The 72089-nt window shown below is 38.3% G+C and overlaps 2 protein-coding genes, 1 long non-coding RNA gene and 2 pseudogenes across 3 annotated transcripts in view; 3 read left to right on the top strand and 2 right to left on the bottom strand.

Moving 5' to 3' along the window:
- Window positions 1–3373, top strand: part of LOC114309491 (cytochrome P450 71D10-like) — a 5045-nt gene extending 1672 nt beyond the window's left edge. The window contains exon 2 of the mRNA XM_082884486.1: window positions 2672–3373. Coding sequence (XP_082740612.1) covers window positions 2672–3298 — 627 coding nt within the window. The 3' untranslated portion in view covers window positions 3299–3373. The remainder of the gene's footprint in view (window positions 1–2671) is intronic.
- A 15299-nt stretch (window positions 3374–18672) lies between these two features.
- On the bottom strand, window positions 18673–33946 carry LOC145797406 (uncharacterized). Its single transcript, XR_014338929.1, has 2 exons — window positions 33818–33946; window positions 18673–18969 (listed from the first exon to the last, which is right to left on the bottom strand). It is a non-coding gene; the product is annotated as an uncharacterized LOC145797406 (long non-coding RNA).
- LOC145797405 (cytochrome P450 71D10-like) lies at window positions 33595–55112 on the top strand (annotated as a pseudogene).
- On the bottom strand, window positions 42271–52478 carry LOC145797456 (uncharacterized). The gene is made up of 10 exons (XM_082884601.1): window positions 52347–52478; window positions 47655–47892; window positions 47528–47557; window positions 47364–47438; window positions 47188–47271; window positions 46901–47107; window positions 46732–46821; window positions 46550–46636; window positions 46113–46454; window positions 42271–42285 (listed from the first exon to the last, which is right to left on the bottom strand). The coding sequence occupies exons 2-10, from the start codon at window positions 47667–47669 to the stop codon at window positions 42271–42273; spliced, it is 945 nt and encodes a 314-aa protein (XP_082740727.1). The 5' UTR covers window positions 47670–47892; window positions 52347–52478.
- A 14032-nt stretch (window positions 55113–69144) lies between the features above and the next one.
- Window positions 69145–72089, top strand: part of LOC114289279 (cytochrome P450 71D9-like) — a 7068-nt pseudogene continuing 4123 nt past the window's right edge.

Raw genomic sequence — 72089 nt, 5'->3', positions numbered from 1 at the left:
GCTTCGACCTTGTCGCCAAGGTTGAATTCAAACCAAGGTTTTCAACCTTGGTTTCTCTATTGATCTTATTTGGCTCCAACCTGAGTTTGGTTTTCAGCCTCGCATCGGCGAGCCGTTTCTCTTTTCTTGTTCCGACGCCTTTGTTCCCGGCATGTCCTCCTCGGCCCTAGCATACTTTTCAATTCTGGCCAACTTTAGTCTGATCTTGTGCGTTTCCTTTTTATCTTCTGGGATCTGGGATCTGCTCATTGTGCTCTTCTCTTCTCGGACTCAGGTACCGAGATCTTATCTTCTGGAATCTTGGATCTGCTCACTCAGGTTGAGCTCTTCTTTTCTCGGACCTACTCATCTAGGCTGAGATCATGTCTTCTGGGATCTAGGATCTGGGATTTGTTCACTCAGGTTGAGCTCTTCTATACTTGAATGTTATCTCCTTGGGAGCGCTCATGCCCCCTGTCTTTCATCCCTTCTGTAAGGGTTTTCGTTCCTCCGCAGGTATCTATCCTTCCTTACCTGGAGGTCATCTTCTTTGTAGTATCCGCTTCGATCTGTTGTCTTTGGTGCGTTACCTTCCTGGCCGACGTCTTTCACTCCGTGACTCTGGTTACGAGTTTCTGTGTTGCGGTCGTCCCCTTCAACGTCGAGGTTGATAGATCTCTCATTCCCAGCAGGAGCGTTGTCTCCAGTCTGATCATTCTGTCCGTCATTGGCCATCTATTCTTCTTTCTTTCCCACAGACGGCGCCAAATTGTGTGAGTGATTTTCTGATCACACTGCCCGCCTAGTAATCAACTGGAAAAGCACTGGCAAAATAGATGGCCTCTAGCTAACCTGCAACAGAAAGAGAAGTCTCCGGCGGTGGTTCAACCACCCGGGGGCACTCCGACGATCAAGTCAGTATATCTCTCAAAGATAAATCAAGTGCTAAACTCACAAGCTTAAGCATAAAAAGCATACCTTAGACCCATGGGGGTGCCTCTCTTTTATAGCCAACATAAACCTAGTCCCAATAGAAGCCTAACTTCTATGGACTCAGGATTACTGCTAATCTTGGACTCCCAGTAAGATTAGGATAAACTCTCTAAGAGTCTTATCTTAATACAAACTGAAGTCTTCTCCCATTCTAGGACTCTTGTCCTTTATCCGCTTATCTTGGATTCCGATATCTTCGGAGATAACCTCGGCCTTGCCGAGATCACCTCGGCGTCACGACCAGGACACGTGGCACCTCGGCTGACACGTCGGCGTCACCTTCCCACGTGTTGGTACTCAGAAAATATATCCCCACACTAACAATTGAATAATTTGAATTAACGAAATAAATACTAGGCAAACTCTTAACATCTTGAATTGCAACCTCAAGTCTAATTTACGAAATGGAGGGAGTCTTGTTCCTTCTGAAATTTGAGGAAAAATTTATTGTTCTGTTCATGAACCCAAAAATAAAAAATAAAATAAAATAAAGATAACTTTGATCTAGTCCTTAGATGGTTCAGTTCGGACAAATGGGTGTATCACAGGCACCAATGATCTGATATGTTAGTTTTAAAACCTCGTAGATGATTCAAGAAATAAATCAATAAAATATAATAATTATAAGTACATAGTTTAAATTATTTTAAAAAATAAAAATATATATATATTTTTTAAATTATATTTATCTATTTTTTTATACTATAAGTGTGACAAAATCATATAACTATAATTATCGACTCAATTTTTTTTTTTATAAATAATTTACATACAATAAAAAGATTAAATTATTGAATTATCAAAATAAGAACTATGGCATCCACGGGCCAAGACTAGATCGGTCGTTGGAAGAGTTTTTTGCGTTAGCAAAGGGCTAATCGGGACAAGTCTCATGGGTTCGTTAATTTCATGACTTTTTCTAGAAAGCCCATGAGATCTTGCTGATTTTTATTCTCGGTAGTTTATTTTTATTTATTTGCTTATTTTTTAAAATTTTTTTTTTATCGGCCTTATTTTTCTAAACTTGCACAAACTCTGGCAACATCAAGAGTGTTAGATCTCATGATTTTTATTGTTGATAGTTCAATTCATCTTTTTTTTAACTTCTCAAACAAGATTCTCAGTTTGATTTGTCATTCTTTTACTTGCTTAGCAATTCTACCAACTTGAATAGAATTGTTCAGCTGATGCAATATATTTTTGATAGAATTTGTAATTTTAGAATACGCTTGTTGAGAAAATTTTTAGTTTATGCACTAAGAAATTACTCTCTTTTTTTTTTATTTACAAAATTTCTAAACTTATGCATTGACAATTCTAAAACGGATAAATTCTACTGTTTCTACACTAAAATTTAAGTTTTTTTTTATTTATTAAATTTGATATTGAATATAAATTTTGTTTGATAGATCTCCTTTAATAAGTTTAAAAAATATAAAAATTTCAATAATTTTCAATTAAAGCTTTTGATTGCACATATCATTTCAATACAGCTAGATGTCGCATGCATTCTATTTCGGGACATTTATAAAAGATTTGAGATCAACATTAATGATGTTCGATGTGTTGATTCATTTGTCTTTCATTCACATCGCTATGCAGAGCTTCAAAAGATTTATAGGCATGAAGATGGATAACTACTTTAAGAATTATTGACAGTAATAGGAACCTATTATAAATACCATCAACCCCATTTCAGGATATTTTCAGTGCTGGAAGCGAGACATCATCAGGAGTTGTAGAGTGGGCAATGTCAGAAATGCAAAAAAACCCAGAAGTGATGAAAAGGGCACAAGCCAAGGTAAGGCATGTCTTTGATGGGAAAAAAAATGTTGATGAAACTTGCATTCATGAATTGAAATACTTAAACTCAGTAATTAAAGAAACATTGAGACTACATCCTTTTGCTCCTCTGTTACTTCCAAGACAATCCAACGAGCAATGCACGATTAATGGATACGAAATACCTATCAAGACCAAAGTCATCGTTAATGCGTGGGCAATTGGTAGAGATCCAAGATACTGGAATAACGCAGAGAAATTTGAACCAGAGAGATTTTTAAATAGTTCAATTGATTTCAAGGGGACATGTTTTGAATATATACTGGTCGGAGCTGGAAGAAGGATATGTCCAGGCATAGCATTTGCTATTCCTAATATTGAGCTTCCACTCGCGCAATTGTTGTACCATTTCGATTGGAAACTCCCTGGTGGAATGAAGCGAGAAGAGCTAGACATGACTGAGGTGTTTGCTTTGACTGTAAGAAGAAAAAATGATCTTCACTTGATTCCCATTCCTTATCAATTATCATCCTTCTCCTGTTAAATAGTGAAACCATAAGGACGATATGTTAGATGCTAGTTTCTATATTTTCCAATGATACTGTAAATTTTGCAATCACTTTAAGTCTGTAATAGATTGTCAAGGAGAGAGTTTGAGTTCATGTTCATGGTACAAAAAGTAGGTAAGAGATTCAAAACCAATAACTCATACTTTGGTGATGACTTCTCGTTTTGATGATGCTAAGGCACTGGTCCCAATTGTTTGGCAGCTAAAAAATTCACCAAGTCTTTGTCATGAGCTAAAAAAACCAAATATCACATCATCGTTTTTTACTCACAAATTTTTTTTTTTTTTTAGCAACTTTTCAAATACATTAATTGAAAAAATTGAAAAAGCCAACCCGAAGCACCCACTATATTAGTGCAATTTTGCAGACAATATACAACACATGACATGACACATGCTCAGTGGAGAAAATTTTTTCTATACATCAATTAAACTATGAGAATTTTTGTCGCTGGAAATATCATACAAGTCATAAATGGCAGCTACACAGTCTAGAAAGATGGTCCCTCTAATGTTGTACCTAACTTCAACCCCCAAGTCCATAGGGGCATTATTGGTCCAAGATGTAGATGGAGTAGAACGCCCGATGTATTATATCAGCCGGAAGATTCGAGGAGCAGAAATCCGATATACTCCGGTGGAGAGACATTGTTTAGCTTTGGTATTCACTGCCCAAAAGCTCAGACATTACTTCTTAGCACATCAGATTCAGATTGTTACTAGAAGTGATCCAATCCGATACCTCCTCAGCAAGCCTGCTCTAACCGGGAAGGTGGCAAGATGGTTGTTAGCACTGGGTGAAATCGAAATCACATGTGTAGCTCCCAAGGCAATCAAAAGCCAAGCCTTAGCTGATCTCCTTGCTCAATTTCCAAGTGGTGACTATGAACCAGTGAATGAAGAATTAAGAGGAGAGGTGTATGCAGCTATGGCTTCCGAGGAAAGCTTTTGGACATTGAGCTTTGACGGAGCAGCAGCCGGAGGAAAAGGAGGAACCGAGATAGTCCTTACAAGAAAAAGTGGGCAAAAGTTTTATTTGTCTTATAAACTGGATTTCCATTGTTCGAATAACGAAGCCGAGTATGAGGCTCTTATGTTAGGCTTGATAGCAGCTGAGAAGCACAGTATCAAGAAGATTCAGATTCGGGGGGACTCAAAGTTGATAGTGAAGCAAGTTTCAGGACAGTTCGTCTTAAAGGAGCCTGCCTTGGCCACATATCGAACAACAGTCCAAAGGCTTCTTGACAAATTTCAGAAGGTCGAAATAGAGCATATGCCTCGTTCCGACAACAAGTTTTCAGATGCCCTCACTACATTAGGGGCAGGAGTTGATATCCCAGAGGAGGAGGCGACAATTATTATTTATAGTGAGTCCTCAATTTTATCTATAGATTTTATCAAGGCCAAATATTCTCGAAGACATAATGTGAAGCATGGCTGACAAGGTGAAATTATGCATGTTCGAGAAAATTACAATTTCTCATACATGCAAGGGGCAAATGTAAGAGGGGTTAATTTGAGCCCATTAAATTAATTAAGCCCAATAGTCCAAGATTGGTGGGCCCGAATTTATCACCATCAAACGGGCTAAATGGCTCTAAGCCTCGAAAGGGTTCGGATCCACGAACCTAGAGACTTACTCGGGTCCGGACTCGAAAGGGTATTAAGCAAGCCTAGAGATCCAAGGTACTCGGACTCGAAAGGGTTCGGATCCACGAACCTAGAGACTTACTCGGGTCCGGACTCGAAAGGGTATTAAGCAAGCCTAGAGATCCGGGGCACTCGGACTAGAAAGGGTTCGGATCCATGAACCTAGAGGTCCGAAACACTTGGCTTTGAACGGATTCAGACGCAATCTAGAAGTGGCTTCGTTAATGAGTCCCAGAACACTTGCGAGCTTGGAGCTTTCCGGGATCTACGCACCAGAACCATGGGCGTAATGGAGTTCGAACAAAGGATCCGATCCTGAGGACGGTGAGTGGAGACAAATTCACTCTTCGGTTAAACTAGCCTATACCCGGGTCGAGGTGGCACGACCCCGGGGGGTCCATGAGACTCGGCAATACTTTGCGGCAGGATGTCCTCTGGGACTACCCCTGACCCTTTGGGATGATTGGGGATCATTGGTTAGGTGTGGCTAAGAAGAAGGGTTCGCCGAGGGGTTGATCTCCTCTTCGGGGTTTTCCTCATCCTCGGAGAGGTCACCTCCTCGGACAAGGTGGTTAGAGAGAATATTTCCCATGTAATGGGCTCCATCCTACATCATGAGGTGCCTATAAATAGCACCCACCCATAGCTTTACAAGGGATGGATTTTGGAGATTTAACTCTTTGGAAAGAACTAATTTCCCTTCTCCATTATCAATCTTGAGAGTGAAAGTGGGAGATCCATGGGAGAGCCTTGCCATTATTCTCTCTCTAGCCATTTTGCCTTCTTCTTCACCCAATCTATTATCTCCATCATCTCCTTTGTTTTTGTGTTCCTAAGTTGAGAATATTGAAGAATCTAAGCCTCTCATCATATTCTAGAGAATTCGAAATTGTTTTTCAAGGATCTTTGAAGATCTTCGAATTTTCCAACTCCTTTCTTGAACCCTCTCCTACACACAGACTTGTCTCAAACTAAATCAAGGATAAAACAACAATATTAGGCATATGAGAAGAAAAAAAAAATTACTCAAAAAAAAAAAAATCAAAACTGGAAATGTACGAAAATCCTCTACACACTTATTTATCTCAGTAAATATTTTCTCTCAGTACACACTTATTAATTTGACCTGTTTGGTAACCATTCCGTTTTTAGTTTTCAGTTTATATTTATAAAAATTTTAAAAACTGTTATAAAAATTTATTTGACAATTTTTTTTGGTTTATAAATGGTTATCTCAGTTTATAAATTTGAGAAAAAAAACGTAAACTCAAAAAATGAGCTTACGTTTTCAATTTTTTTTTTTCAATTAATTTTTTTTCAAATAATTTTTTTTCAATTATTTTTTTTCAAATATTTTTTTTTCTCAATTAATCTTTTTTTTCAATTAATTTTTTTTTTCAAATAAATTTTTTCCAAATATTTTTTTCCCAATTAATTTTTTTTTTTCAATTATTTTTTTAATTAATTTTTTTCATTTTTTTTTTCAATTATTTTTTTCAATTATTTTTTTTCAATTATAATGTGTGTGATCCCATTGTCATAAATAATAAAAATAAATATAAATATTTTAGGCCTGAACAAACATATTTTTTAGTTTATGTTTTTAAATTTTTTTAAATATTTTGTTCAAACCAAACGCGTTTATAATTTATGTTTTTCTAAAAATAAATAAAAACCAGTTTATAAAATTTTTGTAAACATAAACAAAAAACGTAAACGTTGCCAAACGCTACCTTATTAATTAATTTTCTCAATCTACACACTTAAGGTTACAATTATATATTTCTCTCATAATCATTGTACACACACCACTCAACCCTTCTTTTCCCACTTTTTTTTGTTTTTGTTTTTTTTTATGTTTTTCGGTTTGGAGATTTTAGCACTAGTTTTTCGAAATTATACATTTAATTCAAAACTTAACTTCCAAATAAAAGTGATTAGTTCGACAAATTTGTTTCGAAAAAAAATAAAAAAAACTTTCAGTAGTTTATGTCTAAATATAATGAAATAATTCAGCATTTGTTGTTCGATTGAAAACAACAAAAAGAAAATAAAAGAAAAAGTTTTGCACGAAAAAACTAATATTTTGATCACTAATAAAGTATAAATTTAGATATTAAAACTTCATGAGAGTTGTTATGAGAATATTGATTTGCAAGCAGTAGAGAAGTATAAAGTGTGTAGTAAGCAAAGTAACAATAATGGAAAAATTAAGATTTAGTTTTTTTTTACTCAAAAGATGTACATTAATTTTTTTTTTTTTTAAATGTGTACGGAGAATATTTTCATATAATATTATGAATGTTAGTAGATATGTACATTATGGTCATTTTAATTTAAGGCATAATGACTATTAAAATAATATTTCATTAAGTATTTGTACTGAGGTAATTAGGTATGTAAAAATAGAAATTTCCAAAAATATATCATTCTAAGTGGATGCATGGCCCCGCTTGTTTTAAGGTATAGAGGGAAGGATGACATTAAGATAGGGGTGGAACATTTAATGTTGTGTTTGTTTGTAAATTTGGGAAAGAGATTGAGATGGAGGAGGGGATTAGGTTGGGCTTTGGAAGGAGGATTGAGATAGAGGAGATAGAGGTGGTATTAGAAAAAATAACCCGCCAGACTAGAAATTTTTTATTTATTTTTTTATTTTTTACATGTTGGGATTTTTTTTTTTGAACATCAATGTTTAATTTTTTGAATTTTTTGTTAAATAAAAATATTTGTTTTTTTTTTTTGGAAATTTTTTTATTTTTTTTTTATTTTTTACATGTTGGATATTTTTTTAAAACATTAATGTTTAATGTTTTTATATTTTTTATTTATTTTATTATTTTATATTTATTTTATATAAAAATAATTTAACAATCACTACACTAACAGCTATTATCAAAATAAATACAATTTTATTTAATCCCTTCACTATTAATCTACTCACTAATATTCTTCTCACTATTAATCCATTCACTATAAACCTCCTTCATTTTATCTCTAAAATAAACAGGGCCATGTGTATTTTCAAGGGCGGGGCTACATGGTTCACTACAGGAAATGCCACTTTGGCGACCAAAATATTGGTCGCCAAAAGCCCCATTTTTGGTCGCCGAAACAATTAGCGACTAAAATATTTTGTCGCCAAACTAGTCGCCTATACCCTGTCGGCGATAGTATTGGCGACTAAACTATTTTTGGTCGCTGAAAGTGAACGTTTTGGCTACTAAACTCTGGTTAGTAGGCAAAGGTTATATTTTGGCGACTAAAATATTAGTCGCCAAAAGTGAACATTCGGTTACCAAACTCTGAGTAGTCGGGAAAGGGTATATTTTGGCGACTAAATATTTAGTCGCCAAAAGTGTTCAAATAAAATAAATTAAATTTTCAGCGACTAAAACTTTTTGTCGGGAATAAGTTTTAGTCACAACATTACTACATTTAGGGACTAAAGAATTTAGTCGCCAAAAATAGTATTGGCGACTAAACTATTTTTGGTCGCTGAAAGTGAACGTTTTGGCTACTAAACTCTGGTTAGTAGGCAAAGGTTATATTTTGGCGACTAAAATATTAGTCGCCAAAAGTGAACATTCGGTTACCAAACTCTGAGTAGTCGGGAAAGGGTATATTTTGGCGACTAAATATTTAGTCGCCAAAAGTGTTCAAATAAAATAAATTAAATTTTCAGCGACTAAAACTTTTTGTCGGGAATAAGTTTTAGTCACAACATTACTACATTTAGGGACTAAAGAATTTAGTCGCCAAAAATATTATTTTTCATTTTATTAAACTTTTGGCTACTAACCATTTGGTAGCCGAAAGTCTTCATTTATTTTTATCTACTAAATTTTTAGTCACCAAAAATCTTTGGATTCTTTATGGCTACCAAATATTTAGTCACTAAAAATAGTGATTTCCTTTTTAGCTACCAATTGGTTAGTCACTAATAAATTCACCTTTTTTTTTTTTCACTACTAAACATTTAATTTCCAAAAACTTTATTTAGTGTTTTTTTTATTATAATAAATTTATTCACAACCTGTATTTATTTCGTGCAACCTGCACCCTGTATTTAAACAAAATAATACATATATCTATTTCTATTTCGTTTCAACAGTACAAAAATTTGATCTTTTAACATCAAATTCTATACAAATCAAATACAATCCAACCCAAAATAATAATTCCATACAAACACAAAATCATACAAAAAAGATGTCCTCTGTACAAAAAATTCTACATCAAATGTCATTTACAGAATATTTTGAAGGTGTAAAAAATGCGGATTATAAGCAGCAGGGCCTAGGCATCATATAGTTCTCAACAGCAAGGTCTTGAGACATTTTCCACTGCATCTCCGCAGCTGAAATGCATCCAAAGTGTGAAACAGAATGATGTCAGCATCATGAAGGCTAACAAAGCTAATTAACTGAGACAGATATATATATTCCCCAAATCCCAACAAACTAACTCTGAGAGATGTCTCAAGGGATATACAACAAAACAACAAATATACCATTCAAAGGCAACCGGGGTTTCTTCTTTTTCTTCTTCTTTCTTGACAAAGCCAAAATCTACAATGGTAGTGTTCACCCCGTACAAGGTACCAGTCGAGTTCAAATTTGTTACCAAATTCATTGTTGGTCCGATGAGTCTCTCATCACAATGATAGAAAACATGAGAACTGGTGCATAACCCCAACTCTGAAAAGAATAACACAAAAGGTATAGAATTAAAAATTATTCAAAGTACCAAGAAAAAGTGCAAATGATAATCAATTCAACAATTGCTCACCAATGCAAGAAGTTAAGTTTAAAAAGGATAGGCCAAACTCTAGTCAAGTAAAAGTGCAATATACATTAACAGAGCTAAACAAAAGCATACCCGTTATCTCCCTGCCCAGCCTCATTTACAACAACATTCAAAGCATTAGATGATAATGAATTGGCCACTGTTAAAATGTGAGTAACATTCAAGTTTTTCAATGCAAACAATTAACTATATCTCCAATTCGATTCATTGCTACTAAGGAAACTTTACAAATACATCTTCTTTTGAAACTTGTTGGATCAATTTCATCAATTCAAGTTCTACAATAGAAAAATACTTGTTCATCCATAAAGAACATCATTCTAAAGTTGTAACAAGCATAAAAGCATTTGAGCCTAGAATAATTACCAACAAGATACTAATGCATAATAAAAATAAATTCTAAAACAGCTTTGTCGCACTTAGTTCATCATTTACGGAATACCAAAATTATAATTTTGCAGTTTGATAGAAGTATATTAACCTTGATCAAATTGAAATGAAAGAATTGAATCAGTAAAGGAACAAAAACATAAAAAATAAAAATCATGGAATTCAATAACTCAAAAAATTATTTCCTTCAATCAATACATCTTTCACAAAAGAGTCAAACAAACTACTAAGCTTATGTGGGCCATCAAAACCACAATATAGCTGCAAAGGACTATTGCCACGCCTATATCTAGATTTTAACAACTCTCTTCTAATAATGTACCAGTCTCAACTCAACCTAACTTTGACTCATGAATATGATGTAGCCAAATGTGGATATATTACAAAACATAAAAGAAAAAAAAAATCCTAATATATATGTATACATGTACATCACATTCTGATATAGTATAAGCAGTAATATGAATCAATTGTTGTCCAAAGAGTTGTCATAAAACAGTAACGAGAATTTGTTGACAAAGAATTCATCATTTAGCTTGATGAATTCAGAACACACAAGTTAAACCTCAACCATAGAAAACAGAAATGATGTCATGTACACCAACCTATAAGCTCCATCTAAGAAGAACCTTCAATTATTCAAGATATTACTCACTTCCTTCCAGAACATTAATCTACTCAAGAAATCCAGAACATTAACTTCCTTCCAGGTCCAAGTGACTATCGAAGTCCAATCTAATTAATTTTTTATATGGATAATCTACTCAAGAAATCCTACAAGTTAAATGGTTTGGATTACCAACATGGGCTCACTCACATCCACGGCAACTAGACATTCAATATTGTAGTTCAACTAGCCTAACAATACACATGGTCAGAAACATACAAACCCAAATCATTTGCAATAACAGAATGTAAAAGAGAATGTAATCAAAACAGACTTACTGCAATAACAATCAACAGTGATAACCAAATTGCTCTAACATATTGCCTGACCATGTTTACACATACATACCTCAGATTTGCACTCAATGCACAAATTAATGCCAAGAGTTAACCTTCTTGTTGGTTCCCTAAAACACAAAAGAGGTCAAATAGATTAATTTTCAAGTACCAATGGAACTGCAAGGATGAAAAAAATAGCCCACTTAAAGCCCATCATTAGCCAATAAAGGAGCTCTTGCATAGAAAGTCATGTTTGTTAGAAATTTTAATTTTTAGGAGTTTCTACTTTGGTTAGAATTTCCCTAAATTTTAAGTAAAGCTAGGAGTCCTTTATAGGGCTACTGTCTAGCCTGTTATTAGTTTATAAAATTTATATTGCAAGAAATGCTATTGGTTAAATGTATAAGAGAGTTTGATAAAAGTAGGATATGTCTATACTTTTGACAATCATGTTAAACCAGTCAATCAATTTCAATCTCCCCTTCAACTATATGCAAGACTTTGTAATGAATGAGATAAAAATCAATAAAAAGGGACTACCACCTCCAGCAATCCTTGGTCTTCTTCTCCAGTTCATAATGAATGAGACTTTTGACAATCATGTTAAACCAATCAATCATTGGTCTTCTCGTCCACCACCTCCAGCAATCCTTAGCCATTGAAGTGTTTGCTATCTTCCCAGAGGTCCACAACCGACCACCATATATACCTAATACCTAATAGTCAACCTATTCCTAATTGTGCTTGTTCAACATATTGAGAGTTTAGAAAGCAACAGGAACAAAAATACAACCTGTTTTGGATAAATTAAGACATGCACACTACATGCTTTTAATATAAGTTAGTATTATAGTTTTAGGCCCACAAACAAGGTCTATAATATAACTCACCACTCCCATTTCCCAACCACCTTTACAAAGTACCTCATTTGAAGTTAAAACAATAACACATGTTCTCAGGAAACAAACACAACCAAATGAGGGGGAAAAAAAGAGTAGATGAAAATGAAAATGGATGAAAACTTAATGGATGAAAATGAAAACTTACCATCATATACATATACACATCAGTTACGATAATTTCAGAGTAAAACCAAATGTTAATGACTGAGGAACAACCAACAAGGATCAGAACACATTAATAATTAAGAGGAAGCCACAAGGGCATATGCGCTTCTGTGTTTTGTTGAACTTACCTATGATTAATAAACCTTGCAACATTTCCATAATGTGTTGCATCTAAACAAAGAGCCTCTTCATCCTTTAAGACTCCTTCTGAACCCCAATCATCTCTAATTTTTTCTCAAATCCCCTCCAAAATCCTATATCTATATACATCAAAAAAAGAAAAACATATATAGTCAATAGATATATGTATGATGATATATCCCATGGTAGGACAGCTTTACAGATGGACACCGTAAATTATCTCTAATTCCAAAATCCTATATCTATAAAATAATCCTATATCTGTATCTAATTCCATGTTTGGCACTTCCCTAACTTTGCCTATTAATAACTTGTCTCAGCTTACCAAAGAGTTGGGACACATTAAATATGGTGGTGGCCCACACACAGCTTAGAGTTTGGATAATACGAATGAAAAAATTATAATTATTAATATTTATATAATTTATCATTAATTTACCATTAGTTTTTGAATGTTACATTCATATTTTTTCATTTGAGATCTGACTTAATCAGTGACCAACTCAAGCTTAAATACAATTTAAATATCTTCAAGTTTTTCAAATCAAATTTCAACAATCCATTACTAAATCGACTTGAACAGTAAACAAGTAAAGCTTAAATACATTTTCAGCATCCTCAAAATTTTCAAATCAAATTTGAACAATGTATTCTCAACTCAAACACTATATACTATTTCTCTAAAATGGATCTGGCTCGAGCGGTTACGAAAGCGAGAAAGATTAAGAATGATTTTGTTTGAATTACCTTAGGAGAAGGAGAGAGAGGAGGATTAGAGTCGCTGAAGAGGTAGTGAAAGAAGGCTTCGAGATGGAGACCTTTGCGATGGAAGATATTGAGGTGTTTGAGTTCATTGAGAGACTCCATGATCGACTCTGACTCCAGGCAACTTTGTTTAACTAAAAGTACCTACAGAGCCAATCCCCAGTTGTTGAGTGCCTAGAAAAAAAATTATTTATCATGAAGTTGCCACCAATATTTTAAACATAAACATATTCACAAATTCTCAAGCAAATCATCCAAGAGTTAATGATAGAAAAATGGCAGTAGAAGATAACACTAGAATAGAAGAAAAGGACGAAACTGTGATGAGCAAGATTTTAGGGTTCCAATTTTAAATGGAATAAAAATATTTAATTTCACAGTTCTAAAAATACTTGCCTGGGGACTGTTCCAATTGAGTTGGACAGCTTTTTCATAGTTTTTCGTTGCCTGCAAATTGGAAGAATAATATTACACTTTAGCCACTCCTGTGCCATTATTTTTCAATGACGAATAGCTGTTAGTTTTAATTCAAAAGAGGATTGCATCCATTGTAGACTAGAACAGCATAAGACAAACAATTTTGCAGAAGGTGCCATTAGATCTTTTCAATGTCACAACGGCACCTAGTGAACTTTATAATAATACTTAATATTATGAAGCAATATAGTCTCATAAACACAACATTTAGTAGTTCCAAATGCTAAATTTTATATCAATCAACATATAATATGTTGATATGACAAAAGCAGAGCAAAACTAGTTAAATACATGGAAATCAAATAAATGAATTTGATCTTTTTATGTTTTCCACATATGCCACGTTTTGTATGCTACTAATTTATCATTATTATGCAGATTGCAGAAAGTAGAACTCAACCAATATTAATATTTTTGAAATTTAAAAACTAGAAAATTAAAAATGATGAAATCTCATTTTTTAGTTTATTGTATTTATTCTTCTACAAATCTTAAAAGTGACATTTTCTTCAATGATAATCTCCTTGAGCATTTCCAGTAGTCTATTGTGATAGGAAGCTCTATGCTATAGGCCATCTCCAAACCCATCAAAAACAAGAAAAGAGAATAAAAACAACCAAATCTTGAAAGTGCAAGCAAATCATGTGGTTAGAAAATTAGGTTTGGGATGAAAAACCCTAAGATGTGAATCACTTACCTGTGATAGAAGAGGGGCCAATCCACCTGATTGTGCCACAGCAACCTAAAAAACGTTAATCAAAATCACACCAAACCCATAACATACAGCAGCTAAATCAAAAAAGGGAAAAAACAGAGGAGAATGAGAAGGCAGCGACCTAGTTAGAGAAGAGGAGAAAAACAATAGAGGGAAACAAAGAGAAAAAAAGAAAAGAAAAAAGGGCAGCGCCACTGCCAGTGCAGTTGGCACTGTGAGAGAGGGAGAGCGAGACGGAGGGAGAGAAAAGAAGAGAAGAGAAGAAGAACAGAGGAGAGGGAAACAAAGGGGCAGCACGAATGCTAGTGTAGTCGGCGCTGCGAGAGAGTGAGAACGAGAGGAAGAAAAAGACAAGAAGAAGAGAGGAGACGACATACCTGTGCCGTTCGAGGCCACGAGAGTGAGGGAATGAGAATGGAGTTTTCAAGTGTTTAACAAATTCTAAGCCAAAAAAACATTAGGGCACATACAGAGGCAGATTGCCACCGACTCACCAGAGGCAGATCACCCAAAAAAAAAAAAAAAAAATTCAAAAACAATCCAAAACAATTTTTAGATTTGTTTTTTAAAAAAAAAATTAAAATTAATTTGAGAGTAATAAAAATCAAAAATATATTTTTAAAATTTTAAAAATTATTTATGACTTAAAAGATAAAATTATAGAAAAATAATATGTATTTTTTTATTTTTTCACCCAATTTTTTTTTTTAGTTTTTTTTGAAAAAAAATTGAAACTAGATTCTGAAAATAAAACCAAACATATTGAAATTGATAATCTAACCACATTCTTTGAAAAAGTTCAATTTAATGAAAAAAAAATATTATTATTTTTTATTTTGTAGAAGTAGGGGTAATATATATTTTAATGAAAAATATTTTTCACTAAAATAAAAGTTAATTTTCTGTAGTCAATGAAAAATATTTTTCTGCGGCCTTTTTTTTTATTACTAAATATCATGAACTAATTTTTTGTGGTAGAGGAAAAGGAGCGGCAGCAGTAGTGAAGGTGGTGGATAAGAGATGATGGTGGTGGTGGTGGTGGTGGTGATGGTGATGGCGAAAGAGATTAGTGGTGAAGCTATGGTAGTGGTAGTGTAAATGGAGTGGCAGGGGTGAAAGAGAGGTAATGGTAGTAGTAGTAGCAGTAGTAGTAGTGGTGGTGGTGGAGTGGTGGCGATAGTAGTAGTAATGGTAGTCGTAGAGGTGAAGTGGCGACAGTAGAAGTAATAGTGGTGGTGGAATGGTGTTTGTAGTAGTGGTGAAGGTGGTAGAGGAGATGGGTGGTGAGAGAGAGTGATAGACAGAAAAGAAACATAGAGAGAAGAGAGCTGGACGAGAGAGACAGAGAAAGATAGAGAGAAGAGAGATGAGCAAGAGAGACATAAAGAGAAGAGATATGAACGAGAGAGACAGAGAGAAAGATAGAGAGAAGAGAGATGAGCGAGAGAGATAAAGAGAAGAGAGATGAACGAAAGAGACAGAGAGAGAAAAGAGATGAGAAAAGAGATGAAAGAAAAGATAGATGAGTGAGAGACACAGAGAGACACAGAGATTAGTGAGAGAGTGAGCAATGTGAACACAATGGGGGAGAGAGATAAACAGATAGATAGACACATAGAAAGAAAGAGAGAGAGAGAGAGAGAAGAGTGAGAGACAGACAAACAGACACAGAGAGAGAAGAGTGAGAGAAGATTGATAAGTGAGAAAGAGATAAAGAGATATAGAGAGAGAGAGACAGAGAGACAGAGAGAGAAAGAGATAGGGAGAGACATATAGAAAAATAGAGAGAAACAAGAGATGAGAGAGATATATAGAAAGAGAGCGAAAAGAGATGAACGAGAGAGAGAATAGAAAAATAGAGAGATAGAGAGAACAGAGATGAATGAGAGAGACAGAGAGAGAAAAGAGATGAGTGAGATAGAGAGAAGAGAGATGAGCGAGAGAGACATAGAAAGAAGACAAATGAGAGAGATAGAGAGAAGAAAGATGAACGAAAGACACACAGACAGATAGACAAACAAACAGAGAAAGAAGAGTGATGAGTAAAAGAGAGAAAGAGAAGAGTGGTGGTAGTTGAATGGCATTTGCAGTAGTGGTAAATGTGGTAGAGAAGATGGGTAGTGAGAGAGAGAGATGAGTGAGAGACGAATAGAGAAAAGAGATAGAGAGACAGAGAAAGAGACAGAGTAATGAGCGACAAAGTGTGCCGTCGCAAATAGTTCCGTCTCATATACCCACTTTTCTTGTAGTGAGGAATGAGAAGGAGTTGTGTGTGAGAGTGAGATGAGAAACAGAGAAGGGTTAGGGCAAAATTTTTGGGGGAATCCCCAATTTGAAAGGGAATTTCAAATTAAGATAAAATTTTGTGAAAATATTTGCTGCTAATTTTTTTTAGAGATGTGAAAAATAGATCAGGCTTGTTAAATTAATATTTTTTAATTTTGTTTATTGTTTATACTTTTTACTTTATTGGAGTTTTATGACTCAGTTTGAGAAAAAAAAATTACAAAATTTAGAAATATTTAGAAAGTATAAATTTAAAAATAAGTCTTACAAATCAGATTTATTTACTCATAAGTCATGAGTGAATTTTTTTTTACACACTTAGCCTTCGTTTTGATAATGAATTTTTTTTTGAAACTTTTTAAATATATGTTTTGTGTCTGTAAAATGATTATTTCATTAGTACTGGTAATAATATTGAAAAATTTATTAAAATGATAAATAATTGGGATATTTTGTCTTTTATTTGTGAATTTTGATTTATTCTTAATTTTTGGCGACTAAAAGGAATTTTGTCGCCGAAAGTTAACATTTGGCGACCACAATTTTGGTCGGCAAAGATTAAAAATTAATTTTTTTATTTTCATTCGGCTACCAAAAAATGTAGTAGCCAAAAGTAGGTCTTTGGCGACTACAAGGAATTTTGTCGCCGAAAGTTAACATTTGGCGACCAAAATCTTGGTCGGCAAAGATTGAAAATTAATTTTTTTTTATTTTCATTCGGCTACCAAATAGTTTAGTAGCCAAAGGTAGGTCTTTGGCGACTACAAGGAATTTTTTCACCGAAAGTTAGCATTTGGCGACCAAAATTTTGGTCGGCAAATATTAAAAATTAATTTTTTTATTTTCATTCGGCTACCAAATAATTTAGTAGCTAAAGGTAGGTCTTTGGCGACTAAAAGCAATTTTGTCGCCGAAAGTTAACATTTGGCGACCAAAATTTTGGTCGGCAAAGATTAAAAATTAATTTTTTTTATTTTCATTCGGCTACCAAACAATTTAGTAGCTAAAGGTACCTCTACGGCTACTAAATTTTTATTTAGTCGTCAATTGTCATATGTTTAGCTACTAAAAATTGTTTTAGTCGCCAATTGTAATATCTTTAGCTACTAAATTTTTTTTAGTAGCCAATAATCAACATTCCCCTACTAAAAAAAATTGGTAGCTAAAAAGTTGACTTTTGCCGACTAATATTATTTTTGGTAGCCAATTCCGTGACTTTTGGCGACTAAATTAGTTTTGGTAGCTAAAAGTGATCGGCAAAAATGTTTTTTCTTGCAGTGGTTGTGAATGTGAGTGGTGTACATGGGCTTGGGCACTACTGGCCATGGGACATGTGCTATACACGTGAACCGTGATAGATTGAAAAAAAATCCTTTAAAAATAATGACAGTTTAGACAATCAAAAATAAAATTACAAAAAATTGTTGAGAGTGGATATTACGCAAGATGAATTACATTGTGGGGGCAGCCATCATCAAGTCTAGCTCAAAGTTTGTTGTAAAATACCTTTCGTATCATACAAGCCTAATTTAACAAATAAAAAAAAACGCAAAACAATGGCTATGTTTGACATAAATTTTTTGGGTTGAATTAATTATAAAAAAACAAAATAAACTAAAAAATTAATAAGATAAAATATTACATCTAAATCAAAATTATTTTATTTTTTCTCTTATAAAAGTTAAAAAAGTCAAAAAATCCATCCCAAATAAGACTTTTTAGCCCCAGACTAAAATAGTCAAAAAGTTAAAAAAAGTAATCGACATCCCAAACAAAGCCATAATGTGGGTTTCATTTTCAAGAACAAGAAATAAATAATTTGGGATGATTAAAAAAAAATTTAAGTTGGAACCTTATAACAAAATAAATTCTGAATTTTTATTAAGTCAAATTAAACCCTAATCTTTTGATTTATTTTTAATATAAACCATTCGCATGTTTTTGTGTCACGATCCAAATGCACCCCTGTAGGTTTAGCATTGTAACTGGGCAGTAATCCGTAATTACCAAAGGCCTGTTTAACAATAATAACGATAATACAATATAAAGAAGCTGGGAGAAGCCAGTCAATAATAACATATATCGTCTAATGAATTGTGGGGACTTGAATGGAAATAAACTTTCATATACATAATTATATCTACAAACACTTATATTCATAAAACACACATATATATATAAGACAAAATACAAGTTAGAAAATTAAATCCCATTATCAAAAACAGTATTAACAAAAGTCATAAAACATTCTTTTCACTTAGTAATAGCAAAAAGGTGAATTTGAGCCACCCAAAAAGCCTTGACACAAGCTGGTTCGGAACCTCGCGATGAGGCATAATGACTGGCTCGACAAAACAAGAGTTCGGGTCGTTGCCACTAGCTTTGATTTAGTGCTCGATCACCTATATATATATAGTAAACAGTGAGTTAGAACCCAGTAAATAACAACTGTGTAAAGAGGTTAAAAATGATGTGCTTACAGTATTTGAAACAATCGATTATCAATGGAACCTTTTCAATCAATACCTTTTTGTCAATCAATCGTTCAATTCAATCAATTATATTTGTATAGGTCATACATGGTACATCCAATAGCAACAATACAATAGATCTTAAAGACCGAACAATCAATTGATGGCCATCAAACAATAGACAATAGTTCTAAGAACTGGAACTAACAGAGATCTCTGTAACAATAGCGATAACAATATCAATAACAATAACAATGTGCTATGGATGCCACAAATATAGTTTAAAAGAGGATTATCATTCAATCAATAAAAAGTGACAGTTCAGAAACAATATAATTTATTATTCAAAAAATAAATACAATTGAACATATCTTTTTAACAATGTTACTCACAGTGGGCTTCTCGATACACGTATTAATGAGTCGGCATCTGACCTAAACAAATAAAGTCAAGCATAACACAATTACAATCACATTCTTACAATACTACTAAATTCGATTGTTCGATCTCTTTTCGTTTTCTCTTGTTCAGTTCTCATTCTATTCTTTATTTTGTTTCGTGTCTATAAAATGCACATGAATGTAATGCGTATGGAAAAACATTTTAAAACGATACAAATGGAGGTCCGGAAGGTAAAAAAGAGGAGCGGAAACAAAACTGGGTCTGCCCAAAGGGCCGCACATGCAGGGGTCTTGGTCACACGTGCTGGACCTCCACGTCACTTGCTCCCCGCACGTGCAATTATTTCAGATTGCAACTCAAAATTGCCTTGTTTCCGCACATGCAGGGCTCTAGGCTGCACGTGCGGTGCTGCTTCAAAACAGTCCGAAAATTGCTCTTCATTTTGACATGCATCCTTTCGGAAAACCAACCTCATTTTCATCCATTTCAAGCTCCAAAAACTTTCAAGAACACATTGAATTTAACATAGTAAGCTTAAACAAAATTCGTAACTTTAATTTGAAACTCAACTTCATGCAAAAGTTCAAACTCTTGAAATTTAATACAAAATCATAACCTATGCAATTTGAGCTCCAATCTTTGAATTTTCATGGAGTTTACCTCTTCAATGTTCAAAACTCATGCAAGAAGCTCAATGTATGATCATGAAGTTCAAGAATTATGCCATGCATGGTGGAATTAATAGTTAATTCATTCTTTACTTCTCTAAATATACTTGTACGTCTTAACTCTTAGTAATATGAGCAAAACCTCTAATTGATCATCCATTCATCCTAATTTAATCTTAAATCTTAGAAGATGATGAATGTGCAAGTCTCAATTTCAAGAAAATAGAGAAAAAATGCTTACCTTACCTGTTGCTTTGTGAGAATTCAAGACAATCCTCTACCTTCTTCCTAAGTTCTTCTCCTCTCCTTTTCTTTCTTATTGAATTCTCTCTCTAGTGCACTCTCTCTCTCTCTCTCTACACGTGTAATGCTCACCAAGGCCACCAACTCTCTCTTAGATTCCTTTTGTTTGTATCCAACTTGAGAAGTAAAAAGTAGACTTATAGGTGGTGTTTGGGAACCTAGGTTCCAAATTTTTTTCTCATTTTTTCCACTAAAAGACAAACTTTTTACAAAATCAAAAAAAAAACACATCCAAACAAAATATCACATCCAACCCCATAATCATTTCACTTTTTCTCTCACAAATATCACATCCAACCACATAAAAACCCAACTATCTTCCCAAACACCAAAAATTTTTTATCCAATAAAAACCGACAACTAAAAAAAGCTACATAAAAACTCACTTCCCAAACACCATCATAATAACTTTGCGCTAATTATACGTGTAGTACTAATTAAGTTAAATTAAACTACAATATTTTCACTCAAATTAAATTAAATCCCATCATCTTTCTTAATTACACTAAATTAAATTATACTAAGGTGAATTAGGCTCTAATTCCTATCCAATTTCTTAATTCTAACTTGTTAAAATTAACGAATCAGACAGATGTAATTCACACCTATACGTATCTGTTTAAAATAATACATGGCACAAATCAATATGATGCATATAATACATGGCACATAATTCACAATTAACACGTAATCACATGATCAACATTAATCACATAATTAACTTAATTAAGGAGGCGGTTATCACATTTTGTTAAATAAAATTGATAGAAAAATAATATTTTAGTTATTAAATTTAATGTAAATATATATAAAATATATAAAATATTCTTTTTTTATTGAGTTTAATAACTAAAAAATCATTTTTTTCAGTTGATTTTTTACTTAGACAAATGATTTAGATTAAAACAAATCAAAAATTTATGATTTAAATTGATAAAATAAAAAACTCATAATTTAATTTGTGATAAAGGTCAAACCTTAGGATTTTGTGTGTGTGTAATACATTGTCTTCGTTTGGAATGTGGTTTGACATTTTGACTATTTTAGCTTGAGGTTAAAAAATCTCGTTTGAGATGAATTTTTTGGCTTTTTTGATTTTTGTGAGAGAAAAAATGAAATGATTATGGTTTGGATGTGACATTTTATTTTATTGGCTTTTTAGCCTATTTTGTCTTTTTGTGACTTTTTATCTTATTCAGTGTGTTTGGTTTGAGTTTTCTGAATTAAGTTTTTTGAAAACTAACTTTTTTGGTTTTCGTGTTTTTTTGTTTTTAGTGAATATTTTTAAAATTTTAAACATTTTTTTTACTTTTTTAGATGCACCTTACTTAGATGTATCTAAAAAGTAAAAAATTTGTGAAAAAATATTTTAAAAAATTAATAAATATATAAAAATACAAAAAATATACTGAATTCTTGTATTTTTTTATATTTTTGGTTTTTAGTGAATTTTTAAAAAAAAAATTTACTTTTTAGGTGTATTTATGTTAGGTGTGTCTAAAAAGTAAAAAAATTGCTTAAATTATTAAAAAAATTCAGTAAAAACAAAAAAATACAAAAACTAGAAAGTAGAATTTTCTGAAAAGTGTTTTTTGAAAAGTGGAAACAAGCAAGGTGATTGATTTTTTTTTTGGCTATTTTAGCCACAAAAAGACAAAATATGCTAAAAAACTAATGAGACAAAATATCACATCTTTTTTTTTTTAATCAAGACAAAATATCACATCTAAATCATAATTAATTCATTTTTTCTCTTACAAAGTCAAAAAAAATCAAAAAAATTATCCCAAACGAAACTTTTTAACCCCGGACTAAAATAGCCAAAAAAACCAACTCATATTCCAAACAACGGCTTAGGGTTGAGCTTATTTCATGTTAAAATTTGAATTTTACTATGATGTTTAAATTTGTGGGATTTACTATGAGTTTATTTCTATGATTCGAGTGTGTTTATCATCTACAAAAGGAATTAGATCAATATGATAATAATTACATTTTTATTTTATCATATCTGCTTCTAAGAAAATAGATGACAAGTAGGGGTGGGTGTGGGTCGGTTGCAGCCACGAAACCTTCAATCCACCATCCGTCCGCCAGATTGACGGATTGGAGAAAATCAATCCGCATCCGTCCGTCAATCCGTCAGATATAGATTGAATGGATTGGCGGATGGATGCGAATCGGTTTGGCGGTTTAAAATTTTATAAATTTTCAATATAATTCAACTTGTTCATTTCCTAAAAAAAAAAAAAAAGTATTACTGTCAGTGACTTAAAAAGTATTATAATCACTGCATGCCTTATCCAAAGAAACAAAGTTTGAAACTTTAGAATATTACAATCACTACATGCCTCATCCACATATTACAATCACAGCATGCCTCATCTACATAAAGTATTACAATCTGTGGTTCTTAAAATATAAAAACAATTCAAACCACCAAAATCATGAACAGAACAGTAGTAGATATTGTATGCATTTGTATTGTTACATCTATATCTATTTTTGAAAACAAAAACCAACCAGCATATATCATCTTTTTTATTTATTATTTTTAGAGTTAGATTTAAAACCAAAAAATATAAATAAATAATACATTTATTTTTTTCAATTCAAAAAATATATTCAAGTTGAAAACTCTTTTTCAACATAATATTTAAACTCTTTTTCAATTGAAAATACAAATAGAATATCTAAACAAATTGAAAACACAAAATCTTATAAATTACTAAGAGTGTTCGCGGTTTGGCGGTTTAGTTGTGGCCAAAGTAACCTCAAATCCGCCATCCGTTCAAAACTAGACGGATTGAAAAAAATAAATCCGTAACCGTCCGCTCGTCATCACGCATCCGTTCAAAATGCGGTGGATCGGATCGGTTCGGTTGGTTTAGACGAATCGGTATATCCACTGCTCACCCTTAATGACAAGTATGTTTTTAAAAATAAATTATTTTTTTTATAGATAAAAATCATAAAATGAAAATATTACAATTATTGAATTGATCTAATTGTTTTCATATATGATATACACGAATGAACTTATAAAATAAAATATTTAAATTATCAATACAAGACCCATAGTAGGACGAGCTCGAACATGACGATCAAATCTATATATTATATGAGGAAAAGAGGGTTTTTAACGCACAAACCTTGTGGGAGCTCTAATATTCCAATGTTAATTTTCTTATTTGTCTATTTCAAAAAAAAAAAAAAAAAAAAACAGCATTTATTGATTTCTTTCAACCCACAAGCCTTTTTGACTTCTCTCATATCTACTACCGCACCATTTTCAACTTCTTTTATACACTATGGTTAGTGATGAGATTGTTAAATTATTTTTATAAAAAAATCTAAAAATAATAATTTTTATATTAAAAAAATATCTAAAACAAATATAAATTCTTATTAAAAAAATAACATGTTGCAATTGCGAAAAGAAAAAGAGAAAAAAATTACACTATAAAAATAATTTGCATATTAAAAAAATATCTAAAACAAATATAAATTTTTATTAAAAAATAACAGTTTGCAATTGTGGGGAAAAAAAATTTACACTGTGCATTTCATTAAAATCTAAAAAAAAAATAAATTAATTTGCATATTAAAAAAAATACCTAAAACAAATATAAATTCTTATTAAAAAAATAACATATTACAATTGTGAGAAAAAGGGAGGGAAAAAAAAATTACATTGTGCATTTCATTAAAATCTAAAAAAATAATTTATATATTAAAATAATATTTAAAACAAATATAAATTCTTATTAAAAAATAATAGGTTACAATTGCAGAGAGAGAGGAGAGAGAGAGAGAGAGAGAGAGAGAAATTACACTGTAAAAAATAATTTGTATATTAAAAAAATATGTAAAACAACTATAAATTCTTATTAAAAAATAATAGGTTGCAAATGCAAAAAAAAAAAAAAAAAATAGAGAGAGAAAAAAAAATTATACTATGCATTTCATTAACATTTTATTTTTAAAAATTAATTAATAAATAAATAAATCATTTTATATTTCAAACAATTTCATTTTTGTTTTTATTTTTTATTTTTCCTTAAAATAGTTTTAGTTTTGGGCAATCACTTATTCTATACATTGTAATTTTTTGCATTTTAAGTGTATAATGGTTTCACTAATACACTCGGAGATGCACTATAAAGGAATTATCATGCGAAAATCAAGAAAGAAGAAGGAAAATAAAAAAAAAACAATACGATGTATGTGAAGCAAAGATCAAAGATCAAAACTCACAAAGCAAGCAATCAAGCAAACAAATAAATAAATAGAATAAAATGTTTAACAATAGACATTTAAAAATTTGCAACAAAATTTTATAACTTTTCTTTTTGCTAAAAAATTCTATTTGGTACTAGCTATATAAAATGCTTTTAAAATTGTTTTCTTTTCTTTTTAATTTGAAATTAAAACTGATGATACAGTTACTACACAACGGGTCCTAGATGGAATGGGTCGGACTGATCCACGCTTCTTCAACTGGTAACTGGGTGCTCAAGCCCACCAGAGAACCTACACACAAGTTCAACAGGGGAACGAGGAGTCCCCCAGCGAACCCTCCGACGAGCAAGTTAGAGAGAGAGAGAGAGAGAAGTGTAATGTAGAGATATGAACTAGAGATAAAAAAACTTAACCTTCTTCTTGTCTTCAATGTTTGCTTATATCCTTTGGTCATCATTTCGCTGTCCCTTCCGACCTGCCATCTTGGCCGAAAGTCTATGCTGTAGCTTACCTTGTTCAAGGTAAGGGGGTGCTGTTCCGACGGAGAGGTGTTGCCGTAATAAATGCTGTGATGGGCTGCATTAATGGTGATGTGAAGTGGCAATAACTTTGCAGATCTTTGTCTGCTGATGTGGCTTGTCCTTTACCTGCCGTATGTCTGAATGTCATTGGCTCTTTATGCCATGTTGGGTTCCAGTTGTTCTGGACTTCACCAGCTAGGTTACGTATTGGGCTCCAAGTGATGGGCTTGGGTTGTTCATAGTGGGCAATGGCCTTTATGGGCTTACCCACGTCAGTAGTGCCCCATTCCCGAGTGCAGCTTTAGTCCAATGAAGGGAATACTAAAGAAGAGAATAAGGGTGTTAGAGATTGGCATGATGGAGGTCGACAGGCAAGGGTGACCGAGTGGGTGGACCGACCGCGAAAGGTAAGGTGGGGGGGTGCGGGGCTCAAGATGCGGCATGTCACGTGGTGATTTGAAGTGGAAAAGACAGGGTAAGGGGAGGAGACAGTGGATCGTGGTCGTACACGTGGTAACATCTCGTGGGGAGGAGATTAGGCGTTGGATCAGAAATGAAACGATAGGTCATTATGGGTGTTGAAAAGACAGTTTTGGCGGATGTTTTGAAAAGTTTTCAAACTGGCGCAAATTAATTACGACCCTTGGAATACAGGCAAGCCTTGGGCTTTTGGCATTATTCGATTTACCTACTTCTTTGCAAAAAATCAAAACATCCCAAGTGTTAACTCCTTTGTTGCTGACGATACACCTCTGCAACATTTTTTCATTTTCCTTGCACCTGCATCCGAAGCAATTCGCAAACATACCATAAAAATGGCCAAAGGAGAAGCTGTGAATGTCAGAGTGGATCCGCTTGGTGATGACGACACAGTGGAGCTAGCAGAGCAGTATAGGACGGAGAGACAAATGGAGAGGGTGGGGAAACCAGTGGTACGATCTTATGCTTCCACCATGATAGCAGCTCCGAAGCCAATCAACCAGGCGGAACCAGATCACTGGCATACGATGGCTGACAAATCAACGGTTACCGCGGTGGAGTTGAAAGCTATTCGCGAAAAATACCAGGTGGCTGCTGAAATAGAATTATTGTTGCCGATGTCAATGGAAAGGCCATCCGATGCAAGGCCATGGGAGTTTGCCCTTTACGAGGAAGCATAGAAGGGAGGACTGAGGCTGCCATTGCCGCAAGTGGTGGTAGATGTCCTGAACTGTTTGGAGGCGACACCAGGCCAACTAATGCCCGACGCGTGGAAGATTGTACTGGCCTGTGCAAACGCGTGGCCGAAGGCGAATGAAGGGGCGGCCATGACAGTAGACGAATTCTTCGCATGTTATAAGGCCTCAGGACAACAAGAGATTTGGGTGACGTTGCAGGCGGCGACAGGGAGGGGTCTGGTGGCGAGGCTTCCATCATCAATTAAAGGTTGGAGGTCGCGGTGGTTCTATGTGTCGGCGAATGGAGGGGCTGGGGTGTGCATGGTGTGGAGAGTGCCCACCAAATCTGTAGAGCCAAAACTGGGAACAGTGGCAGGGGAGAGAATAAAAAAAGGTGAAGGCATGGCGGGAGAAGGAGGGGGTCAAGTGGGACGAATTCGTTCAACCCTCAGCCTTGTTTGGAGCGGGGTTGGGTCCTCAGCCAAACGGTGGAGATCTGGGGCGAGCTGAATTTGAGGCGAGGAGGAAAGCGTAAGAGGCTGAAGATATGGCCATCCTCGCCAAAGCCAGTAAGTTCAAAGAGGCCCAGGAAGACCGACTACCAAAGCCGATTGCGACGGAGAGGATCCGACCTCGCCCCAAACCCTTGGGAGAAAAAGACTTAGGTAGATTTGTGCCCCGACCGCTCCTAGTAGATCCTTTGAAGGAGAGGGCTTTGAAGGAGATGGAGGTGGAGGGTGTGGTAAAGAAGAAGAGGAGAGTGAGGAGGAGTGAAGAAGAGTCTGCCGTGAAGAGGAGGAGGGAAGTGATGGCAGAAGAGACCAGCATGGCCAAGGAGGCAGAGAAGGGGGGAATTGAGGAGACCCCAGGAGGGGCGGTCGTCCTAGAAGTGGTGGAGGTCGCCTTGGAGAGAGTGGAGGTCGTCCCAATAATGGTGGAGATCGCCTCAGAGGTGGCGAGGGTCGCCCCCGAAGTGCAAATAGAAGGTGGGGCAACTGGCCCTGAGCCAAGGGGAGGAGAACAGCCCAGGGGGGTCCTGCGCCCCAATGAGGGGGTGTCAGGTTGACGACCGGGATCTACCACGCTCGTGCAGTGGCTGGGCGGCTGGAGGGAGATGAAGGCCTAGCCAGGGCAGGTGTAGATCGCCTTGTGGGGATCGTGGATGAGGCAGTCGTGCGCTCAGTAGCCAGATTCAATGAAGCTGAGTTGCTGAGGGGGTTACGCTCTGCTGAGAAAGGCAGCGGCTGCAAAGATGAGGGTAGATGAGGCCAAGGCTCAACTTGCAAGTTTGAAGGCGGAGCGTGCAGGCTGGGAGAGTGCCCATGCTGAGCTGCGAGCGGTCAAGTTGGAGTTGGAGAACGAGCGCCGCCAGGTTGTGTCGCTCGAGTTCCAACTGGCAGGCGAGCAGAAGAAGCTGGGGGATGCTCAAAAAGACTGCGCGGTCGCCATTGAACGATTTGAAGAAGCTATGACCAACAATGAAAATCTGTGTGCCCAGCAGATCAAGAAAAAAAAAAGACGCAGACCTGGAGATTGCTGGGCTGCAGAAGGAGCTGGAAGATAAGCGTGTTAAGGCAATGGAGGGGAGGGAGGCCCTGCAGAATGAGTTGCAGGAAGAGAGGGGCAAGGCGACTGCTGAAAGGGCAGCCCTGCAGAAGGAGTTGGAGGATGAGAGGGCCAGGGCAGCCTCTGAAAGGGCGGCATACCCCGATCTGTGTGTTGCAACAGTGGATCAGTTCAAGGGGTCTGCTGAATTTCAGATGGCAGTTGACGCCGCAGTCGCCAGCAGCTTGGCGAGAGAGGAGTCTGGGGGGGCGGGCCCGTCGAGGACGACCGTTGAAGGCAGGACTGAGGCAGAAATTATTGAGAGCTTCCAGCGGTCCGACTTCTATAAGCACGAAATGGCTGAGTTCTGGGACAGTGGTTGGAAGATGTTCAAGCGTAAAGCTGAGGAGCTGTTCCCAGACTTAGACCTGAGTAGTGTAAAAATTGACGACGACGATGTGGCCCAGACCGCCTTGGATCAGGGTATTGAGGAAGAAGACCTCGTGTCTAGTGAGGAGGAGTAATTGAAGAAGAAGAAGACCATGCACTTAGAGTTGTTTTTGTGTGTTTGTTTTTGTTTTTGAATTACTGTAATGAACTTACGTACAAATTTGTGAATAAATAAAATTTTATTTGTGTTTTCATTCGATTGTCTGTGCTTGTGCATCTGAAAAGTGGAGGTACAGTTGTAATAAAAACTAAATTTAAGAACTCCTCAATGTAGAGTGGAAGTGAATCTGTAATAAAAACTCAATGCAGAGTAAAGTTAAAGGCTCCTCAATGCAGAGTGAAATTGAACTTGTAATAAAAACTCAGTGCAGAGTAAAGTTAAGAACTCCTTAATGCAGAGTGGAATTGAATATGTAATAAAAACTCAATGCAGGGTAAAGTTAAGAACTCCTTAATGCAAAGTAGAATTTAAAATGTGATAAAATTATGAGTTTGTGTTTGCCACACTGCTAAAGTGGATGAGAATGGTTTATTGGAGTTAGGCTTGACTAGTAAGGAAAGAGGTTGACTTGTAAAAGTTGATGGAGAAGGAAATAATCTGACTAGTAAAGGAAACATGTAAGAACATCGTTGGAATTTGACTAAGTGAAAAGTGGTGTAAAAACTTGGACTTGGAATTGTGACTAAGTGTGTCTACTAACGCCACAAGTATGTGTGCTCAATTGGGGCTAAGCTGTGGTTTACTGACGTTGCAAGTAACTCAGTTTTGGACCTGGAATTGTGGCGCTCAGTTTGGCTGAGACTTGTTATGCTTGGTCTGGCTGAGGCTTGGTCTGGCCGAGTACTTCATGCTCAGTCTGACTGAGGCTTTTAAAGCTCAGGCTGGCTGAGGCTTTTGGTGCTCGGTCTGGCTGAGGCTTTTGGCGCTCTGTCTGGCTGAGGCTTTTTGTGCTCAGTCTGGCTGAGACTTTTGGTGCTCTGAGGCTTTTTGTGCGCCAACTGATGATACAGTTACTACACAACGGGTCCTAGATGGAATGGGTCGGACTAATCCATGCTTCTTCAACCGGTAACTGGGTGTTCAAGCCCACTAGAGAACCTGCACACAAGTTCAACAGGGGAACGGGGAGTCCCCCAGCGAACCCTCGACGAGCAAGTTAGAGAGAGAGAGAGAGAGAGAAGTGTAATGTAGAGATGTGAACTGGAGATAGAAAAACTTAACCTTCTTCTTGTCTTTAACGTTTGCTTATATCCTTTGGTCATCATTTCGCTGTCCCTTCCGACCTGCCATCTTGGCCGAAAGTCTGTGCTGTAGCTTACCTTGTTCAGGGTAAGGAGGTGCTGTTCCGACGGAGAGGTGTTGTCGTAATAAATGCTGTGATGGGCTGCATTAATGGTGATGTGCAGTGGCAATAACTTTGCAGATCTTTGTCTGCTGATGTGACTTGTGCTTTACCTGCTGTATGTCTGAATGTCATTGGCTCTTTATGCCACGTTGGGTTCCAACTGTTCTGGACTTCACCAGTTGGGTTATGTATTGGGCTCCAAGTGATAGGCTTGGGTTGTTCATAGTGGGCTATGGCCTTTATGGGCTTACCCACGTCAAAAACTATAGTAAATTTATGTAAGTATAATTGCTAAGCACATTTTTTTACTTAATGTATAATATTTATATTGACTACTTTTTTCAGGTTTACTTTTTTAAATATTTATATAGAAGTAAAAAAATGTCGTTAGGAATAAAATTTTCCTTAATTTAGTTATAAATTTTGCCGGTACATTATTTTTAAATTTTGAATAAAAAAAATATAAAATAATTGATTGACGATATACTGTATTTGTTATATTTCTTTTTCTGTATAGAAAAAAAAGAAAAAAAAATATTTAAAAATCACAATTCATATATATACAAATAATTATAAATACAACTCGTAAATAACACCGGTGGAATACTAGTTCATATTTAACCAAACAAGGCTGATGGTTTTTACGTGAATGGTAGTTGAGAAGACAACATGCTGGAAAAGAAAAAATGTGTATTTTTTTTTTGAATGTAAGAAAAAATATGTAGAACTTTAATTTTCGGTCAAACCAAACAACCAAATAAAAAACAAAAATACTAGAAATCTCAAAAGTTCTACTAAAATTTTTACTAAATATTTTAAATGGGTGTAGAACTCACATGAGACTCACATGATGTGAGTCACATATTCATGTAAGACATTTGGTAGAACTTTTAGAATCTCTAACATTACTCAATAAAAAAAGACTAATAATTTTTAGGGGTACTTACGTATAGGTCCTAATAAGTGAATTTATTATTTAATAGGTCCTATGAAAAAAATTTGTCATAAAAAAAGTCACTAATTATAAATTTTAGCGATAATTTATAAAAATCATAACAAAAAAAAGTCACTAATTGTCAATTTTTAGCGATATATATAAAAAATTGTCACAAAAAAATTATTTTTAGCGACAATTTTACCAAAACTTATTTTCAATAGGACTTGATGGGAATTAAGTCCAACTATTAAGACCTATTGGTAATTTAATCTAATTTTTTTTAACATGAATGGTCATTAAACATATATTCAATGTCATTAATACATTGTTCACCTAAATTATGACACATAAGTGATACTACATGTACTAATTAGTATACTAACTAGTATACCAACTAGTGTTATGCTATTATACAAATTACAAATACTTAAAACCTCTAAATTATGCCACATCATCTGTTACTATACTAATTGATACATATAACATTATTCATGACACATAGGTAATCGTATACCAGTAGTTTATTTATTTAAATTTATTTATTTATTATTTATTATTTTTAAGTACTTTAAAATAAGTGATTCTTGGATACTTCAGAACTACAGTCACATGATAGCATACTCTATGATATTATAATTGTGGAGAAAGTGAAAATATTAAGATTTTGTTTTGAGTGATTGAGAAATATAAAAGGCATAGTAAATGATGATTGATGAAATAATATTCTAAAACAATATTAGAATATTAAAATAAGAACACAAAATTAATAAACTTAATATTTACACAAACAACTATTAAATTAGAGTACCTCATTAGGGGTGTAAATTTAATCCGGCCACCCAGGCTTGGGTTCGGGCCGGTCCACTGGTCAAAAAATTAGATTTAAACCCAAATTCAGGGGATATTTAGGCCTTGGATAGGTTGGAGGGCCGAACCTCAGCTTGGGCTCGAGCTTGGGCCAAGACTGGATGGGCTTGAACATTTTTTTTAATTTTTTTTTCTATTTTTTTAACTAAAATTTTATTCTTTTCCACAAAAAATGACACTGGGCCTTTGGCGGGCCGGTCCTCAAGCCGGGTTTTGAGTAGGTTTGGAATGAACGGATGGGTTGCGCCGTAGGACGGGCTTAGGGGTCGGACCGGGTTTCAAAATGATAGCTCAAGGTCTCGAGTTGGGCCCGAAACCGGGCCTAATCGGGCTAGGCCCACCCACGCCGGCCGCGTGTCATTTTTACACCCCTACACCTCATATACTTGCTTCACGTGAAAAATTATACTATAGTCTCGAAGTACCACATGACCATACTTTCTCACATATCACCATTCATTATATCTTCTTATGTACCTCAATCACCTAACACAAATAATCTATACTCCACCTTCTCCATTAATCGTTTTATCATAGAGCACCATAACTCCCAAACTATTAAATAATCACCTGTTTCACGTGGATTGAATATTTGCTCTCTCTGGTTGCCCAAATTTTTTGAATTCCTCAATGCAAAAGACTTTGATATTTATTTATTTACCCATTAATTATCAACCATTTCTGGTCACTAGTTTCAACCTGCAATTTTGCCTTAGTTATCATAGATTGTATAATAATATATATATATACTACGTTTGGATGGCAGAAATAAAAACAGAGATTAAGAATTTAAATTTCTAATTAGAGAAGTAACAAATGCTTCCATGCTTATTATTAATATAACAATTCGTGGTTTTTGGTGTTGTTTCAAAATGCATAAAAGTTTATGACCAATATGATAAACTTTAAGCTATTTTCTGATAAAATGTTTTTCGGAAAATAAAAGGAAAAATCATAAGAAACTCCTTTGCCGGGTAAAAGTCTTAAATATTTTTTAATATACTTTTTTTTTTTTAACATCGAACCAAACAGTCAATGAATGCAATAATATGCCCAACCATTTTGATAAGAATAAAGTTATATATACCCATTATACTAATTAGTAATATAACTTTAAAAATTTTAAATTTTTATAATTTATATAATGAATACGATTCATAATGTTAATTAATTAATATGTATAACAGTACTGTTTTGATAACGATATTGACTGCACATTGTGTGATGATAACGACACAGACACAGTCTAAGATAAAATAAATAAATAAAAAAAAAAATCTCACAAATATAAATAATAATAAAAAATTCAAAACCGGAAATGTATCATTCTAGGTGGGGGCATGTGTATTTTGAAGGGCGGGGCTGCATGGATGTGAATGTGAGTGGTGTACATCATGGTTTTAAAAATCGGATCGAATTGACCGGTTCGACCGGTTGAACCGTCGACCGGTCGGGATTTCGGTCCGAATATATCTTCTGGGGACATGTGTATCTTTCTTTCTTATTATATATATATATATATATATATAAAAACTTTAATTGAAAACTCTTTTTCAATGGTCTCCTCTTGTGAGGAATCCCATTAAGAGTTTGAAATTATTGTAAAAGTCTCTATTTATTTATAAGAAAAAAAATCTTTCAAAAAAACTCAAAAAATTCATGTGGGATTCAATCAAATTTATTGGAGGGGGAATTGAAATTTTGATATCCCTCCAAAATTTTAGTTCTTCTTTCAATTAAATTATTTGAATTAAAACATATGGAGGGAATATTGAATATTTGATTTTCTCTTCCATAATTAAAATTATTAATATTTTAAAATATATTATTATATTTTTTAGTAAAAAAAATATTAGGAAAAATATTTAAGATAATTTAATAATTTATTTTTTTAATTTTTAATTTTATTACTTATATTTTTATTTAAATATAAATTTAATATATTTATTACGTCACGGTTCGATTCTGGTTCAACCCAACTGTTAAACCAGTGATACATTCATCCGATCACTTTTTCAGTTCGACCACCGGTCCGATTTTTAAGACATTGGTGTACATGGGCGTGGGCACTACTGGCCATGGGACATGTGGTAGAGCGCTAATAGACAGCATTGTGCATTGTCATGGGACAAACTCGGCTTTCATTCGGTTGACGTGTGCACTTGGACTTTTGTGATTATAATACAATATTTTCATGCTTTGTACTTACTAGTAATTTGACCAATTTAAATCACTTATGTCCAAGTTATTAGGAATATTTAATAATATTACGCTAACAGATTCTGTAAAACAAATGTGTAATTCTGATAATAAAATGCACGTTTCCTAGTAAGATGCTAACCTCTCTGCAATATCACCTCAATGGAGCTTCAGTTTCCATCACCACCTCTCCTCTTGGCCTTCCTGCTCTTCATTTTCATGGTACTCAAAATCTTGATTAACACAACCAAACCCAATAGCTCAACTTCAAAGCTCCCTCCAGGGCCATGGCAACTACCTCTCATAGGTAACGTACACCAGCTTGCTGTCTCATCACTACCCCGCCACACCTTGACAAACTTAGCCACAAAACATGGACCTTTGATGCATCTCCTCCTCGGCGAAGTCTCTACCATCGTTGTCTCCTCCCTGAAATTGCCGAACAGGTCATGAAAACCCATCACCTCGTCTTCGCTCAAAGGCCATACCTTCTCGCTTCTCAGATTCTCTCTTACGGTTCCACAAACATTGGGTTTTCCCCATACGGTGAATACCGGCGACAACTCCGAAAGATTTGCACAACGGAGCTTCTGAGCTCGAAGCGCGTCGAAACGTTCCGGGGAATTAGGGAAGAGGAGGTGATGAATTTTGTGAGAGATATTTCGTCGAACACAGGGTCGGCAATCAATCTGAGCAAGAGAATTTTCTCACATACCTATGGGGTTACTGGTAGAGCTGCTTTTGGGAAGAAAAACAGAGATCAAGAAGAGTTCATGGAAGCTATGGACGAACTTGTAGCGTTGTTTGGAGGGTTCAGTGTTGCTGATATGTACCCATCGGTGAAATTGCTTCAGGTGATGAGCGGAATGAGAAGAAAGCTTGAGAAATTGCATAAGAGAGTCGATCAGATACTTGAAAACATTGTTAACGAGCACAGAGAGAAGAAGACAGAGAGAAAGAGTGGGAGAGGAGAAGCAGAGGACCTGGTTGATGTTCTTCTGAGAGTTCAGAAAGATGGAGAGCTTGAATTTCCATTGACAGACGACAACATCAAAGCTGTCATCTTGGTTAGTATACAGCCTGACTCTAGCTTCATTAGAGACTGGTTTAAATTTCGGGATCCATTATTATTTATTTATTTATTCAGTATGGTGCCACATTTCAGGGTGTGTAAATCAATCGAATCTAATCTAAATTGCAGGTTTTATTTTTAAGTCACGGTTTTGATTTTGATCTGAAAATGATAAAATCTTTCAAATCGATCTGATTTCTAATTCTAACGTTTTGGTTAGGGTAGTGAATCGAACGGAATCATCATATATTTATTTATTATTTTTATTTTAAAAAATTAAAATATAAAATGCTGATAAACTCTAATCAACTTAAATTTAATCAAACTAATTGTTATTGGTTTGTTTATTAACATAAAATACATATCATATTTATTGTTACATAAAATTTCTAAAATCTCTAAAATCTTAAATCGAATTGAATTAAACCGATTTATATAGTTCAATTTCACAAGTTGACGGCTCGATTACGATTCTAATTTTTTTGAAACCGTAAAAAACAATTCAATTTTTAGTTTACTCTTAAACAATTCAATCTGATCAGTGTACACTCAACCATATAACACCCCATTTTTGTCCTAATGAGGTGGGTGGGTGGGTGGGTGGGTGGGAGAGAAAGAGAGAGAGAAAATGAGGGATAAGGGGTGTGAGTGGGGGTGTAATTTTGGCCCGTGGCCCGCGGGCGGCCCGAAGCCCGCCCAGTCCGTTTAGGCTCGGGCCCAAGCTCAGCCCAAGACCTTGGCCCAAGGCCTGGGCCATCGTTTTGAAGCCCGGCCCGCCCGGGGCACCCGAGGCCTAATGTTATTTTTAATGGAAAATAATAAAATTTTGGTGGAAAAAATAAAAAAATTTTAAAAAATTGTTTAGATCCGCCCAAGCCCGCCCAAAGCCCGAGCCCAGGTCAAAGCCCGAGATTCGGCCCATTGGCCCGCCCAAAGCCCGAATACCCCTAAGCCTGGGCCTGGGCCTAGTTTTTCTGACCCGTGGCCCGGCCCGGTCCTGCCCCATTTTTGGCGGGAGCCCGCAAGGTCCAACATGGGCCAGGCCAGGCCAAAATTACACCCCTAAGTGTGAGTTCACCTCTTCACATGAGCCATTTTATGTCATTGGAGGTGAATTGAAAATGCTCAATTAAAGCTCTCAAGTATTATTATTTATTTATTTATTTAAGGACATGTTTGATTGTATAGATTAGAGCATGAGATTGAGATTATTAATTCGTGAGCACAATTATCCTATGTTTGTTTTAACATTTTAGCTTAAGATTATTAATCAAATGGATAATTAATCCAACAAATTTGTAGAATTATTAATAATGGGGTAATGGTGAGATTATTAATCCTATGGATAATTTATCTTATTAATCCAATTAGATAGTGAATAACACATTAATTTGATAGGATTATTAATAACTCACTATTAGTCTTGTGAATCAAACATGGCCAAAATATATTAAGGCCTCATTTGAAAAGTGACTTATAAGTTAGCTTATTAGTTTATTAACTTATTTGGATTATATTATATCTTTATTTTTTATATATTTTTTTATAATAAGCCAAAATATTAACTTATAAGCTGCTTCCAAAACAATCTTAAGAATGTAATTATCAATTTAGGGAGCCGTACGGTGATGCTAGGGCTCAAATTAGTGCAGGATATATGTCTCTAAGGCCTTGTTTGGCATAAATTTTTTAGTTAAAATAATTAATAAAGAAAAAAAAAAGTTATTTTAGCGAATAAGAAAAAATATCACATTCAAATTATAATCATTTTATTTTTCTTTCACAATCATAAAATCAAGGGAAATTTATCAGAAAGTCCCATATGGCGAAATTATATTCCATTTGGTCCCATGAATAATTTGTTTGATTGAGCAGTCCATGATAGTAGAGATATCTTACTGATAACTCATTTTTTAAATTATATTGTTATGTGGGGGACAAATATGCCCTCACATCAATTATGGGACACCAACAGTGCTCAAAAAGAAAAACAGAGGGACCATTTGATGATGTGAATAATGATCGAGAAACCCCCTGATCGACGTGAACAATGGGCACAAGATGATCGTCAATCCGGAAGGTCGGTGTACCACGTCGGCCCTACGGATCTTCTTCTTGGTATCGAAAACATCGTTTTTGTCGTTGTTCTTGATGTCGGTTGAAGCTTCGGTGATAGGGGAGTCTTCGATGGTCTTAGATTCGTCGATCGAAGCGTCGTTGCTAGGAGGATCTGAGGGTGGCTGGTCCTGTAGTTGTCCTAGGTCAGGGGTTTTACTATGATTTTCCTCTTTCTGCGTGGTTGGGATCGGGATCGAGATCGGGGTCGCGGTCGCCATTAATGTAGTTGATAAATGATGTGATGAGAGAGAGAGAGAGAGAGAGAGAGAGAGAGAGAGAGAGAGAGAGAGACGAAGGAGTTGGGTAGCTAATTTGGGACGAGAATCGGTGGGATTGGCTGAAGAACGATGGAATCGCTGGGATGAGAATCGGTGGAATCGGTGAGATTGAGAACCAGATCTGTGAGCCTTAGGGTTCCACACACCAACCAGATCATTCACAACACTCCACCTGATCTGTGAACCTTAGGGTTCCACACACCAACCTTAACCCATACAAATTGTTCCTACAAAATCTCTCCAAAAAATCCTCTGAATATGGAAAGTGGGAGGCAATCACAAATTTTTTGCAAATTCAAACACAAAACATGACCGTGTTCTACGTCGTCTATGAACGATTTCCACACCACCGCTTCAAATCATTCACAGCACTCCATCAGATCTGTGAACCTGCGTGAACCCAACCAATGATAAGGTTCACGTTGAAACGTCACAAATGTCAATTGGAGAACAAAGGGCCAATATGTGGGAAAGAAGAAACGTGACACAACCCACGTCACAAAAAAAAAAAGGGGGGGGGGGTTCAAATTACTTGTGTTCACGTCACAAAGAAACGTGACACAACCCACGTCATGAAAAAAAAAAAAGGGGGGGTTCAAATTACTTGTGTTCACGTCACAACCCACATCTCATGTTTTGAGTGTTACACACTTACTAAATTAAAAAACGTATTAGTGTGCTTTTTCGATTAGCGTGACATACAAACACCCATTCACCTTATCCCATACAAACCCACACCAAATGTCAATCAATAATACTAGTTGGGGCAAAATTGTCAACAAACAAATTAAGCGACTACCCAGTCACTAAGAAAACATTCAGGACCTTATGGATTACAAGTCCACAAAATGGGATTTACTGGTCAATTCTCCTAAAATGAACTAAAAAAAAAACTATTATTTCAAACATAACTTTTTTCCCTATGCTAAAATAATTAAATAATCAAAAATTCAAGTTAAAAAGGCCTATCACAAACAAACGAGCACTAACTACGGGACCTGCACTATTTTTTAAATTTATATTTATTATTTATTTTTTTTAAATATAAATATTATAAAATTATCTGATTGTAATTATAAGGTAAATGTAAAACCTTTCATAGATAATTTTAAAATCAACCATTTTAATCATTATAGGGGTCTTCTTATTGAACGGTATATTCCATCAACCCAATCTTCTTACGAGACTGAAAAATTTCTTAGTTCGTTATGAATAAAGGATTGTTTTGCAACAATCTAAAATAACATAGTTATTGTCATTTTATATTATTTCAATTACATTATTTCTTTTTTAAATCACATTATTTTCCTATTTTTGTATGCATATATTTTCATTAAAAAATAAAAAAATATTAAAATAATCTAGGGTAAATTACACTAACACCCACTAAGATTTATATTTATTACAGTTTTCCTCTCATCTTTTGAAAATTACATCTCTCCCCTGAGGTTTAAAGTTTCATTACAGATTTCTCCCAAAGCAATTTAATTTTTTTAAATACCAATTTTGCCCTCACTAAGTAAATTACATTGACACCCCTCACATTTTAGAAATTACAATCCCTTCCCTAAGGTTTAAAGTAGTATTACCAATTGCCCCATCAGTTAGTATTAGTTGAAGAAAAAAAAATTCATTGGGAAAAAAATTATTTGAAAAAAATTTTGTTAGTAAAATTTTTAAATTTTTGTTTAAAAACCAATGTAAACTCATTTTTCGAATTTGCGTTTTTTCCTCAAATTTACAAACTGAGACAATCATTTATAAACCAAAAAAATTATTAAATAAGTTTTATGACAGTTTTTAAAATTTTTGTAAATATAAATTGAAAACTGAAAACTGAAAACGAAATGGTTACCAAACAGGCCTCGGATGGTAAAAATGTCGTAAAATTAACAAATAATTAAATAAGTTACCAATGTAAAAAATGACTTATCAAAAGATTCTTAGGATATGTATGATTCAATTTTTAGAATTGTTTTTTTTTAAAATTAAAAATTAATTTGGTTAAGAAATAAAAAAATAAAAAAATAATTATCATTTAAGTGTAAAAAATAATTATCATTTTAACTTTTGGGCAGGTTATATACATACATATGGTTATTTCAATTTAATTTGAAAAAATTTATTTTTAACCACTCGAAAGATAAAAATTAAATAAAAATAATAATTATTTTTTATTTATTATTTTTTAACCAAATTAATTTTTAATTTTTTTTAAAAAATTCTAAAAATCAAACCATACATAGCCTAAGAATCTTTTGATAAGTCATTTCTTACGTTGTTAACCTATTTAATTATTTGTTAATTTTACGACGTTTTTACCATTTGAAACCTGTTTGGTAACCATTTCGTTTTCAGTTTTCAATTTTCAATTTATATTTGCAAAAATTTTAAAAACTGTCATAAAAACTTCTTTGATAATTTTTTTGATTTATAAATGGTTGTCTCAGTTTGTAAATTTAAGGAAAAAAAACATAAATTCAAAAAATGAGCTTACGTTGGTTTTTAAACAGAAATTTAAAAATTTTGCAAACAAAATTTTTTTTCAATTAATTTTTTTTTTCAATTAATTTTTTTTCCAACTAATACTAACCAAGGGAGTAATTGGTAATGTTACTTTAAACGTTAGGGAGGAGATTGTAATTTTTAAAATGTGAGAGGTGTGAATGTAATTTACCCAGTGAGGACAAAATTGGTATTTAAAAAAATTAAATTGTTGAGAGTGGAATCTGTAATGAAACTTTAAACCTCAGGGAAGAGATTTAATTTCTAAAAGGTGAAGGGAGAACTATATAAACATCAGAAAGTGTCAGTGTAATTTATCCAATAATCTATTATCAAACAACCCCTAAATAGAATGTTAATTTCGTGACTTTTTTGTTAGCCCCACATCCTAGTTTAATTCAAAAAAAAATTCTTCAAAATTTTGAATAATTATTCGGCCAAATTTGCTTTTTGTTTTACTTGCGCAGCTACCATAGCTACATGAATAGTTTTGAGAGGTGAAGTTAGCTATTTTTTATTTTAAATTTTCAAATATTTATTTATTATATATATTTATTTTTGATTGAATTTATACTTTTAGAGTATACTTTCTCAAATTTTATTTTCACAAAATTTCTCAATTTTCCAACCGAGAAACCTTTTGAAATTTGAAAAATTTATTGATTTCTTAAAAAAAGATCAATTTGTTACTATTTCTTCTGAGAAATTTCTTGATTTATTGTAAATTTGTAATTGTAATTGAAAATTTAGAAAATCAAGAAATTTCTCAGTTTTCAAAAAATTTCTTATTGCAAAAATTGAAAAATTTTGTTTAAAAAAAAGTAGAGAAATTTCTCAATGCAAAAACTCATAAATTTCTCAACAAGCGTAATATAGATTTTGTTTGATAGATTCCCTACAAAAAAAATTCTAAAAATATTAGGTTGTGTTTGGTTATGTGTTCTAAACACATTTCCACCCACTTATTTGAAGGTGGTGTTTGTTTTGAGCTTTCAAATTAAAATTCCACACCTACTTTTGAAAACTCCTTTCCAGACAAAAATTTTTGACTAACCCGGTCGTCCTCCTGAACGTCCGGCCGGTTGACCGGAACAGTGGTCGGTTTTTTTTTTTTTTTTCCCTCTAAGGCACATGTTATTTTTATATTGTAAATAAAAAATATTTTCAAAATATTTTTAATTTTTATATGAGCTTCGAATCAAATTTTGGGTTGTGTGTTTGGTTATGAGTTGTAAATTTTTTAATCAAATAACTTTTCTAATTTCAAAAACTCAAACCCCTTCCAAAACTCTTTTCAAAACTCATAACTAAACAAATTTTTTACGCTCAAATTATAATTCCAAAACTCACAAACTCAAAATACAACTCTATTTTCAAATCATTTTTAGAAAATTTTATCAAACGCTACTTCAATTTTCAAGTGTGCACATCATTTCAATACGGCTATATGTTGCATGCATCTTATTTTAGGGCATTCGTTAAAGGTTTGAGATTAACATTGATGTGTTGTTTCATTTTTCTTGCTTTCACATTGCTATGCATAGCTTCAAAAGATACATAGGCATGAAGATGGGAAACTATTTTTTGAAGAATTCCTAGCAATATCAATAACCTAAATTGAATACCATCAACCACATTCCAAGACATTTTCAGTGCTGGAAGCGAGACATCATCAGGAGTTATAGAGTGGGCAATGTCAGAAATGCTAAAAAACCTAGAAATGATGAAAAGGGCACAAGCTGAGGTAAGACATGTTTGATAGAAAAAGAAATGTCGATGAAACTTGCCTTCATGCAGTACAAAAAAAAGTGTTTTTTGCGACGGCAAAACGCCGTCGCAAATGGTCCGTGCGCCGTCTCTAATACTTTTTGCGACGGTAATTTGGTTTTTTGCGACGGCAGGTGGGGGTCGCGACAAAGGGCGTTGCAAAAGGGATTTAGCGACGGTAAGTGCCGTCACCATTGTTTTTTGCGACGGGAGTCTGCCTTTTTTGCGACGGCAATGTTCTGTCGCCAAAAGTGGAAGAAAATCTGAGTTTTTGCGACGACACACTATTTCCGTCGCTAAAAAAGGTTTTTTGAGACGGCAAGAATGTCGTCGCTAAAAGTGTCGTAGCTGATACTATTGCCGACGGCAGCCTGAGCCGTCGCTAAAGGTTTTATTTTAAATTACATTGCGTAGCTTTTGCGACAGTATGGCTGCCGTCGCAAAAGCCTCCAAAAATTTTTTTGCGACGGGTTATTATGCCGTCTCAAAAAAAAAAAAAAAAAAACCTGTTGGGAAATTATTAAAAAAATTAAAATAACCTGTATTAAATGAAAAATAACTATAAAAAAATCAAAAAATTACATAATAATATAAATACATACATAAACAAAAGTTGACAAATAATGAAAATTCATAATGTTGTTCCATTCATAACAATACAGAAATAAAAATTCATAAAAACAAAAATTATGCCACTACATAATGTCGCATACTACATACATAATGTTATTCACAAATTTAAATAACATAAATCAAAATCAAAACCAAAAGTTTTCGTCTTGATTCTTTCGTGGGTTACAAAAACAAAAGTTGGTCATAATCTTTATACGCCCGCATTTCACAAGAAACAAACTGCTACTCAGGAAATATCTGAAAAAAACAAGAAAAAAATAATTAATAACCATATAATGGTGTTAATATTTTAATTATAGAAAAGTATAAAAAAAATTGACTACTATATAATTAGAAAGATAGTTTAGTAAATAATTTTGACTAGACCGAAATACGGCTCTAACTCCCAAACCGGGAACCCGATTCGAGCCCCGTCTTCTCCCACAAGTCTCTCGTGCCTAGGCGGTCGCGTGTGCCAAGTTTCGTGCTCAACCGACGCCGTTTGGTGATCTTGGAGAATTAACGCCTCGAATTCAAGTTTCTTAAGGAACTAGTTTGCCTAAAGTGAAATCCGACTCTAACTCCCAAACCGGGAACCCGATTCGAGCCCCGTCTTCTCCCACAAGTCTCTCGTGCCTAGGCGGTCGCGTGTGCCAAGTTTCGTGCTAAACCGACGCCGTTTGGTGATTTTGGAGCATTAACGCCTCGAATTCAAGTTTCTTAAGGAACTAGTTTGCCTAAAGTGAAATATGGCTCTAACTCCCAAACCGGGAACCCGATTCGAGCCTCGTCTTCTCCCACAAGTCTCTCGTGCCTAGGCGGTCGCGTGTCCCAAGTTTCGTGCTCAACCGACGCCGTTTGGTGATTTTGGGGCGTTAACACCTCGAATTCAAGTTTCTTAAGGAAGTAGTTTGCCTAAAGTGAAATCCGGCTCTAACTCCCAAACCAGGAACCCGATTCGAGCCCCGTCTTCTCCCACAAGTCTCTCGTACCTAGGCGGTCGCGTGTGCCAAGTTTCATGCTCAACCGATGCCGTTTGGTGATTTTTGGGCGTTAACGCCTCGAATTCAAGTTTCTTAAGGAACTAGTTTGCCTAAAGTGAAATTCGGCTCTAACTCCCAAACCGGGAACCCGATTCGAGCCCCATCTTCTCCCACAAGTCTCTCGTGCCAAGGCGGTCGCGTGTGCCAAGTTTCGTGCTCAACCGACGCCGTTTGGTGATTTTGGGGCGTTAACACCTCAAATTCAAGTTTCTTAAGGAAGTAGTTCACCTAAAGTGAAATCCGGCTCTAACTCCCAAATCGGGAACACGATTCGAGCCCCGTCTTGTCCCACAAGTCTCTCGTGCCTAGGCGGTCGCGTGTGCCAAGTTTCGTGCTCAACCGATGCCATTTGGTGATTTTGGGGCGTTAACACCTCGAATTCAAGTTTCTTAAGGAAGTAGTTTGCCTAAAGTGAAATCCGGCTCTAACTCCCAAACCGGGAACCCGATTCGAGCCCCGTCTTCTCCCACAAGTCTCTCATGCCTAGGCGGTCGCACGTGCCAAGTTTCGGGCTAAACCGACGCTGTTTGGTGATTTTGGAGCATTAACGCCTCGAATTCAAGTTTCTTAAGGAACTAGTTTGCCTAAAGTGAAATCCGGCTCTAACTCCCAAACCGGGAACCCGATTCGAGCCCCGTCTTCTCCCACAAGTCTCTCGTGCCTAGGCGGTCGCGTGTGCCAAGTTTCGTGCTCAACCGACGCCGTTTGGTGATTTTGGGGCGTTAACACCTCGAATTCAAGTTTCTTAAGGAAGTAGTTTATCTAAAGTGAAATCCGGCTTTAACTCCCAAACCGGGAACCCGATTCGAGCCCCGTCTTCTCCCACAAGTCTCTCGTGCCTAGGCGGTTGCGTGTGCCAAGTTTCGTGCTCAACCGACGTCGTTTGGTGATTTTGGGGCGTTAACACCTCGAATTCAAGTTTCTTAGGAAAGTAGTTTGCCTAAAGTAAAATCCGGCACTAACTCCCAAATCGGGAACCCGATTCGAGCCCCGTCTTCTCCCACAAGTCTCTCGTGCCTAGGCGGTCGCGTGTGCCAAGTTTCGTGCTCAACCGACGCCGTTTGGTGATTTTCGAGCGTTAACACCTCGAATTCAAGTTTCTTAAGGAAGTAGTTTGTCTAAAGTGAAATCCGGCTCTAACTCCCAAACCGGGAACCCGATTCGAGCCCCGTCTTCTCCCATAAGTCTCTCCTGCCTAGGCGGTCGCGTGTGCCAAGTTTCGTGCTCAACCGACGCCGTTTGGTGATTTTGGGGCGTTAACACCTCGAATTCAAGTTTCTTAAGGAAGTAGTTTGCCTAAAGTAAAATCCGGCTCTAACTCCCAAACCGGGAACTCGATTCGAGCCCCGTCTTCTCCCACAAGTCTCTCGTGCCTAGGCGGTCGCGTGTGCCAAGTTTCGTGCTCAACCGACGCCGTTTGGTGATTTTGGGGCGTTAACACCTCGAATTCAAGTTTCTTAAGGAAGTAGTTTGTCTAAAGTGAAATCCGGCTCTAACTCCCAAACCGGGAACCCGATTCGAGCCCCGTCTTCTCCCAAAAGTCTCTCGTGCCTAGGCGGTCGCGTGTGCCAAGTTTCGTGCTCAACCGACGCCGTTTGGTGATTTTGGGGCGTTAATACCTCGAATTCAAGTTTCTAAACGAAGTAGTTTGCCTAAAGTGAAATTCGGCTCTAACTCCCAAACTGGGAACTCGATTCGAGCCCCGTCTTCTCCCACAAGTCTCTCGTGCCTAGGCGGTCGCGTGTGCCAAGTTTCGTGCTCAACCGACGCCGTGTGGTGATTTTGGGGCGTTAACACCTTGAATTCAAGTTTCTTAAGGAAGTAGTTTGCCTAAAGTGAAATCCGGCTCTAACTCCCAAACCGGGAACTCGATTCGAGCCCCGTCTTCTTCCACAAGTCTCTCGTGCCTAGGCGGTCGCGTGTGCCAAGTTTCGTGCTCAACCGACGCCGTTTGGTGATTTTGGGGCGTTAACACCTCGAATTCAATTTTCTAAACGAAGTAGTTTGCCTAAAGTGAAATCCGGCTCTAACTCCCAAACCGGGAACTCGATTCGAGCCCCGTCTTCTCCCACAAGTCTCTCATACCTAGGCGGTCGCGTGTGCCAAGTTTCGTGCTCAACCGACGCCGTTTGGTGATTTTGTGGCGTTAACACCTCAAATTCAAGTTTCTTAAGGAAGTAGTTTACCTAAAGTGAAATCCGGCTTTAACTCCCAAACCGGGAACCCGATTCGAGCCCCGTCTTCTCCCACAAGTCTCTCGTGCCTAGGCGGTCGCGTGTGCCAAGTTTCGTGCTCAACCGACGTCGTTTGGTGATTTTGGGGCGTTAACACCTCGAATTCAAGTTTCTTAAGGAAGTAGTTTGCCTAAAGTAAAATCCGGCTCTAACTCCCAAACCAGGAACCCGATTCGAGCCCCGTCTTCTCCCACAAGTCTCTCCTGCCTAGGCGGTCGCGTGTGCCAAGTTTCGTGCTCAACCGACGCCGTTTGGTGATTTTAGGGCGTTAACACCTCGAATTCAAGTTTCTTAAGGAAGTAGTTTACCTAAAGTGAAATCCGGCTCTAACTCCCAAACCGGGAACCCGGTTCGAGCCCCGTCTTCTCCCACAAGTCTCTCGTGCCTAGGCGGTCGTGTGTGCCAAGTTTCGTGCTCAACCGACACCGTTTGGTGATTTTGGGGCGTTAACACCTCGAATTGAAGTTTCTTAAGGAAGTAGTTTACCTAAAGTGAAATCCGGCTCTAACTCCCAAACTGGGAACCCGATTCGAGCCCCGTTTTCTCCCACAAGTCTCTCTTTAACTTAGAATGTCTAAATTATGCAAATATGCATTTTAGCTTAGAATGCAAAGATACATTTTATACCTGATCTTCTGGGGGTGGTGTATATGGATTCTCGTCTTCTGCAGATTTCCTAAATGCCCGGTGGCCACTCAATGCATCAGGAACCTATGATAGTCAATACATAATGTGGTAATCATATTCGAATTTTATACATAATCTTGTGTGAAAATTTAACTGTCAAACAATTTAATTTATATCGAACCTGTCTGTTGGGATCCACACTTGCCCCCTGTGACACTAAGGCCATCATCTCAGCTCTCATCTGCTGTAAATGTGTAGAGAACTCTGCTCGCAGCTCCTCCCTCAACTCATCCCTTAGCTCTGCACGAACCTTCTGCGTGATCTGATCAATAGTCAATGGCTGGGGTGTTGATTGTGATGGCCCAGCACCATCTTTATATACCGCTCTCCGAGGCACAATTCTCCCGTATGTGCGACAATATCCATGTCCGTCATGACCTATCAACTCATGGAAAATGGCATTCCTAGCCTCCAAAGTCCGACCATCCTCAGGTAGCATAGAGAGTTGACGATTAAACTCATCCTGTATTGAATAAGACATTCAAGTATATGCCAAATTAAGATGGTTGACACACAAAAAATAAACTTTAAATGCAATCAAAGGTGTTTGGAAACTACCAAGGTCTGAATAACCTCTGGGTCATCTACTCTACGTGTCATAAGCCAAACATTCATCTTATCAGTATACTCTCCCTTACTGGTCATCTGCATTTTTTTAGAAATATGAAAATTAGAATGTAAATAATTTGTAAATATACAATGTTTATTTATATACAAAAATATAACAATAAAATGTAAACCTCATGCCGTATCTGAGAGAAAGTAGTACGCCCTGTGGTATGAGCTATGCCGTGAGCTCGCCGATTTTTAGCGTTCCTACTTGCGATTTTCTATAACAGGTTCGACAAATGTGAGTATGTAAATATGATTTGTATGTTTACATATCATAAATATAACTTATTTGTATACCTCAGCATCGGAAGTACGCCAATACTCCACAAGTTCTTCCCACTGGCTTGGCACAATGTGCATAGGAACATCATCCTTCAGATTAGGATCAGAACTTCTAGGCTTGAAATACTTAGCCTTAAGCTTGTTCTTGTGATCCTTCCATATGCTATTGCAGTTTTTCATGCAGATTGGCTTGTACTCCTCTGGACATATATTCAAATTGTCCTATAAAACACAATTTCAAAGTTTAAATAATAATAACACAATTTTGGAATTCAAATTTGTGGACAAAAATATACTTTTACCTTCACATCCTTCCAGATAGCATCAATAATATCATCAGGCACATTGTTCCAGTCAAGAAAAGTAAGAGAAACAATGTTACCATTCTGCACAATAATGCCAAGTTGAGTAGTTAACTTAGCCACGTTATTCCCTATTGGGCAGTAATTTCCATCAAATTATATGTCTAGCTTTTTACCAGTACCCCACTCTTTAATGCCCTTGGCACATCCTCTACCACGCCTAGTCGAGGTTGATGAAGAACTAACATGACCTGTGAGATACAATAACAATAAACAATATGCAATGGTAATAAACAAATGCAAATTTAAATAATGTGAATACAAATCATATCACATAAACCTGAGGTGGGCTGTGAAGAAGTCGAAGGGTCTGCAAAATACAATGAGAATAAACAAGTTATATATAATGAGCATAAATAAATGTATGTTTAAATAATTTTCATACAAATCAAAGCAAATTTATATACCTGCGGATGGCTCATAAGCTGATGATGATAGCTGCTGTGGTGGCACTGATGGTGGACGCACCGATGGTAGGCGTGGAGGCTGAGTACATGGTAGCTGCTGTGGTGCCACTAAAGGCCCCTCCGATAGTGGCCAATGTGATGCCTCCTCTGATGGTGGTGCTACTGATGTCCTGTTATGTAGCACATCAGACATCATGCGCCGGGGATGATCAGGCTTCCTCTTCCTTCCCATAATAATCTGCAAGCAATATAACATTAATTGACATTAGAAACATAGACAATGGTTTGTCGTCAACTATAATATGACATTAATTGAACTAATACAATTACAAAGACAAAGTAAATTAAGAAATTGATGATTAACTACAACCTTGGCCTTAATTGAATTACTAATGTTTCCACCACTATCAGCCTATTTGAACATCAACTGTTTCCCCTTCTGCGGCTTCCCTCACCCAACCAACTTCTTCATCACGAAGCATTATATTTTCTTCCAATTGTTGGCTCATGTATGGCTTGATTTGTGGATCAGTCGAACTCATATCAAATAAACCTCTTTGAGACATCTTCACCACGACTTGCCAGTCTGGCTGCTTGGGACGCCAAGATGAAAGGTTCATTGGTAATTCGATCATCTCGGTACAACAAATGATTGAAGTTCACCAACGTGAAATTGAAGACATCTTCTTTCTTTCCGTGAATGTTGTCAATCCAATCACACTTAAACAACACATGTTTATTCTCATTGGAATATCGAATCTCAACAATATCTGTCAATTGTCCATAATAGTACACAGACCCCACACGAGGATTCTTGTCTTTTCGACTAGCATAACTTATGGTATCTGCCTTCAAAGCTACACCACAATTTTGTGTGGCTCGACGATCATTCATGGCCTTTACTCGATACCGAAACCCATTCAGTATATACCCGTTGAACCTCCTTGCCAAGTTATGAGGACCATTTGCCAATAAAATAATCTCTTCATAAAATATGACATCAGTAGTCCTTCGCAAAGTTTGGACCTATTTTACACGAAAATGTAAAATTTAAAATGTAGTTCGACTTAAGTAACTAGAATCTATAGAGTTAAATACATATATGTTCCTTGAATCAAATGTGAAAAGTTTCAAAATGTTCACGCCGAAGCCGATGATCGTCAACACGAGGCATTTTGAGCTTAAGTACTTCAAGGTGTTCGCTGTGTAGATTGAAATTTTAGCAATACAAAAAATTTTGTAGAAAATTCAATAAAACATAATAAAATATTGAGTGAGTGACTTAACCTACTTTATGAATGGTTGAACCGCGCTTGTATTGAATAAGATGTACCGATGAGCTTGTACCCAAGAAGTATTATCAAGATAAAAGCTTGTGTTTTCACCAATAGCATGACCCAAATTATCAGCACCACTATAGTTCCTCACGGGTCGACTAGATTTGGTTTCCACATCATTGAGATATTGTGCAAAAAAATTCATGCATTCTTCCATAAGATATCCTTTAGCAATTGATCCTTCAGGATGAGCTCTATTACGCACGTATTGCTTCAAAGTAAGAAGATACCTCTCAATTAGATACATCCATCGAAACTGAATCGCTCCACCCAATAAGGCTCCATCAGCTAGATGTATAGGCAAGTGCTCCATTATATCAAAAAAACTCGGAGGAAATATTTTCTCTAGATGACAAAGTGTTATAGCGATACGATCTTGAATATATTGCAAATCCGTCGCACGATTCACTTTTGAACACAATTGTCTAAAGAAATTGCTAAATTCAATCAAGGGTTCAATTACATTCTTCGGTAACGATCTTCGAATTGCCAATGGAATAAGTTGTTGCATCAGAATATGACTATCGTGGCTCTTAAGACCCCCAATACTTCTATCATGTGAGCGCACACGACGTGATATATTGGATGAATAGCCGTCAGGAACTCTTACTTCCTTCAACACTTTCAAGAACAAATCTTTCTCATCCTTGGTCATCGTGAATTGTGCTGCTGGTAAATAGGCTTTATTCGACCCTCTTAACTGCAAATGTAGGGGTTTTCTAATATTCATATCTTGTAAATCACGCCGAGCATTAACGCCATCCTTCGATTTTCCCGCAACCCCTAATATTGTCCACAACACATTGTCACAAACATTCTTCTCTATATGCATCACATCGAGGTTGTGTCTTATTAGATTGTGCTCCCAATATGGCAATTCATAAAAGATACTCTTTTTCTTCCAACTGTGGGTGCGATGTCCAGCTTTCTCATTCTCTACCTGTCTCCTATGCCTCTCCTTAAGGTCATCCCTCTTGTATTGGGTTAAAATACCCTCAGATTCTAATTGTAGCAACATCTCAGTTCCAGACAACAATTTAGGTTTGAGTCGGACTTCCCGAGTACCATCAAATGATACTTTATCCTTCCGGAATTTATGGCCAGTAGGTAAAAATCTGCGATGACCCAAGTATGATTGTTTCCTACTATGCTTCAACCAACACAATGTAGTTTCCTTATTGCAACAAGGACATGCATATTCGCCTTTAGTGCTCCATCCTGACAAGTTTGCGTATGCAGGAAAATCACTAATTGTCCACAGTAAAGCTGCATGCATTTGAAACATTTGATTTGTTGATGCATCAAATGTTGACACACCCTCATTCCATAGTTCTTTCAACTCTTCAATCAACGGTTGCATGTACACATCAATCTTGTCACCAGGTCCTTTTGGGCCGTCAATAAGCACGGCTAAAATTAGAAATGGTTGCTTCATGCACATCCATGGCGGCAAGTTGTATGGAACGAGCACAACAGGCCAAGTGCTATGAACTATGTTCATCGTTCTGAATGGGTTAAAACCATCAGATGCTAAGCCAAGCCTTACACTTTGGCAATCATTACTAAACTCAATATTCCGACAGTCAAAATCTTTCCATGCAAGGGAGTCAGCAGGATGCCTGAAGACACCATCATCAGTTCGTTCCTCTGCATTGGCCGTCTTGGATGACATAAACAACCTCTGCAACCTTGGCTTTAAAGGAAAATACCTCATATGTTTTGCAGCTATTCGTTTGCCACCTTTGTTAGGACCATTTGAACCACTATCACCATTTGATTTCCATCTACAACTGTTGCATATGACACATTTATCAAGATTGGCGTCCTCGTTTCGAAACAACATGCAACTGTTGGGACATGCATCCCACGTCTCATACGTGAAGCCCAAATCTGTTGTGACCTTTTGAGCTTTATAATATGAGTCCGGGAGTTTCACACCCAACGGGAACGCCTCATTCAATAACTCAAGTAGCATGTCAACAGACTTGTCTGTCCACTGATTAAGCACCTTCAAATGTAAAAGTCGAACAATGAATGACAAAGATGTGAACTTCTGACAACCCGGATACAATTCACTTTGTGCATCTTGAAGAAGTTTGAAATACTTTGCAGTCTCTGCATTTGGACCGAGCTGGGGTTCAAATGCATGGGGATCAGGCCCCTGTGGTTCATTACCCTCAACACTTGTATCGGCATGTGGATTTCTCATAGCCCCTTGTATCATTCCAATCATATCATCCCCAATGTCTGAATTAGCTAATGTTTCATTCTCTCGATTACCATGCAAAGATACGTAAGATTCCCCGTGATTAATCCAATGTTTGTATTTTTTAAAAAAACCATTCAAAATTAGATGCTCCCGTACACCCTCTCGTACAAAATAGTATCGATTCTCACACTTCCTACACGGACAACTGATCATCGGACCTTCAACCCTATTGGTGTAGGCAAACACAAGGAATTCATCAATCCCATTAATGTATTCGCTCGACATCCTATTTGGAAAATCGATCCAACTCTTATCCATCATCTGTACACATCCACAAAAATATCTCATCAAAGTAACTCTAAATATAATACCTACGTATTCATGTACCATGATACCTATCCATCCAATTTCTCTCAAATAGGTAGGTAGTCTTATCCTAGTTAGTTATTTACCGATTTAGTAGGAGAACATAAAAAATGATATAATTTCATACTTTCTGAGTCATAACTTAAAAAATAAATAAATCATAACCAAACACCACATGAGGCACAACCAAAGATCTTATAAGTCTTAACTAAAACAATATCATAATTAACGAAGATAATTCATCATAACTAAAGAAAAAAAAATGACATAACTAATGATGCATATGATAAATGGATGTGTATGGTAGAATTCTCCAAATTATTAGTATTCCATAATACTATGCGGCATTATTTATGAACTTGATAGATGAGTTATACAAAAACACACTAATCAAGTATATTGTCTCAAAAATCATTTAATAAAAATGGATCATTATTCTGTATATTATAATTTTGAACATCACATACATAATCTTATGTATCAAAGTAGAATAAGAAAGCCCAGTCCAAGTTTCTTTTCTATCCATATATATGGAGGCCCAATTACTTTCCATACTACAAATTACTTCCACAAACACACCAGCAAAGATCAACCAGGTAACGTAAATACTTAAATGCCTCGCACGCTACATGTTGGGAACATTGTAAGATATGCTCTCCTTGAAAGAAAATGCAAAAACTACATATAATGAAATGATAGCAGAACTGCATTAGCTATGGTTATGAAGTTCACAGACTAGATAGATGTACAGTATAACCAAATTAAGCACAGAACCATTACCTGTCGATAGAGTGGTGACTGGAACTTAAAATCCACCAAAAAATAAAGGCTTCAAGTTCCTGGATCAAGTCCCGGCCTAAATTCCCAAAAGTTTATCAAATGATCAAAAAGACTACTTTCCGATACAGTTGCCTGGAAGAAAAACAGAACAAATGATAGGTACATCAATAACAGTATCAGCAGAATTAAACTCATGATTTATTTTATTATAAGACTTAAACTTTGAGTTTTTTTTTTTTCATATTATTTTTTATTGGACACTTTTTATATTATTGAGAATTGCATTACTTTAGTGATTAAGTAGTGTATATAATATGAGAAATTTGTTGGGTTATATTATGAAATTTGAAGTATACCAATGAAGTTTTTTGAAACTCTTCAATCGTGGAACTAAACTGGATTTGAACAAATTTTGCCTTGTTAATTCACAGGTTATTTCATCTTAATCTAAAACGCACACATCGACTCCCTAGACTTGTGCCACTCCCTAAACTTCTGATAATTTAACTCTTTTTCAACTTATTTAAGTAGTTCTTTTTTTAAGTTCCACGGAGAAATTGCACGAAAATCTCTTCCACCCAGAAAAAAAGCCAGAAGCACCATACTACACCGAACAAACATGAGAACCATACAAATATTAGTGTGCTGCAGAGTTGAAAAAAGACAGTGAGCTTTGTAAATGTTAGCAGGACAATCTGATGGATCATCTTTTGGGGGATTAAAGTTTCAGCTCAGGAAGGTTTCCTTTTGATCAGCAAGGGGATAACAAAAGTTGCACCTTAGGATTTCTATTCCATAGAAAGATTTTGTCAATTATCAAAAAGTTGAAATTGCAATATTCAAAGGAAACAACCAGGTAGTTCAAAACCAATATAGATGGATCACAAAACGAAATAGGAGTACCATTTACATTCGAAAATGCAAGCAGTGTTATTATAGAATACAACAAATAAAAAGAATAGACTCTTCATAGCCCATTTTTGCAATTTACAATTCCGATTACACTTTGGCCTTTCAGCATGAAAATGCACACCCTTCTTCATATAGAAAGTCAAATATATGAAAATAAACATATAGGGAGAAAATATTACAACTACAGAACTACTTTCCATGTTACCTTCCTAATTTTCATAAATGAAATCAAGTAGAGTCACTTCCTCCTGACCAAACTATTCTTGGACTAATTTGGTTGCATTTCGTGTTCAATTTTTTTTCCTAATTTTTTTTAAATATATAAAAATAGGTTGTGAATTTTTAAAAGTTTATTATTTTTCAAAAAATAAAATGATTGGAAATAATGAGTGTTTCCATAAATGTTATTATTATTTATTTAAATATACAAATTAAGTGTTATTATTTATTTTCAAAAAAATAAAATGATTGGAAAACAATGAAAACAGATTTCCATAAATGTTATTATTATTTATTTAAATATACAGATTTTATAATATCAATGTAATTAGAATTATAATGTATATATATATATAGATGATACAGATTTATCAATATATATATATATATATAGATGATACAGATTTATCAATATATATACATATTGATACAGATTTAATAATGTATATATTATCAATATATATATATATAGATGATACAGATTTATCAATATATATATATACAGAGAGAGAGAGAGAGAGAGAGAGAGAGAGAGCATACCTGTCGTCCTCGCCGCAGCACCACCGCACCACCGTTCGACGTTCGGCTTCGTAGGGATTGGGGGGAAAGAAATTGGTTTCAAACATTTAGGGATTTGGATAGGTTTTACACTTTTTGATCGAGCGGCAAGATGAATAGGGAAGAGCGGGGGCAAAAAAAATTTCACCTTTTGCGATGGTAGGTTTTACACCGTCGCAAATGTCAAGTATTTTATTCATAAAACGACGCCGTTTAAATTAGACTTTTTTGCGACGGACAATTGTCGTCGCAATATGTAAACTATTTGCGACAGCAACCGTACGCCGTCTCAAAACATTTCTTTTGGTGACGGTAAAAACATCCGTCGCTAATACTGATGCATTTACTCCCTATCCGCGCATTTTTTATTACCAACGGGGACAACGCCGTCGCTAAAGCCCTCATTTGCGACGGTTTAAGCTGCCATCGCAAAAAACCATTTTTTGCGACCGGAAAAGCGCCGTCGTTAATGCTTCCGTGTTTTTTACCCCCTTTTCTTATAGTGATGAATTGAAATACTTAAACTCAATAATCAAGGAAACATTGAGGTTACACCCCATTGTTCCTCTGTTACTTCCAAGAGAAAGCAACGAGCAATGCACGATTAGTGGATACGAAATACCTGTCAAGACCAAAGTCATTGTCAATGCGTGGGCGATTGGTAGAGATCCCAAACACTGGAACGAAACAGAGAAATTTGATCCATAGAGATTTCTCAATAGCGCAATTGATTTCAAGGGGGCATGTTTCAAATATATACCATTTGGGGCAGGAAGAAGGATATGTCCGGGCATTGCATTTGCTATTCCTAATATTGAGCTTCCACTCACACAATTGTTGTACCATTTCGATTGGAAACTCCTCGGTGGTATGAAGCAAGAAGAACTGGACATGACAGAGACCTTTGGCTTGGCTGCACGAAGAAAAAATGATCTTCAAGTGATTCCCATTCCTTATCATCCTGTTCATGTTAAATAGTGAGACCTTAATGAAGATATATATGTTCGATGCTAGTTTTATATGTTCCTATGGTATTGTAAACTTGTAATGACTATAATAAATGTGCTATCGATAGTCATGGAGTTTCTTTTCATGTTCATGGTACTAAAAGTATGGAAGAGATTCAAAACCAATAATTTACGTTGGTGAATCAGCGATGACTTATCATTTTGATTTGGGAATATATTGTAAAAAATAATTATTTTTATAAGAATATTCAGAAGTTGTACTCACTTTATTTTAATTAAAAAAATTCACTATTTTTTGTTCTTATTTTGCGGGCAACTGTTTTGTGTGTACAATTACCTCTTTGCATTAGGTTTCATTTCCCTTGCAAAAAATGTTTCTATACAAAATTTTCTATACACTATGCCTCGTTTGGCATGTGAGAGTTTTAGCTTAAAAGTCAAAAAGTTACTAAAAAAAATCAAAAAGTCTATAATATATACCAAAAAGTCAAAGATTCCGTTTTCTCTATACTTTTTGCACATCTTTTTGTAAAAAATTAAAAAGTTATTCTAAACATACTAATTTTTTTTACTTAATATTTTAATCAAATAGTTACTATAATAGCATTTTCCCAAACATGGCCTATGAGAAATTTTTGTAGCTGTCAATATCATACAAGTCATAAATGGCAGCTACACTAACTTCTCACAAATTAAGAGAGTGTTTGAGATAATTTAAATAAGTATATTTTTTAACTTTTTATAAAAAGATATAAAAAAAATAAAATAGTAATGCGACTTAAAAAATATTTTGTAAAAAATATACTAATATAAGAGATGTCAAATAGTACCTGGATAAAACAACAATATTAGTCATACAGGAAAAAAAAAATTACTGCCAAAAAAAAAAAAAAAACTGGAAATGTATCATTCTAGGTGGGTGCATGTTTATAAAATGCATGTTTCCCAGTAAGATGCTAACCTCACTTTCCTCTGATACTGATCAATGGAGCATTAGTTTCCATCACCCGCTCTGCTCTTGGCCTTCCTCGTCTTCATTTTCATGGTACTCTTGATCAACACAACCAAACCCAATACCTCAGCTTCAAAGCTCCCTCCAGGGCCATGGCAACTACCGCTCATAGGAAACATACACCAGCTTGTTGGCTCATCGCTACCCCCACCACACCTTGACAAACTTATCCACAAAACATGGACCTTTGATGCATCTCCGCCTCGGCAAAGTCTCCACCATCGTCGTCTCTTCTCCAGAAGTCGCCGAATAGGTCATGAAAACCCATGATCTCGTCTTCCCTGAAAAGCCATACCTTCTCGCTTCTCGGATTCTCTCTTACGGTTCCACAAACATTGGGTTTTCCCCATAGGGTGAATACTTCGAAGCGGGTCGAAACGTTTAAGGGAACTAGGGAAGAGGAGGTGATGAATTTTGTAAGAGACATTTCTGTATTATTATAGTGGGAAACGTTTAAGGGAATTAGGGAAACGTTTAAGCAAAATGCTTTTGAGCTGCTGATAACATATATGTTGCTTTTGCCATTAAAATAGTGGGAAAATGTTGCCAAGACCACCATGTATTATTATTAATGTACGGGGAGAAAATATTCCGGCAAGCCCGTACTCCTTTCTTCCGAGCTCCGTTTATGTCTGATCACATGCGAGCAAATGACGGTGAGCTACCCGGCGGTGTGTGGCCGGAAAAACCCTCCGATGATCAAGTTAGCACACACCTTAGGATAGAGAGAGAGAGGAGTGTTTGAATGTAAGAATTCCTTACAAAGTGTTCGTCTGTCTGCGTATGGGGGGCGCAGACATGTTTATATACCCTCAGCGCCCCATATCTACTCCCAGACATCTTCTGACACGTGGCTCCGCTATCCCATCTGTCAGCATAAACCTTGCTGAACATCACCTAATCTCAACTGCCTGCCTTTTCAGCCGGAGCTCGGCGGCCGAGCTTCTCTATCCACGGTCGTGCTGTGCTTCATACCCAAGCACTTTACTGGCTAAGCCCAAGGAGGACCGGGCTAGGCGGCATCTCGGCAAAGCCTAGCCCGGGGCACCTCCTGTGGTCGGCCTTCCTGCTGATCAAACGATTACCCCGGCTGACCACGCCTTTCCGGGCGCTGGTCACTCAGCTCGACTGGCTCTGCCATTGCCTGATCAAGCAGCTCGGTCCAACCGAGCACTGCCTTGCCGAGCAGCTTCTTTACGGTCTGGTCGGCACATGCTTGGCCCAACTCCTGCCCGGCCCAATTCCTGGCAGCCCGTCAACGGGCGGATCGCCAGTCATCTCGGCCCCATGCACCATTAGGCTCTCAACCTGCTTGGCCGTTACCTCGGCCCAATTCCAGATCATAAATCTCCCTCTCAATTGCCCCTTAATTCCGTCCGCGCGAGCGTGACTGGGATTACCTATACTTCGACCGAGGTAACATTTCTTCGGTCTTCAAAATGCCAAAGGGCGACCAGGCTAGTTAATCATTACTGTCTGCAACTTGCCCGGTTATACTCCTCGGCTGACGTCCTCTTCTTTGAAAGTATCCCGATTGGCTCTTCGACTCTTCAACCTGTCTCTTCAGTTCTGAAGTCGCCATAAATGGGGACACATGGCGGCCTGCCATTGATCCTCGAGCAGCCAACCTGCCGTTTTTGCCAGAATTTGAATTTTTGGGCGGTTTCTTCGCCTATACATATAAGCCCCCTCTTCCTCAACACACTCCTACTGCTTCTCTGCAATCCGACGCTTCAGAGCTCAAGCAACTTTCTCGCAGCCTCGTCTGCCATTCTTCGCGCTCGAAGGAACTGTTCATGCCTTTCACTGGTAAGTCTTTCGACCCCTCTTTTGTTGCTATCTTCTTAAATATTTCTCACATTAGGGCACTAAAACATAGTTCTTAGGTCGTAGCCACAGAAACCGTCCCAAACCTCCCACTGTTCTTGGTGTTCTTTATTTTTCCTGAAGAACACTGAAGAACTGGGGCAGACCGGGCTCCTGGTCTTCATTTGATCCAAAAAACCAATCTAATCGAGCAAATAACATGTTTGTCTCAAGCCCAGCGAAAATCGAGATAACAAAAGGAATTGGTCGCCCAACCGGACTAACAACTGGTCTGCTTGGGTGACCGAGCTCTTTAGTTAGCTTAGACGACCGAGGTGGTTTGGCATTCTTAATGACTGAGCTAAAGTCCAGCTCCCTTCGCGCGACCGCACTCACACTTACACTTGCCATCCTTTCCCTACAGAGTCCAAGGGGACCACTGTCCATTCCTGAGGCTCTCAGGACCGAGCAGCAACCAATTACCACAGTGCCAAACCCCTCAGCCGAGCTATCCTAGGCCGGCCACAAATGGGGAAATTCCGCTTCCTAGTGGATACTCCGGCCGCGCTGGCTGCGTTCAGGGAGGAGTACGGCATCCCGGCCGATGTCCACCTGGAGCTCGCAGAAGAAGAGGCCACGCCTTGGGGTAGAATAGAATAATGCCCCTTCACCGTGTTGTCGATCGTCGAAGGAGGCCTCCGCTTCCCACTGAACCCACTTATCACCGAGTTCCTACGCCGAACCGGGCTAGCACCCACCCAAGTGTCCACCAACACTTACCGGATAATAAACGGCGTGCACGTGCTGAACAACCGGTTAGGCATAAGCCTAGGTTTAGCCGAGATCCTACGCCAATACACCCTCAGCCACACCGGCGACGGCCTCGCCTATTATCTCAAGATTAGACCGGGCAGAGAGAAAATCGTGACCGGCACACCAGACAAGGATCTTCACGACGATGATTTCTTCTGGGTGTCAGGCAATTACGAGACAGCCGAGGTACCGAGCTGGATGTTAAGCAAAAATTTTGGCAGCACATGTAAGTCGCGCAAACTACCTCGGTTAATACACTTTCTTCGTGTTTTTGTACTTTAATCATTTTCTTTCTTGTTTCTTTTGCAGCAATCCAAGCCTTGCAAGCCAACTATCATTTCCCCAACGTAGAGGCAATCAGGACCGCGCTCTGCTACCGCGACCGAGATTGCAACCAATTGCTCGGCTACAGTCCCACATACAGATACTCCGCTCCCCGCCGGAGTAAAGTTACAGACTTCCTCCGCGCTCCAACACCTCCACCAGATCCAACTCTGCCAGACGTTCCCCTCATTCGCTTGACAAAGGAACAAGAAATGGCCAAACGAAGCAGAATCAAGAACCTGCTCACCGCCACATCTGCCGAGATGCCGAGCGTTGTCACTCACTCGCCAGCCGCCGGTCAATCCAGCGGCGCCGTGGTCGCTCTTGCCTCTCAAGTGACCGGGCAGTCCATCCGAGAACCTGCTCCACGCCGTGCTGGTAAAAGAGCTCGGGCGGACCCATCTGCCGAGCTTGTCGCCGAGCTGACTACCGAGCATCCATCTGACGCTCCCGTCCCAGTGCCGGCCTGGCGTTCACAGTTGAAGCACCGGGGTCAAGACATCCCGGCCACGGCTTCGATCAAGGGCGATAAAGAGCATTTGCTCGCCTTCGATCTTTCCAAAGCTCTTCTTCTACCGAGCGACGTGGTCGGCAGCGACCACGTCCCTGACACTCCGGTTGGTAAAATCATCAGTGAAGTCTATGGCTAGGGTAAGTCAATGTACCTCTGAAAATTTCACAAGTGTTTGCCCGGTTCCTTTTCTAATCAACTTTGCTTATGGCAGGCCATTCAGAAACAACACCTCGTATTGGAGCGCATCCATAGACTTCGGCAAAAGGCCAATGACACAGCCAGCCAAGTCGAGAGCCTCCAAGCCAAGCTCGGCCGGGCAAAGTCTTCGCTTGAGATGGCAAATGCAGATAACAACAGACTGCTCGGTCGGCTGGATGCGGCCGAGAAAAAACGGGATGAGCTCCAGACCGAGGTAAGCGCGCTTAAAAAGTCGAAGAAGAAAGACTGCCGGGCTGCTAACAACGCCGGCTTCAACGAAGTCGAGCAGAGCTATAAAAAACAAGTCTTTGCAACACAAGACATTTACTTCAAAGTTGGCTAGAAGACCGCTTGCGAGCATCTCGGCCAAGGCTCTGACACCGACGTATTTGCCAATCCTCCTCCTGCTTCGCTACCGGTCTACCTCGTGCCATACGTAAACGATGTATTCAGCGCTTTGCAAGTTGAGGCCGAGGAAGGGCTTGAAGAGGGAGACGCCGAGACAGATTCAGAGGCGGAGGATGCCGAGGTGCAGGAGCAGCCCGACCATGACGAGCCCAGTGCATAAGACAAAAGTCCAACCATCAACCTTGATGCCGCCGAGGACGAGTTTACCATTCTCTCCCCCTTAGTTTAGTTTTCTTCTCCTTTTTGTATTTTTGCTTTCGCGCTTCTGATGTAACCGGGCTCTGTCCCCACCTTTTGTATTGACTTTCTTATCAATGAAAAACTCAAATTTCGCCAAGTATTTGCACGGTTGTCATCAATTCCATCTTTAGCAAATCATCTCGGTATAAATCATAGATTGAACAAAACACCTCGTCAACCGGAATTCATAACTCGGTTGAAATACTTAAGAACAAAACAACAAATTCTTAAACCGAAATAACCATCTCGGTTGGTAATAACAAAGTTGAACAAATCACCAACTCTTCCAACCGGAGTAAATCATCTCGGTTGGGAATAGCAGTTGAACAAATCACCAACTCTTCCAACCGGAGTAAATCATCTCGGTTGGGAATCCTGAGTTGGACAAAACACCAACTCTTTCAACCGGAATAAATCATCTCGGTTGGGAATCCGCAGTTGGACAAAACACCAACTTTTCCAACTGGAGCAAACCATCTCGGTTGGGAATCCACAGTTGGACAAAACACTAACTCTTCCAACTGGAGCAAACCATCTCGGTTGGGAATCCGAAGTTGGACAAAACACCAACTCTTCCAACCGGAATAAATCATCTCGGTTGGGAATCCGCAATTGGACAAAACACCAACTCTTTCAACCGGAGCAAACCATCTCGGTTGGGAATCCGAAGTTGGACAAAACACCAACTCTTCCAACCGGAGTAAATCATTTCGGTTTTTACATTAGAACAATAGTCCAAATGCTAAAGCAAAATTACTATTATATATTGACAAAAAGAATTACATTTTGGAGTGCAAGCCAAAAAATTCCTTTGCACAAGGAAAGAAAGCAAAAGCTTAAAAATAATACAGTTTCAAGTTGGCCGCATTCCATGGCCGGGGTATTGCTCTTCCTTCTAGATCCTCCAAGTGGTAAGCCCCCTTGCCCGCCAGACCGGTGATCTTGTAGGGTCCTTCCCAATTTGCCCCTAGTTTGCCTTCACCTGGCACCAGGGTGTTACCCATAACTTTCCTCAAGACCCAATCACCAATTTTGAACGGTCTGGGGTGCACCATCTTGTTATACTTCTTTGAGAGCTCTTGTTGGTAGGTGGCCACATGGATGAGGGCCTTCTCCCGACGCTCTTCCACTAGGTCCAGCTCCAAGGCAATAGCCTCGGCGTTCAGTTCGGGCTCAAAACTCTCGCTTCTTAGGGTGGGCATACCAACTTCCAAAGGTATGACCGCTTCCATGCCATAAGCCAAAGCAAATGGAGTTTCCCCGGTAGATCGCCGCGGGGTTGTTCGGTATGCCCAAAGGACGCTGGGTAATTCCTCAGCCCATTTTCCCTTTACTTTCTCCAGCCGTTTCTTTAACCCAGCCAGTATAGTCTTGTTCGATGCCTCGACTTGACCATTAGACTGCGGGTAAACCGGGGTGGAGTTGTAGAATTCTATCTTCAAATCTTCACAAAATCCTCTGAATAGGCGACCGTCAAACTGGGTGCCGTTGTCAGAGATCAAGATCTTGGGGACGCCAAACCGGGTGACCACGTTCTGCCAGACAAACCGCTTTACGTCTTTTTCTTTGATGGTTGCCAAGGGCTCAGCTTCAACCCATTTCGTGAAGTAATCTGCGGCCGTAATGAAGAATTTCCGGTTGCCCGGTGCTGTTGGCAGTGGCCCCACTATATCTAGCCCCCACATGGCGAAGGGCCAAGGACTGGTGAGGGAAAGAAATTCCCTAGCAGGCTGATGGATCTGATGGGCGAATTTCTGGCATTTTTCACACTTGCGGACGTACTTTTGTGCGTCGGCCTGCATGCACGGCCACCAGTATCCCTGCGAAATAGCTCGGTAGGCCAAGGACCTGCCCCCTATGTGGCTGCCACAAATGCCTTCGTGAATTTCATACAAGAAGGCCTCCACACTATTCGGGTGTACGCACTTTAGATAAGGACCAGTGAAGGACTTTTTATACAACGCACCAGATGGAGAGAGCCAAAACCGCTCTGAATTCACCCGGATTTTGTGGGCTTCTTTCTTGTCAGTTGGTAGAGTCCGGTCTCTGAGGAATAAGATCAAGGGGTCCATCCAGGAAGGACCTAGCGCGGCGCAGAGTACATCCATCTGCCCGGCGTCTTCAATGCTCGGCCGTGGGAGAAAGTCAATTAACAAGGGGTTTAGAGGCGTACTATCTACCATGGAAGCGAGGCCGGCCAGCTTATCAGCTCGGCTGTTCTCTTCACGGCCAATCTGTTGGACTCTGATAGCCTGAAACTGCTTGATGTGTTCCCTGACCAGAGCTTGGTACTTCGCCATTCTGTCATCCTTTGCTTCGTAAATCCCAGAGACTTGGTTGACCACAAGCTGGGAATCACTGTACACCATTAACTCTGATGCCTGCATCTGAAGCGCACTCTTGAGACCGGCCAAAAGCGCCTCATACTCGGCCTCATTATTGGATGTAGGGAAGCCAATGGTGATAGAGTGTTCAATTGTCAACCCATCTGGCGATATCAAAACTATACGTAGCCCGGCGTCGTGACGGTTCGAGGCTCCATCAACAAAAAGTTTCCACATCTCCCCCACGAAGAGCTTTCAGCATTCTGAGGGGTCTTGAGAGGCTTGAAGGTCGATGGGGTCACAACTGCTCGGCAGTGCGGTTTCAAGTTCTGTGTTGATTGGTTCCAATTCAGTCCCCCTTGATGATTCGGCACCGGACTCAGCAAGTTGATCTCTAATGCTCAAGTCCGTAGGCGAATCATCAGGTTGCGGTATTAAGCCGGCCGCAGGTTCTGAGCTGTGTGGTTCCATTTCTTCCCCCCTTGGTGATGCGGGACCGGACAGAGCAGATGGGTCGGTGATACTCAACTCCGTCATCGCATCACCGGGTGGTATAACCGTGCAAACTGAGGGTGCTTCAATGGTGCGCGCAAACTCCGCGTTGCTACTCCCACCAACTGGTTGTATCTCGGATGGTCTTGCGTGCATCTCATCATCTGCAACGGTAATATCGACCGGGCATACCGGATGAGTGCCAGGTGAGAACTCGACGACGAAATCTGCCAAGGTCTGGGCTTTGATAGCAGTGCGCGGCTGGAACTTCACATCAAACTATCCCAACTCGACCGTCCATTTAAGAATTCGGCCTGAAAAGTCCGCCCGTTCAAACAAGGCCTTGAGGGGAAACTCGGTCAGTACGACGATGGTATGGGCGTGAAAATAATGCGCCAACTTCCTCGAAGTCATCATCAATGCCAACGCAAGCTTTTCCAGCGGCAAATATCTCGTCTCAGCCGGCAGCAAGGTCTTGCTGACATAAAAAATTGGGAGGTGCTTGATTCCTTCAGCGCGGACTAGCACCGCACTGACTGCGTGCTGGGAGACGGCAAGGTAAAGGTAGAGTTCCTCACCCGGCTTTGGTGTAACCAACAGTGGCGGAGAGGACAGATATTCCTTGAGCTCGGCCAAAGCTCGGTCACACTCTTCGTCCCACAAGAACTTCGACTTCAATGCTTGAAAGAAAGGGCGGCAGCGATCTGATGACCGGCTTATAAACCGATTAAGCGCGGCGGCCATCCCGGCCAGATGCTGCACGTCCTTAGCCGTGCTGGGCTGCTTTAACTCTTGCACGACTCTGATCTGCGTAGGGCCTGCTTCGATGCCTCGGTTCATGACTAAGAACCCCAAAAATTTTCTAGATCCCACGCCAAAGGCACACTTTGATGCATTCAAGCGCAGCTTATGCTTCTTTAGAATGGCAAACATCTCGGCTAAGTCGGACAAATGGTTTGCCTCATGTCGGCTCTTCACCACCATATCATCGATGTAAGCCTCCATTGTCCGGCCAAGCAAAGGAGCAAACATTTTGGTCACCATCCTCTGAAAGGTTGCCCCGGCGTTCTTCAAACCAAAAGGCATGACTCGGTAGCAGAAGAGTCCCCTTGGAGTCGTGAAAGAGGTGATCTCTCGGTCAGGCCCATGCATGGCGATCTGATGGTAGCCGCTGTAGGCATCCAAAAAACTGAGTCTATTATGTCCAGCCGTCAAGTCCACAAGCTGGTCAATTCGCGGCAAAGGGAAACTATCTTTGGGACAAGCTCGGTTGACTGTCTTATAGTCGACACAAACTCGCCACTTTCCATTCTTCTTGGGCACCACTACTGTGTTGGAAATCCACCGAGGGTAGTGCACTTCCTGAATCGCTCGTGCCTCAAGCAGGTTCTTCACCTCCTCAGCAACTACCTCGGCGTGATACAACACCGATCTCCTTGTTCGCTGGATGACTAGCTTTGCTCCAGGGAAGACATTGAGGTGATGGCAGATAAAACTTGGATCGAGGCCAGGCATATTGTAAGGCGACCACGCGAAGGCTTCGATGTTGGCCATCAAAAACTCAACCATCTCGGTCCTCTCTATAGCCGTGAGACTAGAGCCGAGCAAGAAGAACTTGTCCGGCCGTTCTGTATCAATTCGCACCTCAACCAATTCCTCAACAGCCTTGTCTTCGGCCTTGGTGCCTACATCATCCAAGACCCCCTGGTCCTCCGGTCCCTCAATCATTTGAACGAATCCTTTGGCAGCCCGGCTTCCGTTGACCTCCACGAAGCACTGCTTGGACATGACCTGGTCGCCCCATATCTCCTCGATTACCCCCATAGCCGAGGTGAATCTCATCACCTGGTGGTAGGTCGACGCTACAGCTTGCATAGCGTGAAGCCATCCCCTTCCAAGGATAAGGTTGTACGTCGATGGCACTTGTAGCACCCAAAACTCCACTTGCTTAACCACGGATCCCGCTTTGACTGGCAGGATAATCTTTTCCAAGGGCCACTCCGGCTGCGAATTGAAACCAACCAGTGGCGAAGTTGCCAGAGCCAAGTCTGTCTCCCGGAGTTTGAGCTGCTTGAATGCATCATAATACATGATCTCGACCGAGCTTCCTTGATCGATCAAGATCCGTTTAACATCAAATTCCTTGACGCGTAGTGTTATTACGAGGGCATCGTTGTGCGGCGTCTGGATACGCTCTAGATCCTTTAAGGTGAAACTAATCACGTCTTTTTCTTCAGTCTTCCCCCTTTTGATGGCAGGCTGTACCGACAAAACTTCCCTCATATGTTCTGCCCTTTTTATCATGCCTCGGAGTTCGCAAACACGCTCCGGTTCCACGATGCCGTGGATGACATTAATAACTCCCTGTGGTGGTGCGTCTCGGTCATCCTGTCCCTTGGGATCGACCGGAGCCTGATTCGGCTTCACGCCGCCATCAATGTAAAGGTCTAGGTGCCCGGCTGCGACCAGCTCTTCTAAGTGTTGCCTTAAAGGCAAGCAATCCTCAGTCCGATGGCCTCGCTCCCGATGAAACGTACAGCGATACCGCGGATTGTAGCCCTTTTGTCCATCGCCCAACTTAGCAGGAAACCAGACATACTCCTCGTCTCAGATTTCACTAAGTATGCGATAGATTGGAATTTTGAAGACCGTGGTTATGCTAGTCCTTGCCTTCAACCTTCTGTTCGCGTCCGCTACGTCATCTCGGGGGTAGTCATCCTGGTCGTTCCGACGTCCTCTACCCCGATTTTTGCGATTCGAGCCACGGTCCGATTCCTCTGCTCAGTCACTTGAGCGGCTGGACTCTTGCCCAACTGCGTGCACTTTGCCTGCTGTCTTCTTGTCTGTTGCTACCGGAGTTGCCTTCACGGTAGAAGCTGACGCGTCATCCTCTACTCGGATGTGCTCATTGATGCGTTGCATGAGTTGGCCCATGGAAGTCGGTTGGTGCATGGTAAGCGAGTCCCACAGTCTATGGCCGACCGGGAGACCACGCTTATATTGCGTGATTACGAGGTTGACCGGGCAATCCAAGATCTCGTTGAAGGTTTCCCAGTACCTTGAGTTGTATACCTTCAATGTGTTGGTCGGTTCCATCTTGACACTTAGCAAGTGATCGACTTCCTTTGGTGTTTTTGTGTTGATTTTGAAGCGTGTAACAAACGCCTCGGCCAACTGATGCCACCGTTGTATGCTCCCTTCCGGCAACCGCTCGAACCACTTTAAACCCAGCTCGCCTAAACTGGACGGGAAGATTAGGTACATAAGTCCGTCATTTCACCTATGTCCGGCCATAACCTGTCGGAAGTGGCTCACATGCATGTAAGGATCGGTTTTTCCGTCGTAGAGTGTGAACTTAGGCTGGTGGAAGCCTGCCGGAAGCGGTGTTGTTTCTATTCCTAGGGAAAAAGGGGTGGCACTCAGCCTGGCCAAGTCCGTATCTTCAAAGAGTGGCACTCCTTGGCGGGGTGGAGGCATTCCGACCTCCTCGCTGGCGTGAACCCCGTAAGATAGCCGCTGGAAAGCCGGTATTCTCTGAGCTTCGCGCCGGCGAGCCCGCTCCTTTAAGACCGCCCGTAAATCCTCTGAATGAGCGGAGTAAGAGTACCTCGACGTCGTCACCGGACGTGAGGGTTTGTAGGTGCTGTCTTGCGCGCTAGACTTTTTTGCATGCGCGTCGGAATCACCAACCTGGTAACTTCTGGTAATAGATATGGACTGAGTACGTTGCTGACTCTGACCGCCTGAACGGCGGGATGGGGTGTGCTCACTGTGGTCTCCCACTCCAGTTACACCTTTACCTTTGACATGTCGCTTCAGATCCTCCATCTCCGCTGCCATTCGCCGGATGATAGCGTCTTGGTCTCTCAACTTATTTTCCAGACGTCAAGCGTGTGAGTCTCTCCTCCGCCGGTGACCGTCTGGACTCCGTGAATGACCATCACTTCTTCCGCGCTTATCCCGCGCATCTCCTGACTGTCCTCCGGTGGGCGTCCCCAAATCCGCCATTGGATGGATGGCGGGAGGACCTTCTCTCCTTCGGGTGAACTCCGAGGTGGCTCCGTCTATCGCAGACAATGGAAACTCATTGTTGTTCGCCATGGACGACGATCAGATGAACCTAGAAGACAAGGTTTTGTCTGTCAAACTTCCCACAGACGGCGCCAATTGTACGGGGAGCAAATATTCCGGCAAGCCCGTACTCCTTTCTTCCGAGCTCCGTTTATGTCTGATCACCTGCGAGCAAATGACGGTGAGCTACTCGGCGGTGGGTGGCTGGAAAAACCCTTCGACGATCAAGTTAGCACACACCTTAGGATAGAGAGAGAGAGAGGAGTGTTTGAATGTAAGAATTCCTTACAAAGTGTTCGTCTGTCTGCGTATAGGGGGCGCAGACATGTTTATATACCCTCTGCGCCCCATATCTACTCCCAGACATCTTCTGACACGTGGCTCCGCTATCCCATCTGTTAGCATAAACCTTGCTGAACATCACCTAATCTCAACTGCCTGCCTTCTCAGCCGGAGCTCGGCAGCCGAGCTTCTCTATCCACGGCCGTGCTGTGCTTCATACCCAAGCACTTTACTGGCTAAGCCCAAGGAGGACCGGGCTAGGCGGCATCTCGGCAAAGCCTAGCCCGGGGCACCTCCTGTGGTCGGCCTTCTTGCCGATCAAACGATTACCCCGGCTGACCACGCCTTTCCGGGCGCCGGTCACTCAGCTCGACTGGCTCCGCCATTGCCTGATCAAGCAGCTCGGTCCAACCGAGCACTGCCTTGCCGAGCAGCTTCTTTACGGTCTGGTCGGCACATGCTTGGCCCAACTCCTGCCCGGCCCAAGTCCTGGCAGCCCGTCAACGGGCGGATCGCCGGTCATCTCGGCCCCATGCACCATTAGGCTCTCAACCTCCTCGGCCGTTACCTCGGCCCAATTCCAGATCATAAATCTCCCTCTCAATTATGTATCAAGTAAACATGTTTCTTGTCATATAAAACACCACACACTAATCAAATGATGAAAAATCTTCATGATGCATTTCATGATATTTTTTTCATGATCCCTAGTATTACTCTTTTTACATTGTTCTCTCTTATGTTCCAAGACCACATTGTGCTATGAGTATGAAATGGAAATTATGGCATTCCCTTTAAATTTTTTGTTCTTTGCATATTCCAAAGAATGTTTTCTTCTGCCGAGTCTTTTTGACAGGTAAGCCACTCATAATCAATATCAACCATGATTTGTGAGAAATTCCATTGTCTTTTTAGTAAGGTATGGCAATCATGAAATCTCTGCTAGAATATATTAGATTTGTTGTTGTTGAATGGAAAATGTCATCTAATGCTATTGGAAATGAGATGTCTATTGAAGAGATAGTTTCAAGCTTTAACTAATCTACGGTACATCTATTTCCAATTTTCAATGCCAGATGTCTGACTTTGTGGTTACCAAAATTTGAACGTCACAAATAAGATTTAGCAAATTAATAGGTTTCATCCAATATAGAGATGGGGTTGTTTTATTATGGAACACTCAAAATTGAGAGGAAAAGGGTGTTTTTTCCCCCCTTTATTTATTTTATTTATATTTTTTGTTTTTTCCCCTGTTATGCTGTGAGTCGTCTTCTTCTTTATTCCTTTATTTATTTGTTTTTTTCTGTTTGTTTTTAATTTTTGGATGACTAAACAAAAAAATAACAACAATAAACTAAATTCTGGTGCATTATTGCTTTGATGTTCATGTTTGTTTTTTTGTTTTTGCTTTTTTGTTTGAAATGTTTAATAGACTAGATGAAGCCAAATATCTCATATGTAAAAAGAAAGAATCAATTCAAAGAGCATATATTTTTCTCAACTAAGATTCCCAAAAACTAGAAAACAAAACTCTTAGTTGAAAATGGAATCATACATCTGCAAAAATCCAAGGCTCCACAATGCATAAAACTGGAATCAATGCAATTTCATCAATCATCCCATAACACCCTTCTAAAGAACTTGTCTCTTTTTTCCTATGGAGTTTCAATTTCCCTCCTTCTCAATCCTTTGTACCTTATTCCTTTTTGTATTCATTGTTCTAAAAACAGGAAAGAGATCCAAAACCAATAACTTGGCTTCAAATCTCCCCCCGGGACCACGGAAGCTACCTATCGTAGGAAACTTGCACCAGCTTGCTGGCTCTTTACCTCACCATGCCCTATGAGACTTGGCCAACAAACATGGACCCCTGATGAGCCTACAATTCGGTGAAGTCCCCACTGTTATAATTTCTTCGCCAAAAATTGAAAAGGAAGTGATGAAAACACACAACCTCATCTTTGCAACAAGGCCTCAGATTCTTGTTACAAAGATCATGACCTATGGTTTTACTAACATTGCCTTTGCTCCATATGGTGAATATTGGAGACAAATAAGGAAAATTTGCACATTGGAGCTTTTGAGCGCAAAGCGTGTTCAATCATTCCGATCAATTATAGAAGAAGAGTCATCAAATTTCATCAGATGGAACCCTTCGAGGGCAGGATCACCCATCAATCTGACTCCGAAGATTTACTCATCAGCATACACCGTCACTTCGAGGGCTGCTTTTGGTAACAAAACTAAGGACCAAGAATCATACATATTGATTATGGAGGAAACTGTAAAGGCTGCAGCAGGGTTCAACATTGCTGATTTTTATCCTTCTGCTGAGTGGCTTCATTTGATCAGCGGAATAAAGTCCAAAATTGAGAAGCTGCAAAAAGTGGCAGATAGGATACTCAGAAACATCAACAACAAACATATAGCGGGCAAGGCAACAGAGACTGGCAAGGATAGAGCAGATGAAGATCTGGTTGACGCTCTCTTAAAATATCATGATCACGGGACAAATGAATTTTCCTTGACTATTGACAACATCAAAGCGGTTATCCAGGTTAGTGTTGCACCTCAAATAAATCACTAAAGGCCATTACCATATTGAAGTTTAGTTTTAGACCTTTGTAGCTGACCATGTCTCCAAGTTGTTTTTTATTTTTTTAATTTTGATAACTTGGTATCCGGTCCATTGGACCGACTAAACCAGGGATCAATCTCACCGTCCGCTTTCAGGGGTCCAAATTAAAGTCGGGATAAAGTCCCATATGGACTAGCCTCAAGAAATTGTTTGCATCTAGGAAGTTTCATCTACCAGAACTAAACCTTTGAAAAGGCCGATGTCCTTTATGTAGAATTATTATTTTCATTTAAAGGAAAAATTACACAAAAGATGGCAGAAACAACTAAAACTCCGGATTTTTAACTTCTTCAATTTAAATCCAAGTCTTTTAAAGCTTTCTCAATCTCAACTATCCATCCATCTCCATTTAAAGGGTGCAAACATTGTGCAACACAGGTGGCATCTTCTCATTCGTTCTTTCAACTTAACGTCAATGCCAACTTCACTTCAACTACACCAAATCACAATCGCCCCTTACCACACATCTCATTTCTACTATACACCTAACCACACAGTGTCCTCCCTTTCTTGTTCCCCTAGCATCAACCGCCACACTCACCTTCCCCTTCCCTTTTCCGTTAGTACATTTAGACTTTAATGGATGAATGGTTGAGATTGGAATCATTTTATAAGACTAGAGTTTAAAGTGAAGAAATTAAAAACTCAGGATTTTAGTTGTCATTGGGGAAGAACCTGATTTTTTTCCTTGATTAAATTTATTTTGTCGACTGTGAAGACAAAAAAACAGGATTTCAATTGTTAAGTGAAGTTTGTCAATTCTATATTATCAGGACATTTTTAGTACTGGGAGTGAGACTCAGCAACGACTGTAGAGTGGGCCATGTCAGAAATGATGAAAAACCCAAGAATCATGAGAAAGGTACAAGTCGAGGTGAGACAGGTTTTCAATGGCAAAGGAAAGGTTGATGAAACCGGCATTCAAAAATTGAACTATTTGAAGTTGCTGATCAAAAAGACGCTTCGATTACACCCTGCAGTTCCTCTGCTACTTCCAAGAGAATGTGGATAAAGATGTGAGATCAATGGGTATGAAATTCCGGTGAAAACCAAAGTCATGTAAGATTCCTGAAAGCTTTTCTGTATATTCAATTATATATATTTACAAAGAGTGCATCAGTTATATAGCCCTAATCTATGACATAAAAAGGAAACACAAAGAAAAGGGAATTGCCTAATTCTTAATATACCATATATACAATATATATTCTCACACCCCCGCTTAAACTCAAGGTATTTTAGTAGAAAACACTGAGATTTTGCTAAGAAGAAACTGAAACCGAGTGGTAGTGTGAGTCTTGGTGAAAAAGTTCGCAAGTTGCAAAGCCGAGGAAACAAAAGGAAGCGAGATAGAGTCAAACTGCAGATGTTGTTGTACAAAGTGTCAATCAATCTCAATGTGTTTCGTCCGTTCATGAAAGACAGTGTTGTGGGTAATCTGAATAGCACTGCGGTTGTCACAATAGAGAGAGGTCAGAGAAGACTGAGGTACACCCAAATTAGAGAGAAGACAACGAAGCCAAACAAGCTCAGCAGTAGCATGAGCCATAGCACGATTCTCAACTTCGGCAATAGAACGAGCAACAACAGTTTGTTTCTTGCTTTTCGAATGGATCAAGGAATCACCAAGAAACATACAGAAACCAGAGGTGGACTTGCGATCAGTAACATCACCAGCCTAATCAGAATTAGCATAAGCCACCAAGTCTAAAGAGGAAGTAAACGACAATAGCAAGCCCTAAAAGATGGTACCAAAGAGATAGCGAAGAATGCGAACCAAAGCAGCCCAATGGGTAGAGCAAGGAACAAAAATGAACTGACTAACCACATGAACAGCATAAGCAAGATCTGGGCAAGTGACAGTCAAATAAACTAAACAAACCACCAACTCGCGATAGACCATGGGATCATCTAGAGGGACACCATCAGTAGAGTTGAGCTTCACATAAAGCTCAATTGGTGTA

This window comes from Camellia sinensis, chromosome 8, assembly GCF_055761805.1.
Source record: "Camellia sinensis isolate YWXY chromosome 8, ASM5576180v1, whole genome shotgun sequence".
In the NCBI taxonomy this organism is placed as follows: domain Eukaryota; kingdom Viridiplantae; phylum Streptophyta; class Magnoliopsida; order Ericales; family Theaceae; genus Camellia; species Camellia sinensis.
Note: the sequence above shows the minus strand (reverse complement) of the source record. Positions and strands in the feature narration are given on the sequence as shown.

What these genes read in the sequence shown, in the direction of transcription:
- LOC145797456 (XM_082884601.1), bottom strand. An exon ending in CATTAAAGAGTGGGGTACTG is followed by an intron (nt 47,272 to 47,363) that starts GTAAAAAGCTAG and finishes ATTATTGTGCAG; the next exon opens with AATGGTAACATTGTTTCTCT. An exon ending in CAGAGGTTATTCAGACCTTG is followed by an intron (nt 46,455 to 46,549) that starts GTAGTTTCCAAA and finishes TATTCAATACAG; the next exon opens with GATGAGTTTAATCGTCAACT.